We start from the raw sequence: 72,089 nt of genomic DNA on the forward strand, positions 1-72,089 counted from the left end.
CTTAAATTCTTACACAAGTATGATATCCGTCTTGCTACAGCTATTGGAATGAATTTCCTATTTTTGTTTCAAAATGCTACACCTCCGAAAGTTTGATGTCTTTTAACAAAAATAGGTGGTAGTGTAGGAACCATAAAAGTACACAATTCTAACAAGAAAGGGAAAATGTGTTTCAAGTCTTTATGCCATTTAAAAAAAAAAGGATTTTACAATTGTTTTTTGCAAAGAAAGCAAATAACACAAGACTTTTGTGAGTTACAAATGTTAAACATCTGTATACACGTAGTATTAGTGATGACCAGGGGGATGGACTATCTCCATTTTTAAATGCACAAATAGTCTTCTTCTATTATGAAAGTCCATTGAAAGAAAGGCTTGAGTGTCCCCAGATATTGAATTTTTTAAAGATTGTTATGATCAATGAAATTTAGTTGTCAAAGGAAGTTAAAACCGAACCCCTTTCCGAGAAAATAGGATTTTTCAGTTTGGATTTTTTTCTTTTCTCTTTCGAGGAAATGGGGTGGTGGTGAGTATCATTGTTTGTAAGTGAAGTCTTCATATTTTTCTGCTCTCACCCCCCCCCCCCCACAAAAAAGAAATTTTCTGGCTGGCCCCCTCCCCCATTTTCAAATAACGATGCTACGTGCTTGGATATGAGTGTAGAAAACCAGGTTAAGCAAAATTTTAGTACGTTTTTTTTCCGAAAAGGAATTGAGTTAGGGGGTTTAAAAACTGCATGTGGCCTAATTTCTTTAGGTTATTTATAAGAGAAAGATATTGATTTTTTTACAAAAGGAATGCAGGTAAACCTCGGTATCTCGACATCGGATATGTCGACAACCTGGGACATGTCAACGTCCGCCCGCGGTCCCGGCATTATTTACTGTATAAATAATTTGCAAAAACTCCGATATGTTGGCCTCGGTAATGTCCACTACCCCGCTTATCTTGACATATTTCATAATCACAAGAGCAAAATTTACCTGGTATATGTCGAAATCGCGGCAATTTTCTGCTCTACTTAACCTAATTGTTTGTCAGCTGGTCGCTCGTCACGCACGGACGACTCCGTGTATCTCGACATAGTCAGAAATTCACACCTTTCACACCTATGTTTTGAATACATTCTGCTCTGTAGAAATGTGTTTGTAGAGGAGTCCCAAGCCCCCGTGGCGTCTCTAATACGTTAATTGTTTAATTTCAGCTTGGGTATAAATTCATTGAAAAATCTCGAGTCTGTGTAAATGTAGGGCTTAAACCGTTCATAATTGTCGAAATCTGACAAAACTTTAAACATGTTATTAAAAGAAAAGTAACTGAATAACATATGTATATACAATCATATGAGAATCACATGTGGCCAATGATATGAGAATCATATGATCATTCATATGTTAATCATATCAAGTAATATACATATGATTCTCATATAAAAGGTCCTACATATGAGAATCATATGTATATTTTGGAAGTCGTCATATGAGAATCATATGAAACTGATCATATGAGAATCAAATGAAACCATATTCACTAATTTGCCAATAGAATCATATAAAACAGTATTCACTTATTTGCCCTTGGTATACTCAAGTAAAATTGCAATTTCAATAATATATATATTGTAATTTAAATGTACATCAATTTAAAAAAAAAATGTTAGCAATAACTTACAGTACCGACCGGACACAACCTAACACCAAAGCGAACCCGGAGCAAACCCTGGGTTCGCTTCCCGGGTTCGCTCGGGGTCCGCTTCGGGTTCGCTTTCAGAAATTTTGGGACCGCTCCGGGTGCGCTTTGGGTGCGCTCCGGGTTCGCTCGGGGTCAGCTCTGCGTCCGCTAGAGCGAACCCGGCGTTCGCTTCCTGGGACCGCTTTACGCACTGATGCGTGAAGCGGACCCCGCTTTAATCTCACCGCCAGTAAGCCCCGCCCCTTGTATATCCCAATTCAGTAATGGTATTGTGGATCGATCATTGTTGTTTATATGCGACGATGCGGACATGTACACTGTACATGTAAACAGTAATATAATGGAGAACATTGATAAATTTTCTAAAATTCAACTCTACCTTCGACGTAGATTTAAATGTACATGAGTAATTGATTTCCTTGATTTCTCGATCCCGAGAAATTCCGTCTCGTTATCGACAAGAAGGGCGTTCTGTTGCAGAAATTCAGAGGCTTTTGAAGATTCACCATGGGACTAGTGTTTCTAGAGAGGCCATCTACAAGTTTTTAAGACATGGGACAATCGTGAGGAGAAGACTCTCAAAGTTTGTGACGAAGAGAAAACTGTTGTCGGTGCATAAACAATTTATTCACGTGTGGATGTCCCAAAATAAGGAACTAACGGCTGGAACAATTAGAAACCGATTAAGAGAACTGTTCCATGTGAGTGTGTCATTGTCCACTGTTAATAAAGCCAGACGAGAAATGGGGTGGAGCAGCAACACTGGGAAGTACTGCCAGCAGATCAGCCATGCCAACAAGCGGGTAAGTACGAACGTTATGTTTATTTCATCTGTGTTATTCAGGATTTTTGTTTTGGTTTTTGTTCGTTTGTAATAAAGTAGACCAACCAAGCTAAAATCAAATAAACATGATAAAAACAACTGGACTTTAAATTTAGAAAACATTTACCTCGGCGAAATTTGAGAGAACACAATCATGATCATTTATAATATTTTCAAAATAATTGATTTTGAAAAGCACCAAATTCTTAATAATGCCTACAAAGTTACTATTTCCTGTTTGAAAGAAAAATAAAAAAAAATAGAAACAATCAGATTGCATTAAACTTGTTTCTGCCCCTTGGCCTGTATGTTACTGACAGCACTGCAGTTGAACAGGCTGTAAAACCAAATGTGACATTTATTTAATAGGAAATAAATGGTAAATAAATGTTTCTTACCATGCTTACTGTTACACAATTAATATGTTCACGGTGCAACCGTTATGGCGAGCGCAAATGTTTATTTTATTAGAATTTAGATCAGGCTCATACGTCAAACTGCATATGATATTTGATGCGTCTAGACTCTGATGTCACATGACGTCGTATGTATACTAAGTTACATTTTCCCCAAAGCTGAAAATAAATGATGAACGTTTTGTTTGCTATTTATCTACAATATTTATCCATTTAATCAGGGCATGTTTACTTTAAGTGTAGTGTTGTAAAATCGGACAAATTTTACTATCGATTATCAAATTGAATCGGAAGAACACAATCGCTTACATAATCGATAATTTGAACTATTAAAATAGGTTAAATTTATTCATTCAGCACCAGTAGAATTTCATGACATGTGACCGCGAACTTCAACTTATCTTTGACATACGAATTTTTACACAATTTACAAATAACCATGTCCATCTATAAATTATTTTTGCATGGAGGCCCATCGCCCTTTTTCCGAAAGCCAAAAAACTCCAAACTTTAGATCGTGTTGCACCAGGATATGGATATAATTCGGCGTCAACCTCTTCACAATGCACGTTCACCATTTTGTTTACCGGCGATTAGAGTGACGTCCCTTTGGTGAATATAAAAGTTAAACCCTGATCGGCTTGAAAAATACGGCTTGAAAAATATAGCGATCTATCGATGATAATATTTACAATCGATTGTCGCCGATCTGGGCCTTTAAACGACGATTTTTCGATAGTCGGCGACTATCGTAACAACACTATTTAAGTAGAAACTTTTGCTGCTATTCTCATGAGAATGTACTTTAACATAGCTTTAACAAGTGTTGCATTGTGGGTCTAAATTACTGCATCAAAAAATTCTATCGAATGAATGTGCAGTAGTCCAAATTTTCTCTTCGTACAGGCGTTGCTTTAAGAGCTCGCAGTGACGAGCGTCGCTTCACGACACTCGCTGCGCTTGCTATTAATTTATTTCATTGTATATAATAAAATGATATACTATTTGTTTAATAATATTGATGCACTAAGAATTTCACACTTTTTTGAAGTGCCTGCAACCTATTTAATGTTTTATTTCATTTTCAGGCTCGAATGCAATGGTCCTGTCAGATGTTCAGGAGACAAGAGGACTTCCATGATGTCATCTTTGCTGATGAAAGTTCTGTGGAAATGAATGCCCATGGAAAGCTTTTTTTCCACCATTGTACCGCAGGGATGCAGATGTCAACACGCAAACGATCAAGGCCAAAGCATGCTTATAAGGTAACTAAAGGTGTTTCAAATTTTATACACTAACAATTTCTATAGGAAGATTGTAGCAAAACAAGGATCTGTGCCAATATTCAGCACTCATCATGTTGCTATTTTTTGATTATGTCACTTTAAAGGAGCATCTACTATCAAGTAATCAATGCTAGAGTAGAATTATTTTTTCTCGGAATGCGAATAGCATAACAACTTCAATGTGCCCTTTGTATTTGTTGCTTGCTATGATAATATAGAGTAGATACAGATGACAGACTTCAGATGTCTGTTGTCTAATGGTTGGTTTGTTTTTAGTTCAAAGCTCAGTAACATAAATATATACTTGAATGAAATATAATATATTTTTATGCCACAATACATGTATGTTTTATGTTTTTAATTACACCTATCTGCTTTTAAGATTGTAAAAAGAGAAGAAAAAAATTTTGATTAATGGAGCAAATTGGATCACATCTGATCTAAACACCCCTTGCTTTCTTTTCAAATTAGTCAACATGGTGCAAGCTACTGTTTGAATAGTGATGAATTGTTGACAAATGCATTGAATTTTTTTCAGGTCCATGTTTGGGCAGGAATTTCATACAGAGGAAGGACCCCAATATGCATATTCACCGGCATCATGAACTCTTCCCTGTACCAAAGGATTTTGTCGGCCAAATCTGGACGATAAAATTAGTTAGGTGTTCTCATACGATAAATCTATCAGCAGTTTATCTAAGAAATTCCTTATGGAATCTTAGTGCCTCGCCATGGTGTAACTGGTAAGAATAATTTAATACTAATTCTGATTTTAAGCTCTTGAAATTAAATAAATATTAGTGGGTGTAAATTTGTACGAGTGTGTCATTTTCATTGCAGGTCATCTTCATTTGTACTTCCTTTATGTACTTCGTTTATAGATTACTTATTTCATCGTTCCTGCAAAGTGCCATTAAATAAATATATGAACCTCCACTGAGGAATATTGTGTAGACTGAATTATCATTTCCTGAGATGAGAGACGTGCATCGTCTCAAGCCACAGTCCTGAATCCGCATATAGCTCTCTCCTACCTGTGGCTGCTTGATCACAAAAAGTGTCATAATCTTAAATATTTTAGCTATACTTTAATGAGCTACAAGATATTCTTGTCTCATGCAACCACGGCCAGAATGGGAGAGGACTGTACTGCATTCATGTGTTAATGGTTTGCGACGATGGGAGACCCATGACTTAATGTAATTAACATGATTAAGACAAAAATAAAGAATTGACGGTGGGATGTCTAGCAAATAATTATTTCTAAATCAGCATGGTACTACATGTACTAGGAATGAGGAGATGGGATGGAATTGCCAATATATAAGATACTGACTGTAGAAAACTTTGCGACTACATGAATTCATGGCCCTCTATTCAACTTGTCTGACCACCACACAGATCTATATATCATATGGTTCGCTAAGTCATGTTAGTGTTTTGGGGGAAGAAAAAAAAAACATACTACCATATTCAATAGACACTGCTCAAAGGATGAAAAAGGGACTTCACATACACAAATATACGCATGATTTATGTGCTTGTAGAAAAATACTAGGCTAGCGATTCATGTACATGTATATAGCCAGCTGGTAGCTTAGATGATATAAAATAGCAACAAAATGTTACAAGAAATATTAAACTGTCATTTGTAGGTCATCAATAATTTGTTTGTTCGGTTTTTTTTAAAGAACACATAGCTACAAGCCTGTAAAAATAGTATGTACTTACGTTTCGGTTTCGACGAATCCCGGCGAATTTTATGGCTGGCTTCAGACACGTAAATACTCCAAGATAAACATTAAACAATCTCCTTTTCTTTATAGTCATCTTTGTTACACCAATGTACACTTACAATCAACGCAAACAGTTGGTTAACGATGTATTTTCGAGCAATCAAACGAAAACACATCAGACACTCGTCCCTCTCTCCAGACTTGCTGAATGGACGCAATATCCGGTTTATTCACAACGGTTAAATCGTACGTAACTAATTTCGCAAAGTATAAACATGTAATAGATAATTGTTTCGCATACGACACGATACTTTCCATGAAAGGGTTTTATTTTTTTTTTTTTCGTTTTCTTAAAATAGTTCTGTAAAATTAATAAACCTGTTCTTGAATCTGATTGGCTGAAGGATGTGGGATGGGATAGGATAGAAATAGAATAGGATAGGATTGCCCTCATAAATGTTCTATCGTGAATCCTAAATCCTATATCCTGAATCCTATATCCTATCCAATCCCATCCCATGTCAACTTATAGGATAGCAGCACTGTAAACATTACAGTTTACATGTTAGGCTAAGGGCATTACCTTGTTTTCTTTTTGTTTTGACTTTTGTTACATGTACGTACTGATTTGAAGTAAAAGTAGAAACCCTGTATAGGAGTTTGGCATTTTTGTATCATGTATGTTGAAATCGTTATCAAGTCGATTCTTTCATCAACTTAATGACAATTGTTTGTTTTTATGGCCTATAGATGCATTCAACAACTTTTTCAGTGTCACCGTGCGGCTTTTTTATTAAGTCCAAGAAGCCCAAAAGCTGATACGACTGGCGATTGATCAAAAAGCTGATTGTGACAGACGATTCGATTGCATCATCACAATATTAAAGGTAAAAAGAAACACTTACAATAAAAAATCAAAGTGTACATCTGTAATGAATCCTTCATGGCAAAATATTTCTTGATATTTTCTTTTTGTTCTTTTATAATTCTACATTGTTTGCATGGCTTTATCAAAAATAAATTCAACTCAATAATATAGAAGTTGCATTCTACATTATGAAACAATTTTTATCCAATGCACTTTTAAAATATGGTAAGTATAAATAGAATATACTGGCCTTAAAACCTACATATATGAAACAATACAATAACTTTGGGGGGGGGGGGTAAATAGAATTTTTGAATTTCAGCAAAAAATTAATAATAACAGTGGCAACTTGCAAGGTACATATATGCATGTGTATGTGTTGAAAGTACATCAGATAGCTAATCCATTGAATATTTTCATCTATGTATTCCTTGACAGACATATAAAAAAAAATTCCAATGCTTTAAATTACTAATAAAGAACCTAGTTTCAGGTAAAATGTAAGATATTTAAGACTATTGAGAACCTTCACAATTGTATACTCTCTTTTTTGTAGTTTAAGTTTAAGTTATGCTTTGAAAATATCTAGTGTGTTAATATTGGCTTTACAGGTTCAATATACAGTCAGCCTCCCATATGAAAATATCCAAAGATCCTAAAGCTTGTTTCAAAGTAAAGGTAACTTAACACACTGTTTAACAGACTTTGTTATATTCTTCCCAACAAAGTTTGGGATATCCTGGAATCACAAAGTCTGTTTTTCTGCTTATCTACTTGTCTGTAATTTTCTTTTTATCCAAAAGTAATGTATTTGTGTTAGAATCTTCTTAATTTTTGGCGTTAATACTATTTGATCATTCCAAATTCAGTTGACAAAAGTAAAAAAATGATTTTAATATGAAGCATATCTTTCAATAGTGTAATTTTCTTGCAAAATTCAATTGTTAAAATAAAAAAAAATGCTTTTATGATTTTATTATGAAGCATATCTTCCAACAGTGTCTTGCAAATTACATCATAGGATTTCACAAAACACCTAGTATAACATATATAACATTAGTTTTATCTCGTATTATATCTGTGTCGGAGAATTGGGAATACATTTGTTTGCTGATGATAAGTTACTTTAATATAACTTGTAGAATTGATTTTGTAATTTAAAAATAATTTTATTTTTATTTTTGAAATTTTTGTAGAGACCATTCTGTGCCACAAAGAAATTGTTCAGATAGGGGGGAACTGGTGGATTTGCATTTTTGGTACAATTCAAAGAGATTTTCAAAATGGTCAGATCAGAGGGAGGCCAACTGAAAATATTGAAAAGATACAGAAGGAAAAAGAACCTGGATATATATGAAATGATTGTGAAATGTGGAGGATGTACACAATCTTGTCTGAATTTGAAAAGATTTCCCATTTTTATTTGTATGCTAGTATATCAAATAACTTGATTTTCCATAGATTTACAATAGAGAATACATGACAAATGTTATTGCTGATATTTCAATTTTGCTGTGGAAACTTTCATGTTATATCGTATTTTTATACAAGTATATGACCTAATTATTTTATTCATTTGTACATGTATATATGTTTAATAACTTAATCATTATACTGAAATCTTTGTAATTTGTACTCATTTTAGAATATGTTAAATACATGTATCGACAAATGCTACTTACTTGTTTGTATATTTTCTTGTTTAGAATGTACACTGTGAAAAATAAGTTATTTCTCTTGATGAAAATAATTTTATCAAAAAAGTTATTTAAGCATTATAAGATATTTTAAAATATTTAACCAATGAAGATAGATCATTGTAATGTAATGAATTTTCATCTAAAGCAGAAATATCTGATTTTTAAATGTGTTCAAGAATGTGAAAAATATTGAAAGAGAACACACTGTTTCATATGATTTACACATGATGCCTCTTTCATATGATTCTCATATGTAAATGGCTTGAAACACACATAAGTGTTTCATATGATTTATATATGATGCCCTTTTCATATGATTCTCATATGTAAATGGCTTAAAACACACTGAAATCATTCATATGCAAATCATATGTAGTTATTTTCATGATTCACATATGTGGATTATATGTAAATCATATAATTTTCTTCATATGATTCACAAATGATGCCCTTTTTCTATGATTCTCATATGAAAACAATTATATGAGAATCATATGATACTCATATGAAAATCATATGTGGCTAAGTTGCCTGTGTAAGCTTGTTAATTGCGCAATTCCAATTAAATTTGGTTTGAAAATGAAAGGAAAAATAATGATGAATGATTATGAAATAAAAAAGAAGTAAAATGAAATAATTTAAAAAAACATTCTGTATCTCGGAAGTCGACATTTTACCGTTTCTGTTTCGAGTTTATAGAGCGCATTTGTATCCTGTTCTGACAGAGCTACTGGCATGCGGATCAAATGCTGGTGGGAACGCGGTTTTTAGTAAAATGTCATCGTCCAAAGAGTTCATTTTCATGAACCCATGGTCCTTACAACTTTCAGTCAACAGTTCGTTTGATGTTAGGCTCCAGCAATTGTCACATAATGTTTTCAAAGATAGCAAAAATTCTAAATTTTGAACACGATCTGCTTTCTTTCGAGGGATGTCCACATAAACGGTGCTACGTCATCAAATTATACGTCATCAATTTGAATTAGCAATCATTCATATAGTTTCGCAGAGGAAGTCTCAAAGTTTTGTTAAAACGAAAGTCGTATGAGATGAATAGAACATCTATAATTGTGTGATTTGATATTGGCCTTATCCAACTCGTTGAAATGGTGAATATTCGCTCCGCATGTTTGAAAGATCATTTATCAGTTCATGACAAGCTAAAAAAAATGTTCAGACGGAAGTTATCTACTAAAGAAGATTATTCTTAATATGTATTACAGTCAAGTTAAGCTTGGGGTTTATTATTTTTTATATTATTCTTTTAAACATTCATATATGTAGACATCTGCATTACCAGCGCTAAAATTTAAGATTAAAAATCGGGATCGAAATACAAAAATACTGTCATAAGACATTTTAAAGGTTAAGACCAAACAGACGCAGGCGTCAAAAAGAGTAGGGCCTAGGCCTATATTATTATAAGCTTGTAAAGTCACAGTTAAAAGCATTATTCTTGGGAGGTACAAGAGTGAAATAATTGGTAATTAAAGTCAAATATCCTAGACATAACCCAGTGTTTACACTAGAGTTTATATGTAAGTTATTAACAAGGAAGTAAATTATGGCTATAAACATCGTTTATAAAATCGCTCTTGCCACAGGGACTTGCTCCAGGCGTGTAATAATTATTCATTAAAAAATAATATACCAAAATAATAAAACTACACAAGGGAGGACGCCATTTTGGACCCCTTCATCGCTTCAGTCTCTGTTTTCGTTATATTTTGCCGTATTTTTACAGACTCACCGCCACGGATCTGTCAAGAAATGATTCTTCTAAGACCCTATGCTGAAATTTCCCCCTTGGAGCCTCTTTAATACACATTTCAGACTAAAATAATCCAATCTCGCTCGTTAAGACAGTTGATATGGACAGAAAGTGAAAACAAATTCGGTTACCTCGGGATTTTTCCACTATTTGAAACAACTGCTAATTATAAATTTGAAAAAAAAAACGTGTTCTTATTCTGTATTCGAATGTAAAACGCCGGGGTTAATTACGCTTTCTGAAAATCAAAATAAACATGTCATAGCTAGGTCAATATTATCTTTTAAAATGATATTTCAATTAAATCTTTTGATGCACAACTCAAGATGGAATTTAATGAAATGAAATTAAATGAAATGGATATAATTTCTCCTTTTTTATTTTTTGCGAATTAAAAATGGTTGCAAAAATGCCAAAAATAGATCATCGTGAAAAAAAATGGATATACGGTATGTCATGAAATACAATTTCGAATATAAATATTTTTTTTTCACTTTAACATAAACTTTTATTCAAATTTTTTTCCCCAAAAGCTAAAAGAAACTTAAGGTAGTGGAGCAGCAAAAATATTGGGTAGGTTGGGTAGCACTGTAGTAGTTCCAATTAAGTCGAGAAGCACAATTCAAGAAAAAAATTAATGAAAGTCCATATTTTAAACATATATGTCATGAAATACAATTCAATTGTATTTTTTTTCACTTTAACATAAATTTCCTGCCTTTTCAATTTTTTCTCCAAAAGCAAAAAAAAAAAAAAAAAAAAAAAAATAATAATAAAATTAAAAAAAAAAAATGGGTAGGTTGGGTAGCAGGAAACAAGACGATTTCTTCTTTTAGCCTTGTAGTATTTAACAAGCTCAAGGCTTCATTATTTATATATAGGTTAATTATCTCAATTTATTTTGACAGATTTCCCAGAATCCTACCATCCAATTGTCTAGAATAGGAAAGAATCATCTCCTTGTTACAGGTTTTTTTTTTTAAAAAAATTCTTACATGGGTACATGTATATTAATTGACCCTAGTAAATTGTAAGCATTAATTTACATTATACTTGTATTCATATACATATATACTTCAAGTTTTGTATACATGTATGTATAAACATATCTTTAGAAAGCATTATTTGAACTTAAACACTTCTGGTGTTTTACGAGCTAAAGGACTTTTTATTTATATATATATAGGTTACATGTAATAGTCTCAATTTATTTTGACAGATTCCCCAGTGTGCAATATCCAACCATTGTCAGGGAAAGGGAAGCATCATTTCCTTACAGGTTTTTAAATCTCTTTTACCTAGAGGATATATATTTAAAGTTTTGTAATTGAATGTAAAAGATAGATATATTTCACAAGTGGGACAGAACTTTTTTTTGTATTTTTCATGAATGTGAAGTATGATAGGAAAAAAGAAAAAATCTGTCTCGATATCAGGAGTAAAATGAACTCAATATGCAACTACAAAATATTGAACTTTTCTGTTCATAACATATTTAGCTAACCTGATTTTAAGTGAGCTTTTCTGATCACATTTTGTATTCTATCTGTCTATAAACTTTACATATTGTAGCTCACCTGAGCCCCCAAAAATCACATGAACTTTTCTGATAATAGTCTGTGTGCTCTCTGTCTGCCTTTCTGTAAACTTGACACATTTCATCTCACCTGAACTTAAAACTCTGTGAGTTCTGAGGCCCAAAAAAAATATAAAATGTGTTTCTGGTAACATGTCCCTCAAAATTAGAGTAGGTAGGTAGGCAATTTCTTTTTTTTTTTACTTTACTTTTTATTTTAACTCAACATTATATTTGACTGTTTCTTAGGTAAACTTTGTATTATATTAAATATTAAGGCCTGCTTCCACTTCGACCACATTACATGTAATTTAAAAGACAATATAGTTAATACCCGTCTCTTTCACAGACGATAATATCAGAGTTAATCTGCCCATGTTGTTCGTAATGCCACCCGACATTATACTGGTATATGATCTTAAAACCACGAAAGTCAATCCTTTGCTAGCTTCAAAATTATGAATATCTCCATATAAATGTCCCACAGTCCAGTGCCAATGAAAGTTATTTATTGCGTTAATTTCGGGTGAGTGTGGACAATTCTTGAGCTTAAACCCAATGACAACATGTGGTGGACTTGGGGTTATATCCCTGGAGTGTTTGCTTGGCTGTCCCTAGAGCATTTTAGATGAATTGGAGTGCATTTTAAAACTGAATTATTGGGGGTCAATATATTTCACTTATGCAATTTTTTATATATCATTGGATTCGTAATAAATTGAATTATTTTAATCTTTTTACAAAATTTTTATTGTTATTTTCTATATTGTAATTTTCTATAAATAAATAATTAAGGTGAGAGGTGTAAATCACAAAAAAGATATTTTAAACATATAAAACGGCTTAAATATGCCAATGTTGTTTGTAAAAATTATGTGTGATAATATAATTGATGGTTATATTGTAAAATATTATTTATTATCCATTTTATAAGGTTGATTCCTCAGAAATCAATACATTATAGTGATACTACGATGTCATTCTCGCCAACAAATTTTCAGACTTGAGTGATACAACTTGATTTCTAAACATGCTAAACTTTTTGAATATTTTAATGATCAAATTCTATTTTAAAAATAATTATTTTCTACCCCTTTACATTTAGAAGTATGTGTAAAATAGAAGGTATCCTCTAAATTTCTGAGAAATAGGTAACGAAATCGACACTGCGCGGTCCTGAACTTCACAAAATTTCCGTATCTCATATTGAAGTATTTTACACATATAAATCAATATAATTTTTAAACCTTTCAAGAAATATATAGCTTATAGCTTGAATTTCATGTAATGATTTACTGAATGATCAAAAATTGCGTATTGGCTGTGTTATATGCTCAAAAAATATCGTAAGTAACAGTCCGCCATTTTGAATTTCGGTGGGACTTTCCAAGATTCTTTTGTTTGTTTACACAGGTAAATCATCTGATTTCTAATTGTACTACGATGCAATCATATTTTTAACCTGCAGGTGGCTACCTGTGCTCTGATAGTTTATTAACAAGCGGTAATTACAAGTAAAATCATCATTGAAAATATACATGTGTCAACATTTGGTCAAAAGTCTCATGAGGTTTGGGGGCTAGGCGTCAATATTCGTCATTAAAGGGTAAAGGAGGGAACAATCTAAGGGGAAAAGAGCTATTTTATACGCATGTATAATCTTTAGACGCTTGAAAAGACATTTTTTGTTAATTTATTACAAGTGCCTTTTTAACTGTGCACGCTCTGAAGACTGTAGTTTTAGAACAAATTATGGTATACGTAATCCGGATTTGCAATAAAAAGTGCTAGGGTCGGCGTGTAAAATTAGGGTCGGTTGGGTTACCGGAAAAAACATGTTTTTTTTTTTGCCAGATCACATTTTGTCCAATGTCAATCCGTCCGTCTAGCTGTCCGTCTGTAATTTTTTCACATTTTCTACTTCTCAAGAACCGCTGGGCCAAGGGGAGATAATCATGAAAAGACAAAAATAGGGTGGTGTCATTAAAAAATCTTCTTCTCAAGAACCACTGGGCCAGAAAAGCTGAAAATTTTGTGGAAGCATCCTGGGGTAGTGTAGATTCTAAATTGTTCAAATCATGACCCCGGGGTTGGGCGGGGCCACAATAGGGAATCAAAATTTTACATAGAAATATATAGGAATTTTTTTTTAAAAATCTTCTTCTCAATAACTACTGGGCCAGAAAAGCTGAAACTTATGTGGAAGCATCCTGGGGTAGTTTAGACTCTAATTTTTTAAATCATGACCCCCGGGGTTTGGACGGGACACAATAGAGAATCAAAGTTTTACATAGAAATATATAAGAAAAATCTTTTAAAATCTTCTTCTCAAGAACTAAGGGGAAATTTGGGTTAAGAATAGCATGGTCAAAGCTTCTCAGGTGAGAGATGTGGCCCATGGGCCTCTTGTCTTATCACCAGACCAAGCGGGTCATAAGACTTAGACAACTTCACTTTCGATCTCAATGAATCTCACTCTTACTAAAAGAATATTTAGTTGGAAAGTGAGACTGAGATCAAAAGTGAGCTCATCTAAGTTTTATGCCCCCCTCCTCACACGAGTAAATCAGGTGACCTATTGCTATCTGTTTTTGTCCATTGTTGTACGCGCGGGTATGTTAAGGCAGCACATGGATCAGAATTCGGCGAATTAACCCTTTTTATAATTATGTAACACTAATAAAACGAAAAAGTCAAGGATAAAACTTTTGCTATAATTATGCATTCTATAGACTTCAATGAGATTTATACTACAGGAGGCACTTCACCACAACGTCACCACGTGACGTCTATAATTAGAAAAATATGTCTTAATAAAAAAGTGAAAAGTTTAAGACTACCCCGGGGATAATTAGTTTCAATTTGTAAAAATAGTTATGTAAAAACATCTCTGTAACATGAAAAGTGCTGCTAGAATCGTACTGTTCTATTGTAGAAATAATTATTCAACAATTTCGGACGAAACCTTCCCAAAATTTTAACATTTTGTTCATAACAATGAAAAAAAAGCATCAATTCCGGAAAACCATACGATTCTAGCAGCACTCTCCAAAAACAAAAGAATAAGAACTTTAGATAGAAACAAAATTTAAGTTTCAAGGTATGCGGCGTAGTGTTGAACTTTTGCATCTTTTTTGTTACGAATGACAGAGGAAAGGCTGATCGGCAAGTAAACATCCTCCCTGCTATAATTTTACGAAGAAATAGCAAAATTATATTACCATACCTTATTCATACGCTTTATTCCCACAAGAATCACACATGATATTCATTCTAAATGCTTTTAAACTACGAAATCTTGTGTTTGTTTACATCAATTCTCGTTACATTTCACTTTCACTCTGCTACTGCATGATCAACAGTTATGACGTCACGGGTTTTGGTATGGAACCCGTGTGATAACTACAGAGGCCCAGGAACGACAAAATTCCCTTTATATTATGCCTCTGCATATTTTGATTCATTTTTACGTCCTCAAATCAATCTTACATATCGATTTTAAGAAATGATTATCTCTAAACCTCACGTCATATAGCTTACTATGACGTCATAACATATAGGCAAGTAGAATATTTGGTTGTAACCTTAACTTACCCGCGCGTCGTTCGTTGAGTGTAATCTTATGACCTTATGAACATTTTTCGCTTCTCTAGAACCACTGAACCAATTTCAGCCTAATTTTGCATATAGCATAATTTATGAGTGAGGGGGAACAAAAATTTTGAATTTCATCCCCCCCCCTGGAACCTGAGGGGTGGGGCCAAAACCACTAAAATTAATTCAATCTAGAAAAATCTTCTCCTTTACTCATAGCCATCAAGCAGTCAAACTTTTTACATGATTGTAATAAAAATTCAGTCCTCTACCTAAATTGTGAAACTCATGGCCCCGGGGTCAGGGGTTCTGGTGTTAGGACAGGGCTCTTTTGATTATATAATGAAAATGCATTAATTCTTTGAAAATCAGTTTTCTCTGTCCCTGGGTGTTAAACAAACTAACTACGTACATATATTTATACATGTATTTATAATGATGAAAGGTGTCTATTATAACATGTATAAAATTTTGAATTTCATGGCCCCAGGATGAGGGATTCTGGTGTTAGGGTTTGGCTATATTTATTACAGTTCTATATAGTGAAAATGCATAACTTCTTTGAAAATCTTTTTTCTCTGCCCCTGGGTATCAAACAAACTAACTACATACATACTAGGGATGGCAATTTGTAACCGGTTAACCAATTATTTGGTCGGAATGATGGGAATAAGTTATAAAATTTTTAATCGGTTAGTCGGAAAAAATAAAATTTAACACAATTTTCTTAAAATTTATTTCAAAAAATGAAATCGCTGCACATAGGGTTGAAAATCTGCGTTTTTCAAACAAGAATATATGTATTTCAATACAATAAACTGGTTAATCGGTAGTAACTTGATGCAGTTAACCGATTAGCAGTTCTGCATTTGATTGCCATCCCTTAAAAATACATGTACTTATGATGAAAAAAATGTGGCTCTTCCAAAATTTGTGAATTTCCTTGTCCCTGGATAAGGGGTTCTGGTTCCAGATTCATGAGACAGACTTAGACTGAAGTCAAATTTTTAATCGCTGTGAAATGTTTATTAATGATTGGAGATACTAACAATATATAATATGCATAGGCGTCGGAATCGTAGGGGGGATAGTCCCCCCTCTTCCTATGTTTTTTTTGCAAAATTAGACATTTTATAGGCATTGAAAATTGGGATTTACCTTTTTTGTTGGGTTACACCCCCCCCCCTTCACTTTCAATTTTCTTCCTATGCCAATGTATATGTGGGGATAAAACTATATCACTCATACAAAATACTACACATGATATACATAAACATGTACAGTACTGTATGTACATGCAGTATATTTGTAAATGTACATATGCAGTATGTAATTTTTACATGTTTTTAAATAAATATTGATAAAACCAAACACTCAATCCTACAAAAGCTCTCATTCGAATTTCAAAATGAAGACAAAATATTTTCTTATTTAAATAAATAAACTGGAGAGATGTATGTATTGTAATAATGGTGAATAATAATATATTCTTTATTTTTTTACCCAGAACACAGTAACAAGATGAATGGAGACTTTACAGTTTCTACCAGATACAAGAAATCACTGTGGTATACATTTCTCTGTTACTTTATATAACTGTACAGTTGTTACCAGATACAAGAAATCAGTGTGGTATACATTTCTCTGTTACTTTATATAACTGTACAGTTGTTACCAGATACAAGGAATCAGTGTGGTATACATTTTTCTGTTACTTTATATAACTGTACAGTTGTTACCAGATACAAGGGATCAGTGTGGTATACATTTCTCTGTTACTTTATATAACTGTACAGTTGTTACCAGATACAAGAAATCAGTGTGGTATACATTTCTCTGTTACTTTATATAACTGTACAGTTGTTACATTGTATCAGACACAAGACATCAGTGTGGTAAACATTTCTCTGTTACTCTATATAATTACTGTACAGTTGTTACCAGATACAAGAAATCAGTGTGGTATACATTTCTCTGTTACTTTATATACATGTAACTGTACAGTTGTTACCAGATACAAGAAATCAGTGTGGTATACATTTCTCTGTAACTTTATATAACTATACAGTTGTTACCAGATACAAGAAATCAGTGTGGTATACATTTCTCTGTTACTTTATATAACTATACAGTTATTACCAGATACAAGACATCAGTGTGGTAAACATTTCTCTGTTACTCTATATTAAATCAGTGTGGTATACATTTCTCTGTTACTATTTATAACCATGTCACTAGACTCACAACACACTGTAGAAAGAAAATATAAATTACCGTATAAGTGGAAATTTTAGCGAGACACAAATTTAGCGATTTGTCCCTAAAAACTGGTAATTTATTTTTAGCGAGATGTTAATTTAGTGCTTTTAAAATGCACATTAATGTATCTATTAGAAATAAAACGCGATTAATTTTAAGCTTTATTCAATTTTAGCAATCTTGGCACCCTCGCTAATAATGCCAAAATTAAATACTCGCTAAAAATTCTACTTATACGGTATAATTTTTGAGTATACTGTGTAACTTATGAAGTTTTTGAATTCTACTGGAAAAGTTGACATGTAATATTTCAAATGAGTTCATATTATACTTTTTTTAAGAAACGAACTTTTAGTTTTCAACGATGTTTCAATTTATTAATATTGATTATTTAGATCAGACTTATGGTGAACTGTTGGACCCTGCAAGAGAGAGAGATTTGTAAAGGATTCAGTACTCAGTGTAAAGGTATTTATGTTTATCTGCATTCAATTCAATATAATTCTTCATGTTATTAAAACTAAGACATTGATATATGCTTACAATTATAAATAGAGATGTGTAACTGATGTAGATAATTCTGTTACAATGTTGTAATTTACAGAGAGATCTCCCTGACTGAGGAAATCCACACGGGATTCTGTTTTAAAACACCAGGATAAAGAAATAGATGTCTGCTGTAAATAATGTATAGAGCAGTGTACCAGAGATCTGTCACAGTGTCAGGTGTTAGTCAGTGTCTTCACATTTCACGTGTGTCTACAGACCGGGTTTGGATCAGTGATGGTAGAGGCAATCTTATACTGACAAACACAAGAGGAGAAGAACTAGACAGTGTGACAGTTATAGGTAGTGGTGTGGGAGGAGGACACACTGTGGATTCTAACGGTGATCTAATTTATATAGACAGTGAATTAAACATCAATAAACTGTCTACAGATAACAAAGAAAAGACTACGATAATAAAGTACAACAAATCATGGAGACCAAAGTGTGTCTACAGTTCCCCCTTCAGTGGAGACCTGCTGGTCGGGATGTATATAGGTATTACAGGCAAGGTAATGAGGTATAACTCCACAGGAGAAAACATCCAGACCATACAGCACAACAACAACAACACAGGTCAAGGACTGTATCATATACCTAACTACATCACAGAGAACCGCAATGGAGATGTTATTGTGTCTGAATCTCTCCGTGGTGTAGTGGTGACAGATCGTGACGGTAAATTCCGGTTCTCCTACAGAGGTCCTCCATCAGGATCACGATTAGCACCAGTAGGAATCTGTACTGACGCGCTGTCATACATCCTGCTGTGTGATTGGAGAACCTGGTCAGTACAGATGTTAGATAGTGATGGTCACTATCTGACAGAGATACTGACACCACAACACGGGATAGGCTTACCATGCGGCCTGATTTATGATGATGACACTCACCTACTGTGGGTAGGGTCATACAACAACAACTTAGTCAACATATACAGAGTGGTAGATACAGACTCTCTGACTGGTAAGTAACATTGTAGTCTGTTTGATTGTATTTTATAATTATAATACTTATACTAATTAAAAACACCATTATGTTAGGGGGATTATTTAAGAATAACTAGTTACTGTATGAGTACATGTACATTTATATATTCAAGTGTTTATTTACTAGATGAGTGCTTAAGTTTAATCACAAATGATTAATCAATATGTTAAACAACAAACATGAGATGGTAAAGATAAAGTTTATGAATACGAACATGATAAAAATATTAAAAAGAAGTGATAGATCTACATCCTGTTTATCATTAATTGTATAGCGTCCATGTGTTGTGTGTAGTTCTTCAATCACTGATTCATGTTCATTGATGTTTGCTTCATAGATTTTTGTACAATATACATCAGATATACTGTCAATGGTGAATAATTACCTACTTTTGAAATCTTGTGCTGTTTTTTGAAATTTTGTACGATAAATACAATGAGTGAAGAATGGTTCATTTTTGACAAGTAGTTAGTGGATTAAATTTTTAAATCTTTTCTAATTATTACAATATCCTTAACATACTTAAGTTTTATAATGTACTAGTATTCAGTTTAAGTAAATTCTACCATGGTTACATTTAAAACAGATGACAATTTGTACATGTTGTACTGATGTTGACAGTTAGATATAGACATCATTGATATTAACACAGCTCAGTCTAGGAATGTTGTGTATTTCTGTAGCAGGTGTTCAGTAAATCTACACTGTGTACTGGGGTGACATTTTGTTTTGGAGAAACTTCTAGATGAATATGGAGATAACCAAACAATATTTCTTCATAAAATCCATAATAAAGTTTAAGATTCACTTCAACTTTATGAACAAAAAGTTCAATTCTAAGACACCAAAGAATAAGCCTGAATACAACTACAGTGACTTGCTTATGAAAGGGAGACAATCCAATCTTGTATTTGAATGTGAAGAAGAAAATTAAGTTACTTCCCATTAAGGCATTTCATTATAAAGGTGTAAAAAAATAATTCTTGAAAAAAAAAATTAGCTTTCTGCCTTGTTTTGAAATAGTTTGTCCATGAAACTAGAAATAAAATTTTATTATTACTGCCTGTATCAAATGTAATTACAAGATATGGTGAAGAAGGAAATAATTGTATATATATTATCATTACTAGATTTATTCTGCTCATTTGTAACCATATGTATCCCAATTACAGGAATTTAAGAGACTGAAAGCCTGTAACTGATAATGCACTTAAAGTGTTTTATTTGTACACTGTTATACAAGCATTGAGGTCTCTGACAGAAATGTAGGGTTGATTTCTTTGGTTTACATATAATGATACTTGGGGGGCTGGAGGTAGGCTGGGGGTATGGGTGTTGGATTGGGGGGGGGGTAATGTAAGGTATGATTGTTCTAGTTCAAGTTATTGTGAACCTAAACGAACTTATTGAACTTAAACGACTGAACACAAAGACTGCATACACACTATTTATGAGGAAATAATTGGATTTATACTTTTATTTTATATTTACGGTACACCCCTGACCCACCCTGAAGATTGTGTGTGTCACTGTGTCACTGTTTTGTGTTTTTTATTGGGAAAGGGGGTGTCCTTGTAAATATCATTGGAGTTGTGTGAGGAAATCTTCCTTGACACAAAGGTTGCATACCAAAATTGTGGAATATTATAACTCTTATAGGTCATGTGAGTTTGGCTAAGATCATCAGTACTTTGTTAAAGTGCATTTTTAATTTAAAGTACATTGGCCATGAATGTTTTATTGAAGCAATTTAACATTGATTGGTCATCTGTGTGATGATTAAAAAGCTTGTCATTTGATCTAAGGTGTTACGCGACCAAAAGTTATGTTGGCAAGTCATAGAAAATCAATTTATAGTCATACTCAAAGAGTGCGTAGTAAATCATGCCTTTAACATGTAAAAGTAAAAATGATTTTGGAAGATGCACCGTTATTTAATATTTTAATATTAATAATTGTAATATTTAATAATAATAGCAATTATAGATGACATTTATATGTCAATATATTCCTCTGTTTATCTTGGCATATATCAAATATAGTTTTTCTAATAAATGTAAATACATGTACATGTAATATCTAGATTGTCTGGACTCCAAAAATTTTCTACTCCAATATACTTCAATATCATAATAATTAATAGATTTGTTATATTTAAAAAACATTAACAAAATGAATTTGTTTTGAGAAGATTTATCAGCATTGAATGATTTTTTACAATATAAAACTTTTATTTCTAACAGGAGTCCCTCTGAAGGACATCAAATGTAGCAAACATCCCAGAATTCCCCTGGACCAGTTCTGTACCCCGTGTGGTGTTCCCTTGTGTGTGGAGTGTACCAGCTCTGAGAATCACAGCAGACATGACCTTAGAAATATAGAGACATTGTTTGACAGCATTCACAGGATAGAAAGTATGAGTTTGAAGCTGTTTTAAAATTTGATACATGTAGCAAATGAAATATATTTTAAAGAATGACTTTCATTCTGCTTTAATTATCAAATAAAATATTTATTTATACTATGACCTTCCATGGCCTGAGCCAAACACCAAATGAGTAATCTGATCAACAATTGTGGGCCATCCATTTAATTATCTGCCTTATTGTCTATAGGTTGTCTGTAACAAACATAAAGGAAGTATATACATGTATGGAGATCACTTTGTTATTTGTCTGTCTAGCTGTTCATTTATGTCTGTACGATTATTTCCAAACCAAAATTTATCATGGTGAAACTCCTGTGATCGGGAGTTCGAATCTCGACTGCGACTGACCTAGTAAGTCAATAACAAGAGGCCCAGGGGCCACAGAGCTCACCTGAGCACATTGGCTTGAATTTACCCCCCCCCCCTCCAGGCGTTCATCATTTGAACAAACTAGAATCTACACTACCTGAGGATGATTCCATATAAATATCACTAATCATAGCTTTGAAGTACTTGAAAAGAAGATTTTAAAAGGTTTCCCTATATATCCCTATGTAAAACTTGGGTCGGCCATTTTGGCCCCATCCTAGCCCCGGGGGTCATGATTTGAACAAACTTGAATCTACACTACCTGAGGATGATTCCACATGAGTTTCATATTTCCTGGCCTTGTGGTTCTGGAAAGAAGATTTTAAAAGATTTTTCCTATATATTCCTATGTAAAACTTGGGTCGGCCATTTTGGCCCAACCCTTGGACCAGGGGTCAAGATTTGAACAAACTTGAATCTACACTACCTGAGGATGATTCCACATGAGTTTCATCTTTCCTGGCCTTGTGGATCTGGAAAAGAAGATTTTTAAAGATTTTTCCTATATATTCCTATATAAAACTTGGGTCGGCCATTTTGGCCCCACCCTAGCCCCGGGGGTCATGATTTGAAGAAACTTGAATCTGCAATACCTGAGGATGATTCCACATGAGTTTCATCTTTCCTGGCCCAGTGGTTCTGGAGAAGGATTTTAAAGATATTTCTTATATTTTCCTATGTAAAACTTGGGTCGGCCATTTTGGCCCCACCCTTGCCCCGGGGGTCATGATTTGAATAAACTTGAATCTACACTACCTGAGGATGATTTCACATGAGTTTCATCTTTCCTGGCCTTGTGGTTCTGGAGAAGAAGATATTTAAAGATTTTTCTTATATATTCCTATGTAAAACTTGGGTCGGCCATTTTGGCCCCATCCTTGGACCAGGGGTCAAGATTTGAACAAACTTGAATCTACACTACCTGAGGATGCTTCCACATGAGTTTCATATTTCCTGGCCTTGTGGTTCTGGAAAAGAAGATTTTTAAAGATTTTTCTTATATATTCCTATGTAAAACTTGGGTCGGCCATTTTGGCCCCACCCTTGGACCAGGGGTCAAGATTTGAACAAACTTGAATCTACACTACCTGAGGATGATTCCACATGAGTTTCATATTTCCTGGCCTTGTGGTTCTGGAAAAGAAGATTTTAAAAGATTTTTCCTATATATTCCTATATAAAACTTGGGTCGGCCATTTTGGCCCCACCTTTACCCCGGAGATCATGATTTGAACAAACTTGAATCTACACTACCTGAGGATGATTCCACGTGAGTTTCAGATTTCCTGGCCTTGTGGTTCTTGAAAAGAAGATTTTTTAAAGATTTTTTCTATATATTCCTATGTAAAACTTGGGTCGGCCATTTTGGCCCCACCTTTACCCCGGGGATCATGATTTGAACAAACTTGAATCTACACTACCTGAGGATGATTTCACATGAGTTTCATCTTTCCTGGCCTTGTGGATCTGGAAAAGAAGATTTTTAAAGATTTTTCCTATATATTCCTATATAAAACTTGGGTCGGCCATTTTAGCCCCACCCTAGCCCCGGGGGTCATGATTTGAAGAAAATTGAATCTGCAATACCTGAGGATGATTCCACATGAGTTTCATCTTTCCTGGCCCAGTGGTTCTGGAGAAGGATTTTAAAGATATTTCTTATATTTTCCTATGTAAATCTTGGGTCAGCCATTTTGGCCCCATCCTTGCCCCAGGGTTCATGATTTGAACAAACTTGAATCTACACTACCTGAAGATGATTCCACATGAGTTTCATCTTTCCTGGCCCAGTGGTTCTGAAGAAGAAGACTTTAAAGATTTTTCCTATATATTCCTTTGTAAAACTTTGGTCGGCCATTTTGGCCCCACCCTTGCCCCGGGGGGTCATGATTTGAACAAACTTGAATCTACACTACCTGAGTATGATTTCACATGAGTTTCATCTTTCCTGGCCTTGTGGTTCTGGAGAAGAAGATATTTAAAGATTTTTTCTATATATTCCTATGTAAAACTTGGGTCGGCCATTTTGGCCCCACCTTTACCCCGGGGATCATGATTTGAACAAACTTGAATCTACACTACCTGAGGATGATTCCACGTGAGTTTCAGATTTCCTGGCCCAGTGGTTCTGGAGAAGAAGATTTTTTAAAGATTTTTTCTATATATTCCTATGTAAAACTTGGGTCGGCCATTTTGGCCCCACCCTTGCCCCGAGGGTCATGATTTGAACAAACTTGAATCTACACTACCTGAGGATAATGCCACATGTGTTTCATCTTTCCTGGCCCAGTGGTTCTGGAGAAGAAGATTTTTAAAGATTTTTCCTATATATTCCTATGTAAAACTTTGGTCGGTCATTTTGGCCCCACCCTTGCCCAGGGGGTCATGATTTGAACAAACTTGAATCTACACTACCTTAGGATAATGCCACATGAGTTTCATCTTTCCTGGCCCAGTGGTTCTGGAGAAGAAGATTTTTAAAGATTTTTCTTATATATTGCTATGTAAAACTTGGGTCGGCCATGTTGGCCCCACCCTTGCCCCGGGGGGTCATGATTTGAACAAACTTGAATCTACACTACCTGAGTATGATTTCACATGAGTTTCATCTTTCCTGGCCTTGTGGTTCTGGAGAAGAAGATATTTAAAGATTTTTCTTATATATTCCTATGTAAAACTTGGGTCGGCCATTTTGGCCCCACCTTTACCCCAGGGATCATGATTTGAACAAACTTGAATCTACACTACCTGAGGATGATTCCACGTGAGTTTCAGATTTCCTGGCCCAGTGGTTCTGGAGAAGAAGATTTTTTAAAGATTTTTTCTATATATTCCTATGTAAAACTTGGGTCGGCCATTTTGGCCCCACCCTTGCCCCGAGGGTCATGATTTGAACAAACTTGAATCTACACTACCTGAGGATGCTTCCACATGAGTTTCATCTTTCCTGGCCCAGCGGTTCTGGAGAAGAAGATTTTTTAAAAATGCCATTAATTTTGAACAAAATCATGATTATCTCCCCTTGGAAAAGGGTGTGGCCCTTCATTTGAACAAATTTGAATCCCTTTCACCCAAGGATACTTTGTGCCAAGTTTGGTTGAAATTGGCCCAGTGGTTCTTGAGAAGAAGATGAAAATGTGAAAAGTTTATGACGACGACGACAACGACTACGACAACAGCGACAGACGACGGACAAATTTAGATCAGAAAAGCTCACTTGAGCCTTCGGCTCAGGTGAGCTAAAAATGGGTAGTAAAAGTCCCTTTGCCATGCGCTCGGCACATGAAGTGAAAGTTACAGGTCCTTCGGGTGAGACCTTAAAAACCGAGGTCCCTTGTCACGCCAGGCGTTATTACTATAAAGAACCCTCACTGCTCAATGGCCCTAAGTGCCGAGTTAAGGTCAAAATTTGAAGAATTTCACCGGTATATGGTGACGTCTATACATGAGTGTAATATTCTCGAATGGGACGTAATACAACATACATTCAATCATTCAATTATCTGTATATATTTCTTGTTTATTTGTAGATGGAAATATACTTTTGATGTGCCTTCTTCTTTCCAATTCTTACAAAATAAACATAGAAGACGAAAACTGGATGACAAAATATAATTCTGTTGCCAAAAGTTTTCGTTTGAAGAAAATCTCAAAGCCATTTGTTCATGAAGACTTAGAAAAATACGAACCAATCCTGAAACTCAATGAATCAGAGATCAGTTATTCCAATGAGTTCTTCAAAAATATCAGTTTCCTGGAATTCTCAAAGAATTCTCTCTTCACTGAAATTTTCTTGACTGGGGCAGAAAAAGAAAACGTAGCTGAGTACTGTAGATCGTGGAATTATCAGAGAAGAGAAGATGAGATTTGCTGTTGGTTACTACCAGACAAAAATGAGGAATTTTTAAAACGTCTTGGAGAAGATATTTTCACACACCCAACAATGGAGGACAAGTCATTCCATGAAGTTGTATTTAAGAAAGGTAAGTCTATTTTCAGCCGGTTACTCGGATAAAATTTAACAAAAGAAGTAAATGAATTACATGTATTTGTCTGTGATTTCATCTATAACTATATATATAAGCATTTACATCTTATTTATACCCCTGCACACAAAGCTGGGGGGGGGGGGGTTATATAGGAATCACCTTGTCCGTCTGTCTAGCTGTCCGTCTGTCCGTGCAAATATGTCCGATCCATATTTTTCTTCCAGAGGAATATTACAATCTACTACTTCACCCAACGTTTTCTTATGACCTAAGGGTGTGTCATGACCTTTACCCAAGGTCATTTGGAGAAGTTCAAGGACGCTGAAAGAAAAATTTCATTATTCGTGTCCGGTCCAAATCTTTCTTATGGATAAACTTGGTAAGTTCCCATTTCACACAAAGATTGCCCATGACCCATGGGTGTGTCATGACCTTGAATCAAGGTCATTTGGGAACTTCAAGGTCACTGGAAGAAAAATTTCATGATTCTTGTCCGGTCCATATCCATGATATACTGTACTTTCTTATGGATAAACTTGGAAGGTTCTCATTTCACACAAAGATTGCTCTTGACCCAAGGGTTTGTCATGACCTTGACCCACGGTCATTTGGGGAAATTTCAAAGTCATTGGAAGAAAAATTTTATGATTCGTGTCCGGTCCATATCTTTCTTATGGATAAACTTGGTAGGTTCTCATTTCACACAAAGATTGCAAATGACCTAAGGGTGTATCATGATCTTGACCCAAGGTCATTTGGGGAAGTTCAAGATCACTGGAAAAAAATGCATGATTCGTGTCTGATCCATATCTTTCTTATGGATAAACTTGGTAGGTTCTCATTTAACACAAAGATTGACCATGACCCAAGGGTTTGTCATGACCTTGACCCTGGTCATTTGGGGAAGTTCAAGGTCACTGGAAGTAAAATTTTATGATTTGTCTCTGGTCCATATCTTTCTTATGGACCCCGTGGGGATCCTGGTTAGAATAGGTCCTCTGAACCCCCTTGTTTGTCGTAAAGGGCGACTAAATGGGGCGGTCCTTCTGATGAGACCGTATAAACCGAGGCCCCGTGTCACAGCAGGTGTGGCACGATAAAGATCCCTCCCTGCTCAAAGACCCTGAGTGCCGAGCATAGGCCTAAATTTGCAGCCCTTCACCGGCAATGGTGACGTCTCCATATCAGCGAAATATTCTGTAGAGGGACGTCAAACAGTATACAATCAATCAATCAATCTTTCTTATGGATAAACTTGGTATGTTCTCATTTCACACAAAGATTGACCATGACCCAAGGGTTTGCCGTAAATTGCACCTATATTGCGTTAGGGGATCTGTATCATTATGGTCTAAGACAAATATATAAAACCGTTATGCTACAGATCTGCAGCTAAGATCTGTTTTACTAGTATTTTGTCATTACAGTTGGAATACCAATGCAGATCATCTTAAGGGGAGATAAATCTGTGAAGAATTTCATTGAAAATTTAAAGAAAGGGAAGACAACCATGTACCATGCCTCTGGAATGATAATAGGGTGTGCTGGTAGTGGGAAAACAACATTGTTAGAGAGACTGAAGGGCATTGACCTGGAAGAAATAAAGAAAAATATCAGTTCAACCAGAGGAGTCGATATCCACACAGATGTCTTTGATGTGAAGGATAGCATCCAAGGTATTCTTTATTCATTGTCTTCATTGATTGTGATGAATACATGTATTACTAAATTGTATGATGGAATTGGATCATGGATCATTTCACTAGAGTAATATTAAGTCACACTGTATGAACTTTTTGAAAAAAAATAACTAAATAGTATGTAAACAAATGGACCGAATTAAGCTCTTCTGAGCCAATTGCCCACAGAAGCGAATGTTATGATCATTGTGTAGTATATGTAAACTTTTAGCTCACCTGAGCCGGAGGCTCAAATGTGCTTATCTGACTAAAATATATCCATTTTCTGTTGTTGTCAATGTTGTTGTTTAAAACTTTTTTAACAATTTTAACTTCTTCTCCAGAACCACTGAGTCAATTTCAACAAAATTTGATTTAGTTTGTTAAATATAGGGCCCCACCTTCTTTCAAAGGGAGACAGATTTTTATTCCCTCTTTTGAAGAAGAGAGGGCATATTGCTTTGCTGCTGTTGGTTGATCTGTTGGTCCACTTAGTTTCTTTATAACATGAATAAAAACATTAAATATAAATATAAGAAATAAAATATCATTTTAGGTCCTCTGAGCCACTCAGGAGACCTATTACTATCTGTTTTCGTCCGTCTTTGTCCGTCTTGTGTCGTGTGTTAACATTTGAACATTTTCAGCGTCTTCTCTGAAACAACTGAACCAATTTCAACCAAATTTAGTATACAGCATCTATGGGTAAAGGGGAACAAAAATTGTGAATTTTTATCGTCGCTTCCCCCCTGGGGGCTTGAGGGGGGGGGGGGGACCAAAACCACTAGAATTAATGAAATCTTTAAAAATCTTCTTTACTCCTGAACATTTTGCAGTCAAAGTTATGGCATAAATGTAATAAGCATTTAGTCCTCTACCAGAATTATGAAATTCATGGCCCAAGGGTCAGGGGTTCTAGTGCTTGGGTGGGGCTATATAGATTATATAGTGCAATTGCATTATTTTTAGCTCACCTGAGTCGAAGGCTCAAGTGAGCTTTTCTGATCATATTTTGTCCGTCGTCCATCCGTTTGTCTGTCCGTCTGTAAACTTTTCACATTTTTGACTTCTTCTCATGAACCACTGGAACAATTTTAATCAATCTTTGTACAAAGCATCCTTGGGTTAAGGGAAATAAAAATTGTTAAAATGAAGCGCCAAATCCCCTCACAAGGGGAGATAATTAAGAGAAGACAAAAATAGGGTAGGGTCATAAAAAAATCTTCTTTTCGAGAACCACGGGGCCAGAAAAGCTGAAACTTACGTGGAAACATCCTGGGGTAGTGCAGATTCTAAATTGTTCAAATCATGACCCCCAGGGGTAGGGCGGGAACACAATGGGGAATCAAAGTTTTACATAGAAATATATAGGAAAAATCTTTTGAAATCTTCTCAAGAACCACTGGGCCAGAAAAGCTTAAACTTATGTGTAAGCATTCTGGTGTAGTGTAGATTTTTATTGTTCAAATCATGACCCCCGGGTTGTAGAGCGGGGCCATAATGGGGAATCAAAATTTTACACAGAAATATAGAGGAAAAATCTTTTGAAATCTTCTACTAAAGAACCACTGGGGCAGAAATGCTGAAACTTATGTGGAAGCATCCCGGGGTAGTGTAGATTCTTAATTGTTCAAATCATGACCCCCGGGGTTAGGGCAGGGCCACAGTGGGGAATCAAAATTTTACAATGGGGAATCAAAGCATCCTTGGTAGTGTAGATTTCAAATTGTCTAAATTATGATCAGTGGGGTAGATTGGGGTCACAATATGTATTACAAGGGGAAATCTGGTAAAGAACGGAATGGTCAAAGCTACTCAGGTGAGCAATGTGGCCCGTGGGCCTCTTGTTTTTTGAAAATCTTCTCTGCTCCTGTGTATAAAATAATCTAACTAAGTACATGGTTACATATATGACAGGCAAGAGAGCCTCTTCCAAATTATTGAATCTATTGGCCACGGGATCTGGGGTTCTGGTGTTAGGGCGGGGCTCTTTTGATTATTATAGTGATAATTCCATTAATTCTTTGAAAATCTGGGTATTAAATAAACTAACTAAGTACATAGTTATGATGGGCAAGAGACTCAATGCCTCTTCCAAAATTGTGAATTTGATGGCCCCATGGTTGGGGGTACTGGTGTGAGGGCAGGGCTCTTTTGATTATATAGTAAAATTTGGTTAAAGCCACTGGGACCTATAAAATTACTTAGCTAAACCTATATATATTTGATTAAGGAATTTGTTAAATTTATATAGCTGGGGATCCAAGATAAATTATCCGTGAATTCCGTGAATTCGCAATATCTGTGTTTGTACTAAACGAAATTTGCTGTAAAAGAGAAAATACATTAATTCTTTGAAAATCTTCTTCTCTGCTTCTTGGTGTTAAATAAACTAAGTAAGTACAAAGTTATGATGAGCAAAATTTCCTCTTACAAATTTGTGAATTTGATGGCTCCAGAGTCAGGGGATCTGTTGTTAGGGTAGGGCTTTATCGATTATTAGTGGAAATACAATAATTCTTCAAAGGTCTTCTCTGCTCCTGGATATTAGATAAACTAAGTAAGTATATAGTTATATTGAGCAAGAATGCCTCAACCAAATTGTCAGTTTTATGGCCTCTGTGTCAGGGGTTTTGTCATTTGGTGTAAATGGGTGGGGGGGGGACTCATTTGGTTAAATAGTTAAAATACATTAATTCTTTGAAAGACTTTTCCTTTGCTCTTGAGTGTTATGCCAATAATATACCGTAAGTATATATATCTATGATGAAGAAAGGTGCATCTAGAAAAATAGGTAATTTTATGCCCCCTGAGTCAGGGGTATCGATGGGGGGGGGGGGGGGTTACATAGTCTGAAAATAAATTAATGCTTTCAAATCTGCTCTTTGGTATTTATCAGCCATTTATGATGAAATAAAATTTATGATAAAATTTCTAAAATTTTGAAATATGAGGCCCCGGTGTCAGTGGTTCCTGTGCGGTGGGGTGCACAACTGGTTATAAAGTGAAAGTACATTTTCTCTCTGTTACTAATCTACCTCTGGATATTAAGTAATTACAGTATGCATGCTATGTGTATAATTATGATAAGCAATGGTGTCTCTTTCAAAATTGTGAATTTCATGGCCTCTGGTTTAAAATACGAACCAAATAAAATTGTTGAAAAGTTGTTACATGATACTCAGGTGACCTACATGTATAAGGCCTTGAAGGCCTCTTGTTTAGAGTTTCATTGGGTTATGACATGAAGTCGGTACGTGATCAAATCTACTATAATGCCCGAAAATTTGATCACATGACCGTCTTCATATCATAAGCCAATGAAACTCAAAAAATGATATCTTATTTCTTGAATAAACATGGATCATACTCATATGATATCTGTGAATATCATTATTTGAGTTCAGTGCTCATAATACATCTACATTATATTTTTAGTTGCATATTTATTTAATGTAGATTAGAGGTCTATTTGCAGGGACAGCAAAGTGAGAAGGCCTTTAAAATGTATTAATTTTTATTTACAGCAAATTCTTCAAGTCAACAACAGCGCTTTAAGCTTAAACTTGATAAAAAAGATATGCAACAGAGTGTTCCTGAATCTCATTCGGAAAATGCAGCTGATGATGCGAAAACGCAGGGGAAAATGAAACCAGTTGATGATGAGGGCCATGCGATTAAAGTATCAAACAGTGGACAGATATCACAAGATGATACCAACATTAAAACTACCTCATTCTCTCCACCACAAGGTGCCATATCAGCTTCAAATTTAGTAGAAGTTACGAAGGAAAATAGAGATATTCTTGGACCAAATAATCCAGGAATTTCAGGAAATTTGCAGATTGATTCAAAAAAAATTTCAGACTACCCAGATAAGAAAATTACAATGACTGACTTTGCAGGACAGTGTTCATATTATGCCTCACACCAGATTTTTCTGAGTCCACGGGCGTTCTTCATTCTTGTGCTGAATATGGAGAAGAAGTTCAATGATAAGGTTGGAGAAGAAGTGTGTTGTCAGGGAGGCTCCATTTATGAAAGGTGGACATACAGAGGTTGGTTACCATTGCCTTATGTTGGGTTTGGTTGCATAGTTTCTATAGCATAAGCAATGCAGTATGTGATTTAAAACTCTACTTATTTCATATACAGATTTAAATCAAGATAGTATGGGACTTTTTCATAATTTTTTTTATAAAACTTCAATATATAGTCGCCTCTTTATTGGGTGAATTTGTATCTAACAGTTAAATATAATTGGATGGGCTAGTGTGAGGAAAATGTATCTATCTCCATGTTTGTTTGTCTGTATGTCTGGAACCATTTTTTTTTCAAAATATTACCATTTGTGAAAACTTTGTTTAAATAAAACTTAAAATACTCTTAAGCTAAATTCAAACATTGGCATCGGAAGCATACTAAAGAAGGTATTTAATTGTGTGTGGGGGGAGGGGGGGGGGTCAACCAACAAAAAAGGTAACCCCCACTTTTCAATGCCTATATGTTGTTTATCTTTGCCATGAAAGTGTATGTTTGGGAAGGGGGGGGGGGGGCTAAGCCCCCGGCCTAGCCTCTCCTTGGTTCCGATGTGAAAGACAATAATTTTGCAATTTTGTTGATTGAAGTCTTCCTTTTCTGAATGTTTGACTTAAAGTAAACTTTGATATATGTAGAGAAATCATTTAAACATTGTCCTACATAATTTAATGAAAGTCAAGAATATATTTCATGTATCCAATATCTGGAGCAGAATGTTTTTTTTAATTGAAACATTAATTTTATTTACAAACTAGATTATTTTAGATTTTAGATTATTAGCTCTTCTGAGCCAAAGGCTCAAAGAGATAATGCTATGGCCATTTGTGCAGTGTGCGTCGTGCGGTGTGCGGTGTGCGTTAACTTTTTAGAATATGGGCCATAACTCAAGAACCCCTTGGCCAATCAGTGTCAAATTTGTCACAGGGTATCCTTGGCCCAAGGGCTACCATTTATACTAAAATAAGGGTTGGGACCCCGAATCAAGGGGAGATAATCAGGAAAACAAAACAAAAAGCACTGGTTGCTAAAAAATCTTCTTCTCCATAACCACCGGGCAGATTATCACCAAACTTACATACAAGGATCAGGATATGTTGAAGATTCAAAATTGTTCAAGGCATGACCCTGGGGCAAAGGGCGTGGTCTCAAGGTCACTTTAAAGTTGACCTAAATTTACAATTAATAAAAATGTTCATATTTTGCTTACTATAAGGACTAGGATCATCAAATCCTGTAAGTTGATGCATCTTAGGACTTCACATCATGTTAACTCAAAAGTAGGTCACGGTGACCTACTTTTTAAATTTTGCGGGCATTTGTTTTCAATTTGATTTAAAGGCACATTTTGGATACTTTAAGGCCTATGATCATCAAACTTAGTCAGTTGATGCATCTTGGGTCCTTGAACAACGTCAACTTAAAAGTAGGTCACCATGACCTACTTTTTGAACTTTATGACTTATCCTTTTCAAAACATTTAATCCCATTATTTCAGGCACTGAAAGGGTTAGAATCATCAAATCTTGTAAGTTGCTGCATCATGGGACCTTAAAACATATTTAAGAAAAAGTAGGTCACTGTGACCTACTTTTAGAATTTTGCAGGCATTTGTTTTCAAATTGTTTAAAAGGCATATTTTGATTACCTTTAAACCTATGATCATCAAACTTGGTCAGGAGATGCATCTTGGGAATCTGAAAAATGTCGACCAAAATGTAGTTCACGGTGACCTACTTTCGACATTTTATGGCTATATTTAAGAATCTTAGGTATTTATTGGCTTAGAATCATCAAACTTTGTGAGTTGATGCATCTTCGGTTTTCGGATAGTGACGACCAAAAATTAATTCACAGTGGCCTACTTTCAACATTTTATTGCTATATTTAAATATCTCCGGCACTTATTGGCTTAGAATCATCAAACTTTGTCAGTTGATGCATCTTGGGTTTTCAGAGAATGTCGACCAAAAAGTAGGTCACAGTTATTCTCCAGTACTTATTGGCTTAGAATCATCAAACTTTGTCAGTTGATGCATCTTGGGATTTCGGAGAATGTCGACCAAAAAGTATGTCACAGTGACCTACTTTTTGACATTTTATGGCTATATTTATGTATCTCTAGTACTTATCGATTTAGAATCATCATACTTTGTCAGTTGATGCATCATGGATTTTCAGAGGATGTCGACCTAAAAGTAGGTCATGGTGACCTACATTTGAATATCTCAGGTATTTATTGGCTTAGAATTATCAAACTTGGTCAGCAGATGCATCTTGAGACTCTAAAAAATGTCAACCAAAATGTAGGTCACAATGACCTACTTTCGACATTTTATGGCTATATTTAAGTATCTCTGGTACTTATTAGTTAAGAATCATCAAACTTTGTCAGTTGATGCATCTTGGGTTTTCTGAGAATGTTGACCAAAGAGTAAGTCACAGTGACCTACTTTTGAATATCTCAGGTATTTATTGGCTTAGAATTATCAAACTTTGTCACTTGATGCATTTTGTGATTTCCAAGAATGTAGACCAAAAAGGAGTTCTAATTGACTAAGAATCATCAAACTTTGTCAGGTGATGCAACTTGGGTCTTTTATAGGATACTTAGGGTTAGAGGCTTCAAATATAAGTGATAGGTTGTACAATTTATCAGAAGAGCGATTCAAGGCCCTTGGGCCTCTTGTTTTATGGTATGATTAGATTTTAGTACATTTAGATTGGCTGTAGAGGTTGGAGTCCCCGAGTCATTTTGTCATAATAATCTGTTGTTTTTATGAGTGAAAATTTCTCATTTGAAATGTAAAGCAACATACAATCAATAAATCTCTCTATGATCTTATAAGACTAATACATGTACCGGTATTATGTGTACACATACTAGTGATAAGCAAATTGTTTGATTTTGTCTTCATTTCATTCACAGATTATCTTGAATTCTGGATGAAATCCATTCACCAATACAGCAATGATAAGGCCCCTGTTCTGCTCATTGGTACACATAGTGAGAACAAAACAGAAGAGGTATTTTTTTTCTTCATTTACAAATATTTTGTTGTGCTACTAGCCTACTGGTCAGAGATCAAATGACTTCCTGTGATAGTAACTTCAAGGTGTTTGTCAACTCTCTGTACAAATGTATATGAAACCTTTTGAAAGTTTGGCTTGATATGTTTTTGTGTTTTTTGTTTGTTTTTGTTGTTTTTTTTTTTTGGTATCTTAAGCAGGTTGGGACCAATCACCCAAATGGGATATAATTGTCCATTTGGCATATAATATCCCAAATGGGCTATAAATTTACAGTGCAAAAGATGAAAATTTTTAATTTGGCTATAAATATAATAAATTTGCATCAGAACACTTAAAACAGAATAACAAGTTCATTGCTAAGAAGATTGATCCCGTGGACGTTCAATAACTTCTTGGGGATCAATCTTACAAACTGTAGGGTTGCAGAAAAAGTTTTCAACCAAGTGTTCTGAGTGTTTTAAGAGTTCTAATGCGGATTAGATTTTTTTCTTTTTTTGCTCTGTAAATTTATATCCCATTTGGACGATTGGTCCCAACCTGTTAAGTACTATAGTAGATCAACTTGGAACATTATACACTGTATAATAAAAAGTAAAAATAATTAAAGTCATATAAGTTCGTATTTTTCACATTTAAAAAATTATCCCCTCGCGCAACTATTTGCGGAGGGGATATAGCATCGCGAATGTGTGTATGTATGTGTGTGTGTTAGTGTGTTTGTTACCTTGTGGGCAAGATTGACAGAGGTCCTTTGCATCAACCTTTCTCAGCGTTTACATACTTCTGTGGCAGTATAAAAGGAAGAAGCCTATTAATTTTCAAGTCCATTGATGAAATATTTCTTCAGATATCGCTTTTTTACTGCATCGAAACCCTGACATTCTATGTACGCGTTGACAATAATCATTTGTGGGCAAGATTGGCAGAAAACCTTTGCATTAACCACTCTCAGCGTTTACATACTTGTGTGGCATTATAAAAGGAAGAAGCCTATTAATTTTCAAGTTCACTGATGAAATATTTCTTCAGATATCGCATTTTCACTGTCTCGAAACGCTGGCATTTTATGTACGAGTTAACAATAATCATTTCCGCTAGGGAACCAGTTTAAAAACCGTGTCGAATCTGTGGGAACCAGATTTTAAGGATTTGATGAACGTCACGGTTTCATTACCAAATTCCAACAGGTGTCTGGGAATTTGGGATGCACGTTAAATTGAAAGTGTGTGTGTGTGTGTGTGGGGGGGGGGGGGGGTGGGGGGCTTAACCAACAAAAAGGTAAACCCCAAATTTCAATGCATAGAAATTGTCTATATTTGCAAAAAAGTGGGAGGAAAAGCCCCAACCCCCCCCCCCCCCCGGTTCGAACGCCAAGCCCTATGCCACAAGTTCAAATAAACTCTTGATGTACATTGTTGTTTTTCATTTAATATGGAAAAAAATGCAAATTGTCTGGAACTGTCAAATAAACTAATTAGGTTGGTAAATGATTAAAATTATTGAAACATGTACATGTAGCATATACATGATAAAAAGTTTCTACTAGATATAAGGGAAACTGTCCATAGGTATGCATATTATGCCCATTGGCGGATCCAGAGGAGGGGGGGGGGTTCCGGGGGTTGGAACCCCTTTATTTTTTGCCAAGTGGAGAAAGAGAGAAAAAAATATTTTTACGTCTAACTTATATATTGAATAGATAGATACCCACACATTTAGTTTTCTCCATTTACCTTCATTATTACTTTTTTATGAGTAGAAAATTTAATGGTAGAAAATATTCTACTTATTTTTAGATGTCGTTTATGAAATATAGCATGCGAGGTTTAATTTGATATGATATTCCAGCAATCTTTGACTGTGTTGGCTATATAATATACATGTATATGTACCCTTTTTAATCATACTTTTGAAGGAACTTACATAAAACCCTTTGTTTTAAACCCTATCCGCATCTTACCCCCCCAAATTTTTTTTTCAAATTCTTAAAGAAAATTATTTTTACTCTAACTCAGAAATGCTGCAGATCGATTCAATTTTATCAGGCTTCATTAGTTTTTGAAATGATTTTTTTCTGACTTGGGGTACCTTTTCAAAGAAAAAAAGATGTAAACAAAGATATTATAATATACTACAACATCTTTCAATACGTGTGTGTGAATCTTTGCTTGAGAGTTTGTAAAAGGGGGGATAGAGGTACACAACCCTGGAACCCCCCTTTCAAAAATTGCTGGATCCGCCCCTGATGCCCCCCACCCTCTCCCAACTTAAATGCTATGTAATTTGATTTTTGTTAAAAATAGACACCCCCACCCCTATAATTTTGTTAAAAAAATAAATAGCTGAAAAACAATTTAATACCTTATATTAAACTTTACTGCCTAAAATAAGGTATCAACCTTATGCACCCCCTCCCCCAACCAAGACGCTTTGCACTTTGCATTTTGTAAAAAAAAAAAGGTTCAACAACAACACTCCACTAATTATTTTGTCAGAAGTAAGGGATTTTATCCTAATGTTGCGGGTTTGAATCCCACTGTGGGACGTGAGACTGGTCCTTCGAATGAGACCGTGTAAACCAAGGGCCAATGTCCCAATAGATGCTGGTACAAAAAGATCCCTCACTGCTCAATGGCTGTCAGGGCCTATTATAGGAAAAAATGTGCAGCTCTTCACAGGCAAGCCTTTATATGAGCAAAATATTTCATGAGAGGGACATTAAAGAAGATACGTTGTACTATCAATCTTTGACATGTTTAACGTCCCTCTAGAGAATTTATCTCTCTTGAGATATTGCCATTACCAGTGATGTTCCTGGCGCGAGGGGATGCTCCGCTTAGCTTGCCCTTGTTATTGATTAATTGAATACCTGGTCATAGTTTATTGTAATGTACAGAATACTACAGTACTGCAGAAACGTTTGACAATGACACCACCCCCTTTCTTGTAAACATCTGAAAACGACATATAACGTATAGAATTTACTGAGCAAATATAAATTTTAAAGTTATAACTTTTAAATACAAATAAAACAAAATGAGGAACCTACCTTCTGATGTTGCAGAGATGAACGTCTCCCTGTATGCATGTGGCACACCACACAATGTGTCTGAAGTCATCGAGGTTTTTGTAGCGAAATACATGATCGAATCTTTGTATGACTGATACCTAATGTTTCCCCAGATTCTTATCTACAGGAAAACTTAATTAACAACAGATAAAACACTTGAGAATTCTGAAAAAGACATGAGAGAGTTTTCACTGTATTGTTATCATTTATTGTTGTGATTTCTGAATACTAGTATACATGCTAAAAAGAATGATTTATTAGTAAACTTGAATTTCCAGGAGATTATGACTTTTTTCCATGAAATATGGGCTACTCTTGAAATGAAGGACAAGGCTTTGCACAAACATCTCCATGAGGATAGACAGTTTGCAGTGGGATTCCATGACAATGAAAGCATTGAAAACATTAAGCTCTCTATCGTTAAAGTTGTGCAAAATCTAAATCATTGGGGAGAAAAACTTCCACTCTCATGGGTCATGTTTGAAAAATTCTTCCAGGAAAAGAAATCCCAGAGGATAATGAAAAAAGAAATGCTGCTGGCTTTCAATGATGCATTGCCAACAGGTATAAAACTCGAAACGGATGATGACATTAATATTATGCTGCAGTTTTTCCATGACATCAGAGAAATTTTATACTTCAACCAAGAACTTCTTGATGTTCTAATCATTCTTGATGTGCAGTGGTTTGCAAATTTATTTAAAAATGTAATAACAGATAGAAATCATGCAGAAAAGGATTTATGTAGGTTTGCATCAGACTGGAAAAAATTTGATCAAACTGGAGAATTAAATGACACTTTGCTTACAGCTATCTGGGAATTGAAGGGAGTAGCTTTCAGTGAACACAAAACAGATGTCATGCTATACATGGAAAAGCTAGGATTATTAGCAAAATTGGATGACAAAAAATGGCATGTTCCTTGTATGAACAAAATGCCATTTCCTGCAAATCTGTTTACTTCATACCCTGCCTCATCTATTCTCTGCTACGTGTTTGATGTTCTTCCTGTTAGCATTTTCCATCGTCTTGTAGCTACATGCTTTCAAATTCCCTGGGAAATTGTTACAGAGAGAGAGAGACTATGCATATACCAAACAGTAGCTGTTTTCTTGTTTAAGGATCATAACATATTGCTTGGAATGACTCCCAGGGAAATTCAGTTACAGGTTTTTGTCATTGAAGGGAAAGTTGAGATAACAAATTGCCAGGAAATTAAGGCAGAAATTGACCGTATGCTTAATGTTCTTTCCAGAACTTTCCAGACTGACTTTCGATTTACACTTGGGTTTAAATGCAAAACTACAGGATTCTGTGATAGCCAAGAAAGTTCTGTGATCAACGAATCAGAATTTACAAAGGCATCTTTTCAGTGTCCTTTCTGTCCAATAGGGAAAAAGCACATAATCAATTCAAAGAATATCAAGAAATATTGGATACAGGTACATGTATTTTATTGTTATAGTTGTTCTAAATCATAAAAAAGAAAAGAAATTTTACTGGAAAATCTAGTTACTGTAAAAGTTTATCATATTGGATCATAGCTTGACTTTTGTACATATTTGTCTCTAGTTGACTACATGGGTACTGTTTGTATTTCAAAGACTTCAGTCAATTCAATTAAAAATCATAAACTTTTTAGAAAGTGCAGCATTCAAATCGATTGTAGAATAAATGTTTCAAATAATGGTCCAGAAGGTTAGTACTGCAATTTTAATTTTGACAAAAGAGGATAATTTTTTTTTACCAAAATAAAAAAGATCTTCATTTATAGTAAATTCAAGTTGGTAAGATAATTTACTGAAATAAAGAAATTGGGTGATATTAGAATAATAATTCACATTGGTTTATAAAGAATATTCTTTAAAAGATGTTTTTATCAAGAAAGCGATCACAGTTTTTTAGAGAAATATATATCATAATTATGTAATTTAGATTTAAACTTGTTCCAATCATATTCCTATATTGAGTGGGGAGGGCAGCAAAACAATGTAGGTTTTGTTCATTTTGGATTAAATACTAGTAAGCGTTTTAGATACTTTTTTTAAAAAAGTTGGGTCACTTCTTTAGCATTTATATATTTTTTAAATACAAGAATTGAAAATCTTAAGCAGCAATACAGCAGTTGGACATTTTAATTGAAAACTTATTGTTTTCACATACACAATCATTTGTATTGCAAGAAATACATATATAATGTGAGAGTTAAACAAGTGTTTGTTTCATATCGTTCACTGTTTTTCATTCAGGAAATTTTGTTTGTAGCATTTTCTAATCTTAAATGATCATTCATAATGAGCACATGTAGTTTTAGTGTCAATATTTACATATTAAAGGTACACGACGATGAAGCTGAGCCTTCTGAAGATAAAGGTATATCTCAAGGTAAACCGTCAGGGAGTTCTGGACCAAGTGAGTCCCATCCTAAAGGTATCTCAGCTAAATCTGAGATCAAATTCTTTTCACGTTTTCCTCGATTTAACATAGAACAGATTATACAATATTAGTGACAAGTTTTAATGTTCATATTAATATTTGCAATCAACGAATATGTATTAGTTATGCACGAATGTGTGTGTAAATTCTCATTAAAAATGACTTACCATTTAATTTGTAAAAAAGGAAACTTATTAATAAGTTTAAACTTTTCACTGCTTTGAAGTGACCTATAAATAAATCCATTAAAATTAAATCACTTGTCAGATCCCACACCCTTCTTTTATTTCTTGTGTAGGCTGTATAAAAATTGAAATGCATGTATAAAAGAAAATCAACCCCAAACAATTACATACAAAAGTAAGCTATAAGAACAATCTTTTACTGATTATTGATCAGAAGTCTTTATATGAGGGACAGGTTATGCTTTTTCTCGTCCTGAAAAATTAAGTTAATTCCCTTTTATTGTAGACTTTTTTGTTCAACATGTTGGAGAAAGATTGAAACGATTTCTTTTTTATTTGCTATATTGGTATCTATGTTTACTATATTGTCATAAATTAACATACTTGGATTATATTTCTATAATATAGATAATTTTGCCAAGATATTAAAGTTATTGCAAGTTGGAACTGATGCAGTAAGAATCTGCTTCGATAAATTCTTCCCAAAAGAGGATTTAGAAAAGACTCTGAAAGAAAATGAAACAGACATAAGAAGAGGACAGTTCCGATTCCAACAACCTCAGCTAGAGATTCTCTTCCCAAAGCAAGGCACTTATTGGTTTTCTTTCTTTAATGATTAACATAATGCTTCTTAAAATATTTTATGGCATAAAGAAATATAAAAGTCTGTAAAAAGAATTGTTGTTATGATATAAAAAAAAAATCTGTACTATGCACTGCATAATGTATTTCCTTTAACAACCAAAAAATTATCATTTTTGTTCTCAAACCAAGAAAAAATTACCCTCAAAAAGTAGTAATTTTACAGTATATAACTAATGACCTAAAAGAGGAACAATATAATCCCTTACTCCATAACAAAGTATCCCTTTTTAAATAGTATTGGATAAAAGATCAAACAAAAAAGTTAACAGAAAATAAACGTAATTGTGAAAAATCTACCAATAAAATGTATTAAGCATTTCTTGGTATCAAAACAAAAATGAGAAAGTATAAGTTTGAATGAATTTAAGGTTACCAAAGATTGTAGGGACTATAATTGGTAAATATATATTATTATAACAGTAACTTGATCCGAAGGGTCGTACTCGTCGAGTTGACAGGCGCGGATCATCAGATCTAACGAGACGCGAAGCGTCGAGTTTGATCTGATGATCCGCGCCTGTCAACGAGACGTGATACGGCTCTTCGGATCAAGTTACTGTTATAATGATAAATTTATTATATACCCCCTTATAACTAGCTAAATATAGCAGAATATTTCCATTTCTAATTTTTTTCTCTTTGATAACTGTTTGAAAGTTGGGGGAATTTATTTCTTGATAATTCTGCCGGAATGTAAATAAGGCAGGTCGATAGGTCAGCAGCTAAGGAGGCCTGATACGCATGCAAATCCCGTGCGCATCTGTCTCTGTGTCTGACGCTAAGGAGGCCAAATATGCACGAAAATCTCGTGTGGCTGCCTTTGTGTTTGACGTCAGTGTGCGAGGACTATTGAAATTGGCATGGAAGTCCTCGTGTAATTTATATCTATTAGTCTACACTTTTAATGTCTAAGTCTACAATTTTTTTCACAATGAAATGGAAATATAAGGAATCACTGTCTAGTTTTGAGAGTATGCCAGGGACATCAACAATAGTGGGAAACATGGGATAATATTTAGCATAACGGGCTTCGCCCGTTTATGAAAATTATCCCATGTTTCCCACTATTGTTGATGCCCTGGCATACTCTCAAAACTAGACAGTGATTCCTTAAATAAAACTTTAGAGATCAATTGTATAATATTTATCCATAAAACAAAGCATAATAACAAGGGACTTTTTAACGCGCAAGAAAATAACGTCATGTTTTTGCGTACTACGTCATCAGTTTCAGAGAGTGGTGATATGGATTCAGAAAACCACAGTGTGGTGATCCGGAAAATCGGATCAAACTCTGTAAAATTAACAGTAGCAAAAACAAGGAAATTGATGGGTATATAATAATTATATTTATAAAGACCCAAATCAAAGTATGACGGAGAAACATATCATTAAATTAATACCATAAGCCAGTGGGATATCTACAGACATCAAGACACTAAATATTTCTATAAATCATGATGACATACATAAGATCATAATTTCAGTAAATAATACAAATGCTAAATTTTTACGATTTATCCAGGGGAAAAAAGAATATATTGCCTCGATGCTTTGAGTAAAAATGGTGTCCATTTTTTTCTGTTAAACCAAATAAAATCCGAAAAGTTTGTGACGGCAAAGAAGCAAATAAAATGCCAATAACCTAGTTTGCAACTATTATACTTTTTGTTAATTTAGATTTCTCATACAATATATGCACTACAGCACATTTCTGGAATTTTTCAAAGTACAATTTATTACTTAAAGATCTTAACAGTGGTTTTAATAGCATATTTGATTAATTTAATGTTCCCAAGAAAAGAAAAGTACTTATAATATTGCTCACTTACGACATAAGTCTCCTATGTAAACGACATTAAGAAAAAAATGGAAAAAGAAATGAATATCCACCATTTTGAATCGCCATTTTGACTTTTAACTCGCAACTGCACCATCATTTAGTTATAGAATAGTGAGATGTAAGGAGTAAATTACAAATCTGCAGTGTATGGATATTTTCAAATGTAAAATCCTGAACAAAGAAGAATATAGAAACAATAGACAAATAAATCAGAGAAAATTCGAATAAAGTGTAGAAACTACTAAATTTCTGAGTTAAGCTAATAATGGTAGAATTCTATTATATTTTTTTATAGTTTTATTACACTCATTGATATATTTATTAGGGCCCCGCAAGGATTTGCGGGTGCCCTATAGTAATCACTCTGTCTGTCCGTCTGTCTGTCATTCTTCTGTCCACAAATTTTTTCTGTTTTTTCCTAATAACTTTTTTTTTATGGTTGCCCAATTAAGATCAAATTTTGTATGGTAGTTCAATTAGCAGAGAGACATATTTTGGTGCTAAGTTTGTTTTTCTATGTCCCCTGGTTTGGAGCTGGGGTGGTGGGGTAGATTCCTTAACTTTTTATAAGAATGCATTGGCAAAGAGAGATAACTTCTGAAAATGTTCCCATTGCAAACTGAATACTGCTATGAGTCCCTTGGGATAAATTAGCTTTCCTCCTGAAGAAAATCCAAAGCATTATCTTTATCTGTATAATTGAGATGAATTACCACCTCTGTCTGCAAATGAAGTTTGTTTTGAAGTTTTTAAAAGTCAATTTGGAATGTTATGAACACTGAAATGTGGATAAAGATATAAATTGTTATACTTTTTTTTTTGTTAAAATAGTTATAATTTCATTGAATTCTAAAAACAAGAAATTCATTAGAGGAGATATAATTTTTTTATTTTTACTTTTCTTCCCTTTATGTACATTCAAGAATATTATTAAATTTTAAGGTGGTTGTATAAAAAACCCATTCTATTGAAAAAGTTTTTATTGAAACTTCAGAAGAAATTGATGAGAGAGGTACAATTAATCTCTTGGGATTAATTTTCTAGCCCGCTGCAGAAAATTTCGTAGGCTTTCCTTTATCTGTCACTCTAAGATTAATGAAAACCGTTGTCTGCAACTGCTGTTTGTTTTGAAGTTAAGGTCAAGCCTTCATGATATTTGCATTCATTGAAGGCTGGCATTTTATATAACATAAGCTTCGTTATTGTTTAAATATACATTCAATGTTAAGTTGTCCCTTACTGCCTAATGTAAATACAAGGATATTAATTATTATTTACAGGTTTTTGAATACTCAGGAATTATCTTGAAATTTTAAGAATACAGTTGTTGTTGCTTATTCTTCGTACATTTTTTAATCATTCCGTAAGCTGTACCCTTATAATTCTACCCCATGGCGGGGCCCTTGCTGACTGGTCAGTTTTCTAGTTCATTATTTTTCCATTTTGAACGACATTAAGAGAAAATTAGAAAAATTGAATGTCCGCCATTTTGAATCGCCATTTTGACCTATTTAAAGCCATTTCCATGAAGGCCAGCATATTTTTTGGATACAGCATACTCGAGATAGGTTAAAAACTATGCTGGACCAAATAATGATTATTTGCCGTTAGAAGTATTTTTTTTACTATAAATCGGACCAGACTATGTACTGAAATCTTCATTTCAAAACAATTTTGAAGCTATTTCGACTTTTGTTTATGAAATTGAAAGATTAAGAGCGCTGAAAAATTATTGTATAGCGTATTTGACGAGCTAAAAATGTAACATTTTTCTAGTGATTGTCAATGAAATTCAAAACCCGATATACTCCCAGGGCAAGTTAGGTTGTACATGTAAAGGTATGGATAATTTCAGTGTATGAGTGAAGAGGAAAACCTTTATTTCATCTCAGACATTCATCTGTAAGTATGTTTAAGCAATTTTTTGAAGGTGGATCCAACACTGGTGTTTCATCTTTATCTATGGACGTTAGCATCATGTATAAATTGTTGAGGAATTTCTCTGACATTTATCCTCCTGGAAATGGATGGGGAAAGGAACCTAGAATAGTGGACATTACAGAGAGTGATGACATAGAAAGAATCCGTTTATATAGAAATAAATACAGCCATGATTCTGGAAGTAGCCCTGTGATAAGTGATGAAGTCTTTAACATAATCTGGGATGATCTTTCTAAGGTGTGTAAACCACTATACATCGAGGGTAATTTTGCTTTCTAACAGTAGGTAAAATTTTATGAGACAATTCTGATTTTGGTTGTGGATTATTTCGACAGTAAACATTTATTATGCCCCCGCAAACGAAGTTTAGGGGGGTATATTGGAATCACCATGTCCGTCTGTCTGTCCGTCCGTCCGTCTGTCCGTCCGTAGACAAGATTTTGTCCGGACCGTTTCTCAGAAACTGTTAGATGGATTTGTCTAAAAATTTATACACTTATTATTCACCATATGAAGGTGTGTACCTGGGATTTTCATCATGATTGGATGATTTTTCCGCATTTTACAGGCGTTTTTTCTTTTTTATTTTGTGATTTTGTTTGGCTCATAACTAGAAAACTATTAGACTTACAATCATCAAACTTGGACAATTTATGCATCTTGGGTAGACGGTGTGTCACAGCCTATTTCAAAGTCTCTGTGACCTTTAATTTAAGTGATTTTTTTTAAAAACTAAGTCTTTAGAATTTTTAATTTTATAATCCTAAAAAATGTAAAAATATAGTTGTATCCTTATTAAAAAATGCTAAATTAAGTAAAAACTTATTTTTTCATCATATACTTTACAGCAAATTCTGTAACAAATGTTAATGATTTGAGAGGAATTCAGTTTGTCCCATGGGCATAATTATCAAGCACTGGTCAAGGAGAATTTTTGATAGCAGAAATTAATGAGTTCATTGTCGGGAGTTAACTGGCAAGAGCATCATGCAGTATTATCTTAATTTATCTCTTGGGAGTTGGGCAAAAAGAAATGGCCTTATGGTTGCTTGTGTTAATTAAGAGTTCTTGATGGCTGTAGTTCAGATAAAGATCTTTCAACTGGTGTAATGTAATTAAAACAAATTGATGTTTTAGTGTATGATTAAAACTGAATTAGTATTGTATAATATAATTAAAATTAATTATACATGTGTTCATTGAAAAAAAAATTACATTTCAATTTTATATATATTTGCAAGAAATTGCAGTCATGTCTCACTTAGAATTTTATAGTCCAAAGAATAATTATTAATTTTTGATTTTTTTTTATTAGACTGTAGCATTTCCATTATTTCATAAAATATGCAATAAACAATTTAAAGCTGCAGACAGGTATTTATTAAGCTCTAACACAGCCAGTTTAGAATTATATGATGTACGTATTATTTGTTTTAATTAATCCCTACACTGTAAGTCTCTTAGAGATGCATGTACAATATTTTAAACCTGATAAGAAATAGAAAATAGATCATTGAAATCTGTGTCAATCTGTTAATCAAGGTTACTTAATTTTCTTGCACCCTAACCAATTTATGATTATTGAACAATATTTGATTGGCGTATCATGCTGTGGCGGGGCACTTTATTAGACAATAGTGAACACCTCTTACTAGATCCATAAAATATTTCTGAATTGGCACCTACTCTGAAAAACCCAGCGGGGGTATTTGTCCCTATTGGACAGTTCTAGTTTGTTATTGTAGGACAGGTCATTCATTATCGATTATAGTTTAAGTTTAAGCATATATATATCAGAAGAAAATAGCTAGCACAAATCAATTTATTCAATAGAAACAAAAACAAAATTCCTGGGGGCAAACAATTCTTTCATTTTAAAATAGTCCTGTCTTTTGAGCATACATCTCTCAGTAAAAATAACGCAAATCAGATTATACAAAAGAAAAATGAACAAATTTCAAGAGGGTAAAAATTCATATCTCCTTAAAACAACCTTTTCCGTATTAAGATGTATGTATATTTGCAGAGTTCTACTTATTCCTCCTTTATGCCATTTTCTTTTTTCTTTTTAGCTTAGAAAAGTAGTTTCACAATAAAAGAAACTTTTTTAAATGCATTAAGTTGTTTAATGTCTTTGTTTATTTAATTTAAAAAAGTTTCTATTTTATATTCTTTGTCAACAACACCAATTTTATACTTTTTTATATGATTTGTCTCATTTCTTTTCAGGCCATTCTAAGACTCAGTGGTGGTGTTTTGAAGAGAAGGATTAGTGAAATATAACTGAGTGGATATTAAAATTTGACAACATAAACTTGACAACAAGAATCATTACTATCAGAAAAAAAGATGTTTCATGATAGTATTCAGTTACATTTATTGTTAAAATTGTGCAATATTTTATAGTGCTGATTATATTGAAAAACAAGATATTCATTTTCTAATGGCAACATAATGTGAAATACCCTTCATGGATAATAGTTCAAGATTGAATTTACAATTTCTTACTATAAAGTGGTATTTTACATATTACTCATCCCTGGATTTTATTATCTATCTTTGTTTTTATTGACAATATATCAAAAGGATTGGACACAAATTCCAAAAACTTAGATAGTCCTCTCCCATCTATATCTTTATGTACTGTAATAAGTTGTGCTTTTGCTTGTTCAGAAATTTTCATTTTTCTTTTTTCGATAATTGATTAATATTATAATAGTAAAGGATATTTTTGGATTTTTTTTTAGATGTTTACTTGTATTTAAAAAATAATGATGAAATAATATGTCTGTAAATGAATGTGATGATTACAGCAGCCATTAGGTACGTCACTGGAGTCGTCATCATCCGTTAACATCTGAACATTGCCAGCCTCTTCTCTGGAAGCACAAAACCTATTTTATTGATTTTGGATCTCTGAGTGAAGGTAAACAAAAAACGAGAACTTTATTGTCAATGGGGAAAACCACCAAAACACATTGGAAGTTTGTAATAAGTATTTATCAGAAAATTTCTTTAAAAAAACATTATTCCAGATTTTTAAAACGCTGACTTGTGGAGCGAGTATGACTTTAATCAGAATAAAATAAAAAATAAAATGGCAATTAACAGTTGTTATCCTGATTTCAATATATTTATGTAACCCCCTACTTCGCATACACACATTAATGAAATTAAAAATTATTTTAAGAAGAATATTTAAATATAAATTAAGACAAGAAAAATTAAGAATGTAAAAAAAGATCATAAATGTAAACTCTCAGATTATGTAGATTTTAATGATGAAGCCTGATGATTTTAGTTAAATTTCTATGAGTTGTCCTCCCCATCCTGTATTCGAATTGTTTTTATAAGCCTACTGCAGCTATTTTAGGTCTCCTGATATTGTTATCTGTTTTCGTCGTGCGTCGTACGGTGTGCACTGTGCATTAACATTTGAAAATTTTCAGCTTCTTCTCTGTAACCGCTCAACCAATTTCAATATAAAGCATCTATCGGTGAAAGGGAACAAAAATCGTAAATTTCATGGTCACTTCCCTCCTGGGGCTAGAGGGTTGGGGCCAAAACCATTTAAATTGATGCAATCTGTAAAAATCTTCTTATTTACTAGTGGACATCAAGCAGTTAAGATGTTGGCATGATTGTAACGAGCAAGAGTTCCTCTACCAAAATTGTGAAATTCATGGCCCCAGGGTCAGAGATTCTAGTGCTAGGGCGGGCTAAATAGAATATATACTAGTAGTTAACATATTTTTTCAATCTTCTCTGCTCCTGGATATTATAAAAACTAACAAAGTACATGGCTATAATGAGCAAGAAAGCCTCTTCCAAAATTGTGAATTTTATAGCCCCAAGGTCAGGGGTTCTGGTGCTAGGACGGGTCTCCAGAGTTGCGCGTTTTTGTGTTAGGGTGGAGTCTATTGATTTTACAGTGAAAATGCAATAATTCTTTGAAAATCTTCTTCTCTACTGCTGGGTTTGATTTAAACTAAGTACATGATAATGATGTGGAAGAATGCCTCTTATAAATATATTTTGTTCTGTGGGGTGGATGTCATCTTGTCATTGTCATTAAAATAGAAATTCTTTTGAAACATTTTAAAAACCCTACTTAATCTAAAGTCTTGGCTTAATTTCATTACAACTTATAGATTAAGATGAAAAATTATTTATTATATTGCATCTCACACAATATACACATAATACAGTATTTTGATTGATTTAAGTGTTACATCTCACACAATATGCACATAATACAGTGTGTTGATTGATTTAAGTGTTACATCTCACACAATATACACATAATACAGTATTTTGATTGATTCAAGTGTTACATCTCACACAATATACACATAATACAGTGTGTTGATTGATTTAAGTGTTACATCTCACACAATATACACATAATACAGTGTGTTGATTGATTTAAGTGTTACATCTCACACAATATACACATAATACAGTGTGTTGATTGATTCAAGTGTTACATCTCACACAATATACACATAATACAGTGTGTTGATTGATTTAAGTGTTACATCTCACACAATATACACATAATACAGTGTGTTGATTGATTTAAGTGTTACATCTCACACAATATACACATAATACAGTGTGTTGATTGATTTAAGTGTTACATCTCAAACAATATACACATAATACACATCTCACACAATATACACATAATACAGTGTGTTGATTGATTTAAGTGTTACATCTCACACAATATACACATCATACAGTGTGTTGATTGATTTAAGTGTTACATCTCACACAATATACACATCATACAGTGTGTTGATTGATTTAAGTGTTACATCTCACACAATATACACATCATACAGTATGTTGATTGATTTAAGTGTTACATCTCACACAATATACACACCATCAGTGTGTTGATTGATTTAAGTGTTACATCTCACACAATATACACATAATACAGTGTGTTGATTGATTTAAGTGTTAAATCTCACACAATATACACATAATACAGTATGTTGATTGATTCAAGTGTTACATCTCACACAATATACACATAATACAGTATGTTGATTGATTTAAGTGTTACATCTCACACAATATACACATAATACAGTGTGTTGATTGATTTAAGTGTTACATCTCACACAATATACACATAATACAGTGTATTGATTGATTTAAGTGTTACATCTCACACAATATACACAAATTACAGTGTGTTGATTGATTTAAGTGTTACATCTCACACAATATACACATAATACAGTGTGTTGATTGATTTAAGTGTTACATCTCACACAATATACACATAATACAGTGTGTTGATTGATTTAAGTGTTACATCTCACACAATATACACATAATACAGTGTGTTGATTGATTTAAGTGTTACATCTCACACAATATACACATAATACAGTGTGTTGATTGATTTAAGTGTTACATCTCACACAATATACACATAATACAGTGTGTTGATTGATTTACGTGTTACATCTCACACAATATACACATAATACAGTACGTTGATTGATTTACGTGTTACATCTCACACAATATACACATAATACAGTGTGTTGATTGATTTAAGTGTTACATCTCACACAATATACACATAATACAGTGTGTTGATTGATTTAAGTGTTACATCTCACACAATATACACATAATACAGTGTGTTGATTGATTTAAGTGTTACATCTCACACAATATACACATAATACAGTGTGTTGATTGATTTAAGTGTTACATCTCACACAATATACACATAATACAGTGTGTTGATTGATTTAAGTGTTACATCTCACACAATATACACATAATACAGTGTGTTGATTGATTTAAGTGTTACATCTCACACAATATACACATAATACAGTGTGTTGATTGATTTAAGTGTTACATCTCACACAATATACACATAATACAGTGTGTTGATTGATTTAAGTGTTACATCTCACACAATATACACATAATACAGTGTGTTGATTGATTTAAGTGTTACATCTCACACAATATTCACATAATACAGTGTGTTGATTGATTTAAGTGTTACATCTCACACAATATACACATAATACAGTGTGTTGATTGATTTAAGTGTTACATCTCACACAATATACACATAATACAGTATGTTGATTGATTTAAGTGTTACATCTCACACAATATACACATGATACAGTGTGTTGATTGATTTAAGTGTTACATCTCACACAATATTCACATAATACAGTGTGTTGACTGATTTAAGTGTTACATCTCACACAATATACACATAATACAGTGTGTTGATTGATTTAAGTGTTACATCTCACACAATATTCACATAATTCTGCATAGTGTTTGGTTCAACTATTAATCTTTAAATGTGTTACATTTGGCGTGTACGATATTTGCCGGAAATTCAATTTTGAACAAGTTAGCGTAGATTTGATTCAGATAGTTATAAAAGTTAATATAAAAGACATCTAGCGATGTTCTTAAATTAGCGGACTCTAATTTCCGCCAAAATCGTTAAATAGAATACACCGCTAAATGTAATACGTTTACAGTATAGAATAGAATTTGAATAGAATTCGCGTTTTTATTTTTAAAATTTCAAGTAAATAGGCCAAAGTCGAAAGATGTTTGACTTTTACCAAATATTTAGTGTACTCATAAAATCACGCCCTCGATTTAAAGAAAGCAGCAGCACTTTTCAAGTAGAGAAAAATTTCCTTTATCTTTATTCAAAAATGGTTCAGATCTATGCAGTGTATCCCCTTGCGAAAGTACGATTTTATGAGGCATATCGATGTTTTTACATATAGATGGGATTATTTTTAAATATACGTATCTTGTACATTAAAACACGACCTAATTAGAAAAAATACACTCTCTTGATAGTTAATGAATAATCGCACTAAACAAAGGATATAAATTGGTATCAATCGACTATTTAAAACCTGTAAATGATATTCCGTTTAATAATAAAACGCAACTTTCATTGTTAAAAAAATTTCTTAATCTGCCTATAACAGCATATGAAATACTTCATTTTTACCAAAATGACTTCATATTTACAAGTTCATCGCGATCAGTGCTTTGTTTATAACTAGCTACATGGGATTTAACTTGCAAGTTTTTTTAACCCATTGGTAAGTTTTATTGTTGTTTATTATGCTAATACAGTTAAAAGTTGCAAATTATTTCATTTCCAGGTATTATGAGAAATACATAAAAGTTATATTTTTTGTGACGTCACAGTAATTTTTTTCCCATATAAATTAGGCCTTGTCCCCTTTTTCAAGCGTTAACAATCCTGCAAATCTAAAAATATTCAAATGTTAACTCAAAACGACGGACGAAATTCATAGCAAAAGGTCTACTGTGTGACTCAGTTGACTAAATAAAAGTACTAAATAGGGTCGACTGAATGGTGCATTTGTTAGATCGATTGTCTTTAGAGTGCAGAGTTGATCCTTAGTCTCAGGTTCAAGTTCATTGTGCGACATTGAGGTCTGTCCTTCAGATTAGAATTCGAAGGTTCCCTGTCATAGTAGGTACTGGTGTGAAAAAAATTACACATTATTAAAAGGCTATTTGTGCTGAGTACAGGTCTCAATTTGCAGCCCTTCGCCGGCAACTAGTTGTGTTTTAATAAAAGTCGAAATTCTCAATGGGAAAATGAAAAAAAAATACAACTCAACAATTTAAAAAAAAACAGTAACAAATTCAAATGTTTGTATTCCATTTTCATCATTGGTTAAAAACCCGTTTAATCTCCTCAAAATCAACTTCCCCTCTGAACTCTTTGATGACGTCAAAGAGCTTCCTTACAGTGGCTTGTCTCCCCTCCCTCTTTTTTCAGGTATCCAGAATTTGGAAGATCTGTGTCTGAACACCATAACTTTGATGACGTTTCATGATTTGTTGAACTGTAGCATTTTCCAACCCTAAACCAATCTCAATGAATTGGAAAGTGGCCCCAATGTTTCTACTGACCATCAGAAGTTCCTTGTCTGTCGCTCTTCTTTCTAGAGTATCATCTGAAATGTTTTTATGATTAGTATTTGCAGTTAGCTTAGACTGAATATTTTTTAACAACTTGGACATTTTAGCCAAAATTTGAAGTCTTTTCTCATAAAACCATTTAGCACTGGTCAGCATTATGTTATATAGAGTATAACCTACAATAGACGTATCTTTAAATCAGGATTATATGATCATGATGATATACATGTACATTCTTTAAATGCATGTATTAGATATCAACACCATTATCAACATATTCAATTGATAAGTACTGTACATGTATAAGCATTCAGCATGACAACAATTCTTACTAAAATGATACTGATAATTAAATTTTATCATATAATTGAATAATTTCCTTCTCTCTGATTGGATGAGATCCAACAATGTTAGAAAATTCTAATACAAGTTTGATTGGAAAAAAATCTGTAATTTATGTTTTGTAATTTTTGTATATTTTTCTCTGAATAATGCAAAAATTTTCATAATTTGTTATTTTCCAAAAAAACCTGGTAATGCTTGCTGAGTTTTTGTCTATGAACATCTGATGGCACTATAATCTTAAATTAAGAATATCTTGAAAAGTTATCAAAAGGTAAAGTACGTTGCGTATGTTCTTAAAACTTTCTGTCTTGTACGAGTTTGCTATCATCAACACGATCATTAAGTCATATTCGAAAGACCATATTTATTTCGCCCCTCGGTATCAGCGAATATTGTACTCCTCAGGTATCATCGTAATAAACTCAATAATTGTATAATGATTTACCTGCTTCAGAAAATTTTACTGAAAGATTTAAGCTGCACGAAGAGGTAAGCATTTAAAAAGTGTTTACAGGCAATTGAACAACATGACTGACAAATATATAGAGGATAGGAGATATTAATATTAGATTTTTACTTGTTTCTTAAAAACTAGACACATATTTAGATATTAGAAACATGATCTTTCTTTGTTTTTAGTCTTGTTGTCTTTTGTTTTACACTGCATAATGTGCACATACGTAGCTACATGTATAACATATCCTGTTACGCCGTGTTATCACTTTAAAGGAGTTTATAGTGTGAAAATACTCTTAACAGTACGCTTTCATATCCCTATGTGTCTAAGTAATTATATGTAGAAAAAACGCAGTGGTTTTTATACTTGTTTTCGGGAACATATATACGAGTATATTGAGATAAAAGAAGGTACTGAAATGATTTAAGAAGAACTACATGCAACCCCCCTCCCTCCTTCACACAATTTGTTTATGGATACGATACACTCCCAGAATGCATCAAATACGGTAAATTATTGATGATCCAGTGAAACCAGTCTAATCCGACATGCATTGGGAGACAAATTTTGTGTCGCAAAAGACAGGGTTTTCGATTACACAGTGTAGAAACCATGGAATATATAAAAATGGGAACGAAATTTTATGTCAAAAGTGCTGCGTATTGCACATGTGTCTTTTGATACAGTTTTCTCTGTTATAGGTTTCTGAACACAGATTTTAATACAACACTGAAATTCACAATAAAAACAGATTCTTACTTCTTAGACGAGACATTTGACACCACCTACACCCTCTTGATATAAAAGAGTTTTTGAATAATCTAGACAAGATAATATTAGTTATCCAGGTTCAATCAAGGGTGTACATGGATATACCCCGATTTTTATTCCATACACCCTGAGGCCGAAGGATGTATGGAATACAACCCGGGGTAAATCCCCGTATACCTTGGATTGGATCTAGGTACCGAATTAATTTCATAAATACCCATGAAAATTCTTTGTAAACAACAGAGTCGAATCTTTTGTGTTTTAATCGATTGATAACATAAATATGTCTAACAATACATCATGACGTCATGTCATTCACTTTTTATCATAGAGAAACTATGCATTGCAATGTCAAGTTTTATTTACCCCCGGTCCAAGTTGTGTGCACGGAAATTTACACCGGACTCTGTAATCAATCAAAGCTCGTGTAATATGTACAAGCCATAAAGGAAATAATGAAATATACATGTACTTATATGAAATGTGCAGTAATACAAAAAAAAAAAACGGACAGAAAAACATAAAATTAAATCGAAATGGTAAATAAATAAAAACGCAGGTGGTCAAAAGATGGATGCGTCATAATCTTACATGTTAAATAGTTTATATAAATGACGTTACCATGCAGATGAAGGTAATTTCTGGACAATGTAGATACATGTTTATACCTAAACATGGTAGTTTTCCGTCTTTATCGACATCAATTTTTGACTGTTCCTTTTTGATAAAGAAAAATCATAATTCTCATAAACAAACATGCATTAAAAAATCAGGACAGATTCTTTGTGAAACGTATCATATAATTATGTACTTCTATTTATATCTGCATGTCTGTATTCCATATTTAAAAAATGCTGTAAGGGTGTAGATGATTTATGTTTATATATTGGTTTTAGTAAATCATTTTCTTTGGAAATACTTTACAAATTAAAACAATGCAAATTTGGAGGAAATTATTTTGTAAATAATGCAATTTAATAAATGTTGCTATTAAGAGAAAAAAAAGAGTATTTAATAGCAAAATTTTATAATTTCTATTTCAAATGGAAAGTATGATTTATGAATATAAATTGGAGATTACCTGTCTCCAACATTTTGTGATATCCTTTGTGTTTATGGGGTGCTTTTTCCTGGCTGGACAGGATGGACACTGAAAAGCTTCTTTTGTAAACTTAGACTCACTTATGACACAACTTTCTTTGCTGTCACAGAATCCAGCAGGTTTGCATTTGAATGCAACATTGAATCCAGAGTTATTCTGAAATGTGTTGGCAAGATTGCTAAGTATACGTTCAATTTTTTCTCTGATCTGGTGACATGTTGAGCTATCAACTTCTTCCTCCCCGTCTGTAACAAACACCTGCAGCTGAATCTCTATTTGAGTAATTATATATATAATTCCGATCAAAATGTTATGGCGCAGGTCATGAAACACGAAAAAAGCCGCAATCTGGTAAATGCATTCTCGATCTCCATCAGTAAAAATTTTCCAAGGAATCTGCATGCAATTTGCTACAAGGCGATGAAAAATTCCAGTAGGAAGAACATCAACAGTGTAGCAGAGGATGGAGGAGGCAGAGTATTCTGTGAATTCATTGCCAGGGAATGGTATTTTGTTCATACATGGAACATACCACTTTTTGTTTTCTTCACCCATGTCAGCTAGTCCAAGCTTCTCCATGTATGGCATAATCTCATTTTTGTGCTCCATATAGTCATTGTTCTTTATCTTCCAAATCGCTGACAGCAATGTGTCACTCAATTCTCCAGTTTCATTGAATTTGTCCCACTCTGAGGCATATTCAAATAAATCTTCTTCTGCATGGTTTTTATCAGTGAGAACATTTTTGAATGCATCTGCAAACCATTGAACATCAAGAACAATTGATTTATTTAGTGTTTCTTGGTAAAAGTTTTAAATTACTCTGATGTCGTGGAAAAACTGCCGCATCACATCGATGTCTTCAGCAGTTTGGAGCTTTGTTTACTGTGGCTATGCTTCATTAAAAGCCAAAAAGTGTTTCTTTACTCATTATCCTCTGGAACTTCTTGTCATGAAAGAAATTTTCAAGCATAGCCCATGAGCGAGGCAGTTCTTCCCCCCACTGATCAAGTCCTTGAACGACTTCAACAATTGAACTCTTAATTTGCTCAATGCTTGTACTGTCATGAAATCAAAATGTGAATCGTCTTTTAACATTAAGATGTTTTTGCAAGGATTTGTCTTTTGTTTCTAAAGTCTTTCATATCGCTCTGAAAAAGGTTGTTTTCTCCTGTTTAAAAATAAAATTGATTTCATCAGTGGATTTTTATCATGAAACTAAATGTGTTTGAAATTTGTGTCAAAGTTGTATTTTTTTCTCTTATTTTTAATAATCTTAATTTAATAATCAATTCCAAATCAAACAAAAGACACAAATTTTCATTAATAATTGTGATTCCTGGGTGTTAAGGGCAATTATAATATATACCTGTTGTGTTTTATCCTCAGCATGTGTACTGACGAGTAAGACAGGGGTCTTATCACTGCTGTATTGATGAAGAGACTTCACCCAAAATGTAAGATAATCTAAATAAAATAATTATAATTAAATCATAGAAAAATTTCAAATTGACTATTTGGTTTAATAAATTAATATTTTGAAAATTTGAAATAAAAATCCTCTTTCGCCCAAGAGCTTCTCCCGTTTCCATGTTGGAATCAATTGTGACTACCAGAGAGTTACAAACTTATACTCCAACTTGTATACAACGTGTTGCTCTCCGCACACTTCTCATTTTATAATTTGTATTTATCTATAATTTCTCATTTTGTTTAACCATATTTTCTAAGAAACCTCTGTGTGTCCACTCTTTGAAGATGGGGCCTGTCTGGCTACATACTTTTTCTCCGACTTGATCATCAAACCTTTTCTCCATATTGAGAACCAGAATAAAGAACGCCCGTGGACTCAGAAAAATCCGGTGTGAGGCATAATACGCACACTGTCCAGCAAAATCAATCATGATGATTCTTTTCTCAGGATCATCAGAGACATTTCTCGTAACGCGTAAAAAACCCGATATTTCAGAGTCTTGACAACACTCTGACTTTCATAATCTTCTCCTTTTGGTTTATTAGACGAAGTAGCAGCTTTGATTCCTTTCGATATCAAACGTTACCTTGAAATGTTGTTTGTGTTCTGACGAGTTTACTGAAAAAAATGCATATTGCTTTTAAAGGATAATAAAATATTTTAATCTGGTTCCAGATTAGATCCAGCACTTGAAGCAAGTCATATGGTATGCAATCCTATGTTTACCATACGTGTATATGCAAGTTTGGTTAACAAAAGTCTATTGTCAAAATTTACCTATAAAGAATTAACCTGTAACTTTAAACGGATCAATTATTTAGAGAATATAGTTGAGATTCGGCATACAATGCGAGTTTAGCAAGGTGTAAAAGTATGTTCCTCTCTGTAGTAAATACAATTACAAACAAAATACTTTTGGTAGTGGTTGACACATCGAAGATGTCACTATGTATGTCGATTCCCCTAGTTGATTTGGTCTTTTTCTGAATTTCGGCCACGTCATTGTCCTTCAGTCTCTCTAACAATGTTGCTTTCCCACTACCGGCAAACTCCCTACTATCATCCCATCTGGCCAGAGGCGTGGTACATCATCGATCTCCCTTTCTTTAGATTATCGATGTAGTTCTTAACTGTTTTATCTCCCCTCATAATAATTTGCATAGGTATGCCAACTGTAAAAAGAATAAATAATGAAACATTGTATCCCCCACTTCCTAGAGTTCATATTTTACCTTTGATAATGTACCTGATTAAATGTTAATAAAAATTAATAGATGTACATCTGACAAGGATGTTTGTATAAAATAGTGTGATTATAAGACATACAATTTCTTGATCACACACCTAAAATAAATTAATGCGATTACTGAAAATTTCAGAACTAAGCAATACTTTTTCTTAAATTACATTTATAAAAAGTTGACCATGTGGTGCAGTGATTTAAGTGTTTGCTTCAGAATAACAGAGCAAGGATTTAAAACTTAGGTTGCAGGATCATTTGGCTGAAATCGTATAAACAAGGCAAATTGTCGCAGTAGGTGCTTGCAAGAAAAAGATCCCTCAGTTTAAAACACCTGTAAGTGCTGAGTACAGGTTTAAATTTGCAGACCTCTTCCAGCAAGTAGTGGTGTGTCAATATGGGTGAAAAATTCCTGAAAGGACGTGAAACAAACAAACCTGGAGACTTTGATTCAAGGATTGATGTGCTTATGTACGTTTATTTAATGTTGAGTCCTGTACGACCCTCGGTTCTGAGCCTTGATGTTCAATAGAGTTCCACATCTCTCACAGCTATAACCTCATTGGCCCCTCATGAACTTTGACCCTTGTATTTAAGAAGTACCAAACAATACATACCCTTGCTGAATATCATGTCATGTATGGAAGGGTCCTGCCATGTAGGGTGATTGAAAATGTCTTCTCCAAATCTTTCTATCAATCGATCAGTTTGTTTTGGCAATAACCAACAAAAGATTTCGTCCTTTTTTTTTTGGGGGGGGGGGTTAAATCCATGACCTGCAGTTTTCTCTTATGTTTTCTTTTTCTGCCTGAGTCAGGATCTTCTGCAAATTTGAGAAAACTGACATGTCTGACGAATGCATGAGAGAACATGACTTCTGAACTGCTATATTTTAGCATTGGCCTGAATATTTCCAAATTTGCAGGACTGTATTCTGTTGTGATTTTCTTGAAATTGAAACTTTCAGCAACATAATTGTACTTCTCAATCCAACCTCTCTCTTTTAGATGGATTCTGTACAACTTGCACAGAAGAAAGCACTTCAGAACTGCATCACCATCTACAAATTGTTAAATACATGTTAAGGTAATGTGAGAAATGTGAGAAAATGTATGTTCCTCTGAGAATTAATCGTTGCTAAGATTACTCAGATTTTTGTTAACAAATCAGTTTTCCCATTTATACAACAGCAAAAATTCAGTAGAGCTGTCCCCACATCAAACTAAACAAAGGACATTCAGTGCATATTTTGTGAAGCCTCTGATTACTAAGACTGGAATTTAACAGTTAGTTATTCCCCCTTTAAACAGCCGTCCATCTTGAAAAACATTCTGATTGATAGAAATTAATATTGATAGACTGATACTCAGAAGAAAATTACCTCTGATATTTAGGTCTGAAAGAGATGAAAACTTGAATGTAGTTTTATGCTTGCACCTGACTATGAGATAACCATTTTTTTAGCATCATTACAGTTTAAATTTAAAAATGTTCCTTTTTTAAATTTTACTACATGGGGGAAATATGTTTCTCGAGCATTTTTTGTCTCCTTCATCATTACAAGCTTTTTCTTATTTCTCTACAGTCATGATTTCTATGATCCTCTGACGAAGTGCATTCCTTACACAAGGGAACCTCACACGGAAAACAAAACTCTTCCAACGTATTTCTTGGGATGGGATTTTCATTTTGGGAGGCCTGCTTATAAAAGAATTTATTCGTTATTGACAGAAAAGATTACATTGAAAAAAAATTCTTTTAACTTGGGCCTTGTCATCGTTCTTCATATTTATTATGTAAAATTCATAAAATAGCAAATTGTTAACTCCAGATTTGTTACATTTAAACGCCTAATGATTTTTTTTTTTGTGATGGAAAAAAAATCTGTTCCATATAAAAAAAGAAGAGGAAATTAACAATTTAAATCGTGACAAATGATTTTGTGCATTAGTTCTAGGAGAACAATGTTAAAAATTGATATCTGTATATTACAACTATAGATGGCATTAAAGTAAAAACTATCTATTGACTTTGTATCCCAAGAAATTATTGACGAAGTATCGTCAATTTACAATGCTAATTTCCATTCCTACGTCGATACGATATATCCTTGTGAGCTTGAGATAAAAGATACTACAGAGTCTAACACGTCATATGTCTCATACTTGTATATTGTACGTAAAAAAGACGTTAATGGTAATCCAACAACCAAGCTATATGATAAACGTAATGACTTTAATTTTTCTATCGTCAACTTCTGTTACCTTCATCACTTGCATACGAAGTGTATATATCTCAGTTGATGCGATACGCAAGAAAATGCTCTACGTATTAACAATTTCTAAAACGAGGTAAATTATTGATAAGCAAGTTGATAAAAAAAGAATATCAGCAAGCTCGTTTAAAGTCATCATTTCCAAAGTTCTGTGGTCGATACAATGATCTTGTCAGCAAATACAATTTATCATTTAGTCAAATGCTGACTGACGTTTTTTGGTACTTATTGTTAGTCCATTTTTCTACACTGGATTGATGACGTATTTTTCCGTTATTTCCCAATCATGTCAAGTCGCACACGGCGGGTGTGACCGGTCAGAATGGGATGCTCAGTCCTCCATGGCACCTGAACCAACCTCTGATTTTTTGGAGGTCCCTGTTTTCACTGCTCTTGTTTTGTATTGTTTTATGGACTTTGATATTGAATACTGTTCGTTATCTTCATACGATTCTCTTGAAAATTCTTTCTACAGCTATACATGTACAACCCTTTACCTTCACTTGGCATTTTAAATAGCAGCAAATAAACTCTACACATAAACACAAATGGATCAATAAACAAACGTAATATATTACGAATTAAAATGTATTTTTTCATAGTTTCCATGTAGTAAATTTAAACTGTGTTGCATCCTCTATAAGGGTCATTTTACTGACAGCTTTCTTCATTGCACATGTTGTATTTCTGCCAAATAAGCCAGATCCTTAACACATTTAAGGCACATTTGTTTTATTTGATAAACCACTTCAAATCTGAAAAAAATTGATTTTGTTTTTTTTTTCAATCAATTATTCCAAATTATTTTTTCATGCGATGAAAAAGCTATCAATTCTTTATTTTACAGAGCAAAATAATGCTGCATATGTTATATACGCAATGTCAACCCAGTATACTTAGATTTAAGGATTTCCCCACAAGAAGAAACGCAGAGTAACATAATATTCGATAATTTCTTGACCACATGACCAGAAATTACGAAAATTGGTCAGATACACCAACACCAGTACTTAGAATTATTGAGCCCTAAAATGTATGACGTCACGTAGGGAAAACGCTAAAAAACCCAAAACACGTGCTATTTGATGTCGCTGAGTTTGGCAACAAATCTTGTTGCACTATTTGATGCACCTGAGGTATGCACATGGTTTTTCAATGTTTAGAGGCTATATAAATTTGTTGCATTCTTGGTACAACCTACAGAAGTTCCATGGGGTCCTGTTTTCGAATTGCTTAATTAATGAAAAGGGTAACAACGGTTAACTAAGCAGTTTTTTGTAAATTTCCCTCCATAAAACATGTTACCCGTTGTCAGAAAGGGCCTTGAATGCTTTTCAATCAACCGTGACGATGATGTTAACGCGAAACAGAGTCATGTTACGAGTGGGTTATTTGTCCTGTCATCTCCTAAAATGCCACCTCACTTCCACAGAAACCGCAATTTATACAGTTTTATTTTATAATCAATACATTTACACGATAAATGAAAGAAAACAATTCCGCAATTTGGTTTTAGAGCCGGTCAACATACTGTTACTCTCATTGGTGCATGCGCGTGTCATTTGACAATATTTGTGGCGTGGTTACCCATGCCAAATATAGCCAGCTTTTGAAAGATAAACACTCTGATGAATTTCATGCAAAGGAGAAATAATGAATGATGAATACCAAAGGCTCTGACAGATGCACAGGGAGACATTAAAGATAATGAGAGTTTTCGATTTTCACTTGGGGGAAGGGGGGGGGAATCGTCATATGAGCTTCAATAACCCATGAATTATAAGACAAATCAAATGGGATCTTGGTTATATCTATTTGAAAGACGATATTAAAAGTTCGATAGGAATACTAAAAGAATTACTCTGCGTTTCTTTTTCCTTTCAGTATATAAAAGTTAAATCATAGCAACATAATATTCCGTTTTCTAATAGCTGTTTTTTATACTTGCATATATCATTATTATACATGTTTGTAATGCAATTGCACTTTTAATGTGAAAGAAATGCACGCAATTAACTTCTGAATATTTACAAAAATCAGTAATAATTTAGTAATAGTACAATATACTATAATTATTATATAAAGTATAGATATACAAGGAACAGTGTTACTTACCAGTTAGATAGTCCCCATCTACCACCCTGTATATGTTGACTGTGTTGTTCGGAGTGACGATACCCAGAGTAGTTGTGTGTCTTCATCATAACTCATGCCCACTGGTCTGTATATCCCGTGTCATCGTGTCTGTATCTCTGACAGTAAGGTACAGTCCTTGTCTATCATCAGTACTAAGTCGGTCTTATAATCACACATCAGGATGTGTGACAGCGCGTCTGTACAGATTCCACGTGGTGATAGTGGTGGTTTTGATGTACGTGTTTTAAAGGTGAAGCGATGGCTCCCTCCTCTGTAGGCGATCGTGTGGCAGATACATTTAGTATATAGTGGAGAAGCGATGTCTCCTCCACGATCTGTCACCACTTCAACATCACGCCCATGGTCAGACACAATAACATCTCCATTGCGGTTCTCTGTTATGTAGACAGGATCTCTATACATTCCCTCACCTGTAATGGTGTCTTGCTGTATGGTTTGGATGTTTTCTCCCGTGGATTTATGTGGCCATGTATCAGTACGCATCACGACCAGCAGGTCTGCGGTGGAGGAAGAGTTGCTGTGGCCGACCAGCAGGTCTCCAGTGGAGGGGGAGCTGTAGACACACTGTGGTATCCACGGTGCTGTGTTGTTCTTTATTATTGTAGTCTTTGCTTTGTTCTCTGTACGCAGTTTGTTAATGTTAAACTTTCTGTCTATATAAATCAAATGACCATCACAATTCACAGTGTGTCCTCCATAATCACTAAGACCACTAAATGTATCTGCCACACGATCTAGTTCTTCACCTGATGTGTTTGATAATAATTAAAGTTATTTCAATTAATTTTCAGGCGCCCTATTGGTGGTATTACTCCCCGTTTCTCAAGCCAGGTTGTCGGTATCAATAAATTATCAACTCTCATCAAGACAATGTGTACAGAGGCGGGCCTATCCGGAAATTTTTCCAACCATTCTGGAAAGAGGACCTGTGCCACTTCCTTGTATAATAGTAGGGTTGATGAGCAATTAATAATGGAAAGGACAGGTCATCGTAGTGATGTACGGAAATACAAACGCACCTCTGCTACACAACAAAACGAAATCAGTAAATTATTGGATACGCCCTCCAAAAAGGCACTCGTATCAGCAGATACTAGGTTTACATCTACAACCCAGCGGGAATTTGGAAAAGATCTCACAAATACACAAATACCGCCAGAAAACAGCCGTTTTATGTTGTGACGCCATGCTGCCCAGCCATCCCTTGTCCTTTTGGCCCAGTTTGTATTTCGACGAGTGTTTTTGCTCTCCTGATTAGTAATAAGTTGTTTAAAATCATCGTTTCCGGAATTTTTCACCGAATGAAAACGTTTTTCACAGGGAATTTCATTATTTTCATATTTCAGCATCAGGTCAAAATCTCCAAAGTTTACATCGTTAAACTCATCGGTATTTTAATTTCTTATTTGGTATTTATCCAGCGCTTGACTTAAAGATAAGTCATCATTATCCTTAAATTCTGTTAAAAAAGTCAAAGTCGAATTCATTTATAACGTCCGACATTTTGGAGCTTGAAATGAATAATGTACTGAATCTTTAGTTCATAACGCTGAATGAATTTTTTTTTTGATTGAATTTTGACACTCTCAATGAAAATTACGTCATCAGACATGCGACAAGTTGCTTACATCATAGATACCTCGTACTATTGGTTATATCGTTTTCATGGGGCGTGGAAATCTCGGGCGCTCCGCGCCCTCGATTTCCCCGCCCCATGAAAACGATATAATCAATACTACTCGGAATCTATGATGTAACCTATACAAGTTATATATCAATGACATAAAAGCAGATATCAACAAAAGTGTTGCAGAATATTCTATTTATAACTCACTATCGTTTATCGTAAATCACAAGCAGCATCTAAACCATACACTCTTGGATTAATTCTTGTACAGTCATGTATATACGAATGCATATATATATAATTATATATGTTTTGGAAAATATTTGGATAAAAAATCTTCACTTTACCACGAAGGGAAAAAATCTTTTAAATGTATTACTTTCTTGGACAGTAACTGTTTATCCATGATTGGTTTTATTTGGTATATTAGTCTTTATAGAGGCATTATATAAATACTTTTTTTCAATCTCTTAAGTTACATTCTTTCGTACGTTTAATATACATAATATTTATGAATCATCATCTTGTTTTCTTATGATGATCTTAGTCACGTTATGTATGTTTTAGATCAACAAGAACTTTTCTTCTTTTTACTCCAGTATATATTTCCTTGTCATCAGTAGCATATTAAACCTCATCTCTTTTTGACACCAATAAATGTGGTAAATCAAAAGATCAGGACAGCTTTATCAATTAATTCATAATACGATAATTGCCAGTAAATAAATGTTCTTCTTGATTGAACATTTATGAAATTATAAAGGCATTTGTGAAATCTAAATGCGTACAAAATTGCGTATCTTTATTATTCGCCTTTTTGTGTGAATTCATGCTGAAACTCTATTTGTGTTTTATATTTCAGAAAATGTAATTTGTAATGTTGCAAGAGTACAAAATATTATTAAAAAATGAAAGCTTGACAGTCCATCTGATCATAACCTTTGAACTCCTTTTGCACAAATACTTCAAAGTTAATCTCAAAACTGTTCTTCTTAAGTATAGAAGGCAGAGGTTTGGTAACTAGAAAATGAATAGCATTTTTTGAGTGCGTATCACTGTACTTTGAAGTTGTATTGTATACAGACACCAAACAAAATGAAATTTAATACTTAAGTTTTAATTCGGACAGACATACTAAAGTATTGTTTGTCTTTGTCTGTCCAAAGTTTTGGTCCCGCGAGATGTACGTTTTGCAAAACTAATATATTTGGTTTATTTAATGATCTGATATGTGTGGGATTTTTCCGAGTAAATAGTTTCTTTGTCAATTTTCACTTACAATGTTGAGAGAAGCAAAATAGAGCAAATCGCATCAGTGCTTTTGATTGATTGATTGATTGTATATTGTTTAACTTCCCTCTCGAGAATTTTTCACTCATTTGGAGACGTCACCGTATGCCGGTGAAGGGCTTCAAATTTTGACCTTTACTCAGCACTCAGGGCCATTGATTGATTGATTGATTGTATATTGTTTAACGTCCCTCTTGAGAATTTTTCACTCATATGGAGACGTCACTAACGCCGGTGAAGGGCTTCAAATTTTAGACCTATACTCGGCACTCAGGGCCATTGAGCAGTGAGGGTTCTTTATTGTGCCAACGCCTACCGTGACACGGGACCTACGTTTTTAAGGTCATATCCGAAAGACCCGTGACTTTCACTTCTAGTGCCGAGCGTTTGGCGAAGGAACAGTCACTACCTTTGTTTACGTCTTAGGTATGACGCGGCGCCGCGATCGAGAATCGAACCCGGGCCTCCCGATCACGAAGCGAACGCTCTACCACTAGGCTACCGTGACCGGTAAGGGCCATTGAGCAGTGAGGGATGTTTATCGTGCCAACGCCTGCCGTTGACACGGGGCCTCGGTTTTTAATGTCTCATCCGAAGGACTCTCAACTTTCACTTCAAAGTGCCGAGCGCATGGCGAAGGAACAGTTGCTATCAATTTAAACGACTAGGTCAGTCGCGGCAGAGATACGAACTCACGACCTCCCGATCACGGAGCGAGCGCTCTTCCGACTGAGCTACCGTGAACGGTTCAGTGCTTTTGAAAACTAGAAAAATAATCAGATAAGATAATTAATCATCCTTTTTAAATAAAAATGTAGTGTTAATATATACAGTTTAAAAACTTGTTGAATCTGTATATGGCATGATATAATGATTTGGTACTGTTATCCTGTTTTCCAGTGATCATCATAGTCACTCGGTGTACATGTATGTTTAGGATGAACAAAGATTATTTTGTTTTTGTCTTTTTAATATTACGTTGTTAACAACCCTGCAATTTTTTAAAACAGAAACTACGAAACAGCGTTCAAAAGTTCAAAATCAATATATATTGCGATATTTTTTTCTTCTTTAATAAATTCGACGAGAGCAAATTCATGATTTTAAGAATGACCATCTAATACTTCATATACAAAACTCATTAATTTGTTATTTTATACATTCTGGATAATTGTATGCAATTTTATTGACTCTGTTTTTCCGTTTAAATTTTATCCTATAGACAGTTTCACAGTTTCTAGTGCAGGTCAAACTCTTTTTACTGTAAATAAATATCTTATAGTATTTCCCTGTTCTCAAGTGATGCCCCTAGTCACGTGATGAATGTTCAATTAAATGAATGAAAACTTCCTCTTTTTCCCTTCTGAATATTTCCTTGCCATCAGAGCGCAAATTATTTATCATAAAGCAATTGTGAAAACTGCACCAATAATTTAGTCAAGTCAACTAAACAAGATGAAATATTTAGACTATACATGTAACTCATAAATCTACAAACTTGATAAGGAGCATTACTTATTTTATAATAAATTTTCTCCTACTATCAGATTTTAATGACTGTGTATCTTTTGATGGAAGCTGTTTTTATTTTATTCTTAGTGACATGCTTGTGTGTTAGATATCTAAGAAAGTTAAAATGTAACCTGTATATTTTATAAGAATATAAATTGTTTTGATGATCTTTTTTTTCAAGAATAGATCAAAGGATTTCGAATACAAGATGCCAGTTTTTTAAACACCAGTTATACAGTGCACACTGAGGGGTTTTGAATTTCATGGAAAGCAATTTCAAAAGCTCTAATTGGCAATTTGTGTAATTAAATAAAATGAAATCTGCAGTACAACAGCAAGAGTGCGTAAACAATGTATTTTCTTATATTGTACATTACACCAAAATAAAGTAGTTATAGTTAATAATTCATAGACTGAAGCAGATATTAATGAAATGCTGAATGTTCTACAATTTTCTATTATTATTATTTTTATTTTATTACAAATAATCACTATATATCTATTAATCATCATTAAGAATTGACTGACTGCCATCAACTGTTTAAAGGGTACCTTATTCATTCTTATTCTTGCAATCCTTTCTTCATTTGTATAGACGAGTTATCTTTCCTGTACTTGTGCTGATTGATTACTGTTTTACTAAGGCATGCAAAAAAATGAATAACAATCTTTGGAATCTACATATGAAATTGTAATTTTCACTTTTTAAGGTCCCATCCGAAGGCTCGGCAACCGGACCTAGTTACTATCTAATTTTGATTAGCGTAGGTCAGTTGCTAACGGGGTTTGACCATTGAAGTTATGAAGAAAGCTCTAATTCAATTAAGTGAAACTGAACTCGTTTGTTAGTTTTTTTAAAAAATATTTTTCATATTTTCATGAAAAAAATTGACCCTCACTGTAACTCCATGGGAATGATTTAAATGAGATTGAATTTAAACTTCCTGGCGCTGTTTAATATTTATTCAACTTAGCATCGTTTTGATTTTCCTCGGACAAATAATCTTATTTTTATACCGTATCTATCCCTATTTAATGTTTTCTCCATTATAACAAACCTCTGCCTGAGGCATAAAATTGACAAATTGGGTAATCGAGAGATGAGCATATTTTGCAAGAAGCAAATGAATTTGTCTTGTTGTTCCTTCACACATTTACAGTAAATGCATTTGTCTCTTAAACTTAATGGTGATGTGAATTTCAATTTGTTGTCTAGATCCAAAGAAGAATATTTGAGGGAAGGCATATTGTAATGGTAGGGTTGGTAAGATGTAAATGTCAATTTTTCTTAACATTTATTTTACTGTTAACATATCAGACACTCTATGGTTAGGAGGGATTGCCTCCGAGCTGGATATACATGTCAAGTTCCTGAGAGTTAAATACATGACAGAAACACAGGTCATATTATTTTCCAATGTTGTTTGAAAAAGATGAAGATAAGTTCTGTTCTTATTTGATCTAATTAAAATTGAAATGTGTATGATCATTTTTATATTGCTTAAAATTTAACAGCTAGGCAACATCAAAGCGAGCAATAGTCCGTCTACAACAAAGTCGTCAGGCTTAATTTACTAATCTTTCTGTTGATATGTATAAAGTCTCCGTAGGTAGTGAAATTAATTTATGTTCAAAGACTTGAGATATTATGTTATGATAAGTTTATATTGTGTAAGTTTTTTGCAATGATTTGTGTCATTTCTGTATGGATTGGCAGTGTATAGAGTTTGTGTGAAAGAAATTGCTAGTGTACAGTCACAATAAATCCGAATGACACTAAGTCCGATAAAATACAAGCCTTAAATTAATGTGATTTTCCAATACAGGGTTGTTGTTTTAAGGTGTTTTATTTGTTGGATTTTATGAAATGTATCTTGTTTTAATATGATTAAACATTATTTTTTAGACAGGTAAATATCTAGAGTATGTGTGGGTAGAACATCTGTAACGATTTATTTGTTATAATTCAAAACTCCTTGTATTTTTCCAACTGAACAAACATCAACGCTCTTTGTTTTAAACTGTATATATTACATGTACCTAAACTTTCATACAATCAGCAGACATTTCTTTTGATAAGAACCTTTGATTTTAGCTAAATTGACTGAGCAGCATATTTAAAGTCTACAGGATTGTGACATTGCAAAAATGTCTTCCCCCTAGGAAAGGAATCCATCATTCAAGTGCTTGTGAACAACAATGATATAGATGTCTCAGTACACATTTGGAATCTATTTATTCTATGGTACAATGAAATAATATTTCAAAATTGCAACTTTCTTCTGAGCTTAAAGCTGAACACGATTCGTAAAAGAAATGTATCCGCCATTTTAGTTCCCGAAACTCGCTACCCTGCAGACCCATATAAATAGGGCAGGAATTACAGAATGTTCACTTTAATCTATGGACACCGGTGTAGACGAACGTAAGCTATACAGGACTTGGTAGCGAGAATAAAAACGCAATACTTCGTCTAATGCAGGAAAGTAAGAAACCAAATAAATTTACAAAAATTATTATAGCTGTATAAGTCAGAGCAGTATACAAACAGCATAGACAAACGTAACTGCAATAAAATATAAACAAAGGTAATGCAAGATAACCAGCACGAACACGGGTCGCCATTCCACGCCGATACCTGTGACAATAAAGCAGTCAGGTGTAACGAAAGCGACGAGTATACCCTAGTATTGATGTATCGTTGATAATGCTAACGAAAATGGCGTATGCCTATTTACGAGTCGTGTTCAGCTTTAATATCAGTAGCCAAAAATTTAACCCGTAAATTTAGGTACTAGTTGTCTTTGAAAAATCATGTCATGCTTGTTTTTTCAAGTTGTATTGTATCTTTGCTTTATACACGAGTAGATGCTTTATCAATAGCACTTCCAGTTTTGACACGATCCTTCACTTCAATATTTTATTTTATTGAAACCTTTACTTGTAAATTTCCTGGCCTTATGAAATGAATTATCAAGATTGATGTGGTTAAAAGCAAAAAAAAGACTAGTATATGTTAAAGACATGTCTTTTTTATCAAGGTACCTGTATTTGCTACTTCAGGAAGGATGCCCCGCCCCTTTAATTCCTTTTTGGAGAAAGCACAGACTAGCAGTTAAGCTGTTGTTATAAGATTTCTTCAACATCTTCAACAATGATTTCTTATATTGCACTACATATGCCTAACCAGAAATGTAGTTGTAACTTATCATGATCAGCAATGAATCTACAACTTACAAGTAGCCTTGCCTAGCACCTGTTGTACTGCCACCAATGGCACCATACAAAGACCTAATTTCCCGATATCATGGCACTACAGCTTTCAGTCAGAAGTTTCCTTGATGTAAAGCATTTTGTTTTCAAAGACGCAAATAGCAAACTTTCTGAAGAGCTTGATTCACTTTATGCATAAAATGGCCCCATATATATGTCACAAATAGTCGAGCGGATTTGTTAATTAGTTGAAATACAACTCAATTATTTTTTAAAGATAATTTACAAATTTAATACACTAAATATACAAATAGTCAAAATCCATTGTTGTAGTTTGTCAAAATTCCTGTCTCGCCGCTGGCTTTACAACATCTTAAACTAGAGGATGGACAGTAGGTTCCAGGGTAACCTACAACACACATGGGCGGATTTTAGGCACTGGGTGGCCTCTCTACACAGTCTTTTCATGGACTTGAACTAGGGCTGGTTGGAACCGTGCCAATGTACACGTACAAAAGTTACTGACATTAAGCTGTTGTGGCTTTACATAAATTCACATTACACTCATTATTAGATTTACAGATAATGCACACGTCTTAGATAAGACTTAATTACACACTCGAGTTGTTATATGATAAATACAACTCGTACACAAATGCAATATCGCGAATTGCTACTTTATGGACAAACTATTATGACAGAAATCGTACACCATACTTTGAAATATTCAAATACGTGTTGCTATATATTGTTATTAAATTAAAATAAATATATGCTTATATGTGCTTAAAACTCGATGAGAAATACGGTGACTGGATGTTTTAGGACAAATAAACAATACAAGAAAATAACTAAGATAAAATTTAATTATAAACATAAACCTTACCTCAGAAAAGCTGGATCATTACAAAAGAAATACAAAGTAACTCTGCAAATTATTCTCAGACTGGTACTTGATATAAATACGAATGCTGCCTACATAACATAATTGTGTGAGAGGGGTAAAAACGTCCTCCTCTCTGGACTGCCGTGTCTAAACTAACTTGCACGGACTGGCGGGTTTAAAAGTCCAGTGAATTGAGGTTCAGTAAAGGATATTTACAATGATAACATTTTAAAAACGAAGGGGTTCCCCACTGGATATTTATATGAAAGTAAAATACCTTGTAGCAAAATAATGATATGAGGAATTTAATGTGACAATACATGTATATACCAATTGAATGATTAACACTTGCTTTTCCATTTGAGGCATTAAAAGAACATATAGTCTTAGTGCTTTCATTTCCTACTTTCATTTTCTTCTAAAAGTCCAGGCCTTGGAGAACTAGCTTTAGGAAATTGCAATGTTGTTGAATTTTAAGATAAAAGAGTCTAATTGATTACTTTTAGTAAAGAAAAATAGTACCAGCGCACTTTCTAATTTAAAAAATTAAACATGTTTTTTAATCCCCAGAAAGAGTTCTATCATTTTGTAGTTCCATATTGTAGATCAGAGGTTGCGCTCTATATTAAATATTGAAAAATAGCTGTTAAAATTGGCTGTTTTGTAGATTTTTTAAGAATATAAGGAAATAGTCGCATTTCGTGACATCATAATGTGTTGACTAGACATGAAATGACGTAATTTTTTATATCAAATATATATTTCAAGATCTAGGTAGTTGTTCAATGCATCGTTAACTAACAGAAATTCACAGGGCCAAATAAGGCAAAAGTGATCCTTGTTC

The 72,089-nt window shown here is 33.8% G+C and overlaps 4 protein-coding genes across 5 annotated transcripts; all 4 read left to right on the forward strand.

The window, feature by feature from the left end:
* Window positions 1-2,143: 2,143 nt before the first annotated feature.
* Window positions 2,144-4,869, forward strand: LOC134231041 (uncharacterized). Its single transcript, XM_062712947.1, has 3 exons — window positions 2,144-2,495; window positions 4,020-4,196; window positions 4,756-4,869. The coding sequence occupies exons 1-3, from the start codon at window positions 2,331-2,333 to the stop codon at window positions 4,867-4,869; spliced, it is 456 nt and encodes a 151-aa protein (XP_062568931.1). The 5' UTR covers window positions 2,144-2,330.
* Window positions 4,870-17,523: 12,654 nt separating this feature from the next.
* LOC134231060 (uncharacterized) lies at window positions 17,524-25,951 on the forward strand. The gene is made up of 6 exons (XM_062712961.1): window positions 17,524-17,558; window positions 18,117-18,197; window positions 18,326-19,233; window positions 21,501-21,671; window positions 25,585-25,879; window positions 25,942-25,951. The coding sequence occupies exons 3-6, from the start codon at window positions 18,408-18,410 to the stop codon at window positions 25,949-25,951; spliced, it is 1,302 nt and encodes a 433-aa protein (XP_062568945.1). The 5' UTR covers window positions 17,524-17,558; window positions 18,117-18,197; window positions 18,326-18,407.
* On the forward strand, window positions 25,916-41,307 carry LOC134231069 (uncharacterized). 2 transcript variants are annotated; one of them, XM_062712969.1, is made up of 7 exons: window positions 25,916-26,037; window positions 27,471-27,719; window positions 31,250-31,780; window positions 34,690-34,787; window positions 38,142-39,305; window positions 40,200-40,275; window positions 40,893-41,307. In XM_062712969.1, exons 1-7 carry the CDS (start codon window positions 25,998-26,000, stop codon window positions 41,102-41,104), a joined length of 2,370 nt encoding a protein of 789 aa, XP_062568953.1. In that variant the 5' UTR covers window positions 25,916-25,997; the 3' UTR covers window positions 41,105-41,307. The 2 variants fall into 2 exon arrangements, with proteins under 2 accessions (XP_062568953.1, XP_062568960.1); XM_062712976.1 differs by having other exon boundaries at window positions 40,200-40,248.
* Window positions 41,308-44,794: 3,487 nt separating this feature from the next.
* On the forward strand, window positions 44,795-47,746 carry LOC134231052 (uncharacterized). Its single transcript, XM_062712956.1, has 2 exons — window positions 44,795-45,150; window positions 47,143-47,746. The coding sequence occupies exons 1-2, from the start codon at window positions 44,881-44,883 to the stop codon at window positions 47,194-47,196; spliced, it is 324 nt and encodes a 107-aa protein (XP_062568940.1). The 5' UTR covers window positions 44,795-44,880; the 3' UTR covers window positions 47,197-47,746.
* Window positions 47,747-72,089: the final 24,343 nt, after the last annotated feature.

This window comes from Saccostrea cucullata, unplaced genomic scaffold (genome assembly GCF_032062105.1).
Source record: "Saccostrea cucullata isolate Sc308-1 unplaced genomic scaffold, CSIRO_AGI_Scuc_v1 ctg1350, whole genome shotgun sequence".
Taxonomy (NCBI): Eukaryota; Metazoa; Mollusca; class Bivalvia; order Ostreida; family Ostreidae; genus Saccostrea; species Saccostrea cuccullata.

What these genes read in the sequence shown, in the direction of transcription:
- LOC134231041 (XM_062712947.1), top strand. Translation starts at nt 2,331, where the DNA reads ATGTCCCAAAATAAGGAACTAACGGCTGGAACAATTAGAAACCGATTA. An exon ending in TCAGCCATGCCAACAAGCGG is followed by an intron (nt 2,496 to 4,019) that starts GTAAGTACGAAC and finishes TTTCATTTTCAG; the next exon opens with GCTCGAATGCAATGGTCCTG. An exon ending in GGCCAAAGCATGCTTATAAG is followed by an intron (nt 4,197 to 4,755) that starts GTAACTAAAGGT and finishes AATTTTTTTCAG; the next exon opens with GTCCATGTTTGGGCAGGAAT.
- LOC134231060 (XM_062712961.1), top strand. Translation starts at nt 18,408, where the DNA reads ATGTATAGAGCAGTGTACCAGAGATCTGTCACAGTGTCAGGTGTTAGT. An exon ending in AGATACAGACTCTCTGACTG is followed by an intron (nt 19,234 to 21,500) that starts GTAAGTAACATT and finishes TATTTCTAACAG; the next exon opens with GAGTCCCTCTGAAGGACATC. An exon ending in CAGCATTCACAGGATAGAAA is followed by an intron (nt 21,672 to 25,584) that starts GTATGAGTTTGA and finishes GTTTATTTGTAG; the next exon opens with ATGGAAATATACTTTTGATG.
- LOC134231069 (XM_062712969.1), top strand. Translation starts at nt 25,998, where the DNA reads ATGGAGGACAAGTCATTCCATGAAGTTGTATTTAAGAAAG. An exon ending in TGAAAGGTGGACATACAGAG is followed by an intron (nt 31,781 to 34,689) that starts GTTGGTTACCAT and finishes TTTCATTCACAG; the next exon opens with ATTATCTTGAATTCTGGATG. An exon ending in GTGAGAACAAAACAGAAGAG is followed by an intron (nt 34,788 to 38,141) that starts GTATTTTTTTTC and finishes TTGAATTTCCAG; the next exon opens with GAGATTATGACTTTTTTCCA.
- LOC134231052 (XM_062712956.1), top strand. Translation starts at nt 44,881, where the DNA reads ATGTTTAAGCAATTTTTTGAAGGTGGATCCAACACTGGTGTTTCATCT. An exon ending in TCTGGGATGATCTTTCTAAG is followed by an intron (nt 45,151 to 47,142) that starts GTGTGTAAACCA and finishes ATTTCTTTTCAG; the next exon opens with GCCATTCTAAGACTCAGTGG.